Source organism: Elephas maximus, chromosome 2 (genome assembly GCF_024166365.1).
Source record: "Elephas maximus indicus isolate mEleMax1 chromosome 2, mEleMax1 primary haplotype, whole genome shotgun sequence".
NCBI lineage: Eukaryota > Metazoa > Chordata > Mammalia > Proboscidea > Elephantidae > Elephas > Elephas maximus.
Window position 1 is genome coordinate 112,966,693 of NC_064820.1, and position 72,089 is coordinate 113,038,781.

Here is a 72,089-nt window from a genome sequence, read left to right on the forward strand (position 1 = left end):
CTACCTTACTGAGCATGATGTACTTCTCCAGGGGCTGGTCCCTCCTCATAACATGTCCAAACTACGTGAGACAAAGTCTCTCTATTCCTGATTCTAAGGAGTTTTCTGGCTGTAGGTTTTCCAAGACAGATTTGTACATTCTTCTGGCAGACCATGATATATTCAGTATTCTTCGCCAACACCATAACTCAAAGGAGTCAATTCTTTTTTGGTTTTCCTTATTCATTGTCCAATTTTCACATGCATGTAAGGTGATTCCCTCAGGTGTCTATCAGTTTGTTATACTGTGGGGGCTTGTGTGTTGCTGTGATGCTGGAAGCTATGCCACTGGTATTCAAATATCAGCAGGGTCACCCATAGCAGATAGGCTTCAGCTGAGCTCCCAGACGAAGACAGGCTAGGAAGAAGGTTCCAGCAGTCTACTTCTGAAAAGAATTAGCCAGTGAAAACCTTATGAATAGCAGTCTGGTATCTTCTAGGAGAGATGAGACCCTCAGGTTGGAAGGCACTCAAAATACCACTGAGGAAGAGCTGCCTCCCCAAAATAGAGTCAAGCTTAATGACCTAGATGGAGTCAAGCTTTTGGGAACTTTATTTGCCGATGTGGCATAACTCAAAATGAGAAGAAACAGCTGCAAACATCCATTAATAATTGAAACCTGGAATGTATAAAGTATGAATCTAAGAAAATTGGAAATCATCAAAAATGAAATGGAACACATAAAGATCGATATCCTAGGCATTAGTAACTGAAATGGACTGGTATTGGTCATTTTGAATCGGACAATTATATGATCTACTATGCCAGGAATGACAACTTGAAGAGGAATGGTGTTGTATTCATTGTCAAAAAGAACATTTCAAGATCTATCCTGAAGTAGGATGCTGTCAGTGATACGATAATATTCATATGCCTATGACTATTATTCAAATTTATACACAAACCACTAAGGCCTAAGATGAAGAAATGGAAGATTTTTAGATTGAAGATTTTTATCAACTTCTGCAGCCTGAAATTGATTGAACATGCAATTAAGATGCACTATTAATTACTGTTTTTGAAATGTGAACATTGGAAACAAAGAAGAAGGATTGCTAGTTGGAAAATATGACCTTGGTGATAGAAACTATGCTGGAGATCACATGATAGAATTTTGGAAGACCAAAGACTTCTTCACTGCAAATACATTTTTTTCACCAACGTGTATTGTGACTATACACATGGACCTAGCCAGATGGAATACAAAGGAATCCAATCGACTACATCTGTGAAAGAGATGATGGAAAAGCTCAATATCATCAGTCAGAACAAGGCCAGGGCTGACTGCAGATTAGACCATTAATTACTCATATGCAAGTTCAAGTTGAAACTGAAGATAATTAGAACAAGTCCACGAGAGCCAAAGTATGACCTTGAGTATATCCCACCTGAATTTAGAGACCATCTCAAGAATAGATTTGATGCATTGAACACTAATGACCGAAGACCAGACGGGTTGTGGAATGACATCAAGGATGCCATGTGTGAAGAAAGCTAGAGGTCATCAAAAAGACAGGAGAGAAAGAAAAGACCAAAATGTATGTCAGAAGAGACTCTGAAACTTGCTCATGAAAGTCGAGTAGCTAAAGCAAAAGGAAAAAATGATGAAGTAAAAGAGCTGAATAGAAGATTTTAAAGGGTGGCTCAACAGGACAAAGTAAAGTATTATGATGACTTGTGCATAGAGCTGGAAATAGAAAGCCAAAATGGAAGAACACGCTCAGCATTTCTCAAGCTGAAAGAACTGAAGAAAAAAATTCAGCCTCAAGTTGCAATATTGACGGATTCTACAGGTAAAATATTAAATGACACAGGAAGCATCAGAAGCAGATGGAAGAAAAACAGAGAGTCACTACACCAAAAAGAATTGGTCAAGGTTCAAGCATTTCAGGAGGTAACATATGATCAGGAACGAATGGTACGGAAGGAGAAGTCCAAGCTGCACTGAGGCATTGGCAGAAACAAGGCTCCAGGAATGGACGGAATACCAACTGAGATGTTTCAACAAGTAGATGAAGCACTGGAAGTGCTAATTTGTCCCTGTCAAGAAATATGGAAGAGAGCTATCTGTCCAACTGACTGGAAGAGATCCATATTTACGCCCATCTCAAACAAATGTGATCCAACAGAATGTGGAAATTATCAAACAATATCATTATCACACACAAGTAAAATTTTGCGGAAGATTATTCAAAAGCAGTTGCAGCACTGCATTGACAGGGGACAGACAAAATTCAAGCTGGATTCAGATGAGGACATGGAACAAGGGATATCAATGCTTGTGTTAGATGGATCTTGGCTGAAAGAGAATACCAGAAAGATGTTTATTCTGTGTTTTATTGACTGTGTAAAGGCATTCAATTGTGTGGATCATAACAAATTATGGATAACATTGCAAAGAATGGGAATTCCAGGACATTTAATTGTGCTCTTGAGGTACCTGTACATAGATCAATAGGCAGTCATTCAAACAAAACAAGAGCACACTGTGGTTTAAAGTCAGGAAATGTGTGCTTCAGGATTGTGTTCTTTTACCATACTTATTCAATCTCTACAACGAGTAAATAATCTGAGAAGTGGGACCATATGAAGAAGAACAGACCATCAGAATTGAAGGAAGACACATTAACTGCTGCCAATATGCAGATGGACACAACTTTGAGTGATTAAAGTGAAGAGGATTTGAAGCACTTACTGATGAAGATCAAAGACTGCAGCCTTCAGTATGGATTGTACCTTAACAGAAAGAAAACAAAAATCCTCACAACTGGATCAATAAGCAATACCACTATAAATGGAGAAAATTTCATTTTACTTGGATCCACAGTCAATACCCATGGAAGAAGCAGGAAAGAAATCAGACAATACTGTAAGGGACCTCTTTAAAGTGTTAAAAAGCAAAGATGTCACTTTAAGGACTAAGGTGTGCCTGACCCAAACCATGTTTTTTCAATCACCTCATTTTTTGTTGTTTTTAGGTGCCATCTAGCAGGTTCTGACTCATGGTGACCCCATGTACAACACAGCCCCATCCTGCACCATCCTCATAATCATTGTTATGCTTAAGCCTTTTGTTGAAGCTGCTGTCAATCCATCTCATTGAGGGTCTACCTCTTTTTTGCTGACTCTTTCTTTTACCAAGCATGATGTCCTTCTCCAGGGACTGACGCTTCCTGACAACATGTCCAAAGTATGTGAGTTATAGCCTTGCCTTCCTTGCTTCTAAGGAGCATTGTGGTTATACTTCTTATAAGACAGATTTGTCCATTCTTTTGACAGTCCATGGTATATTCTATATTCTTCTCCAACACCACAATTCAAAGCCATTAATTCTGCTTTGGTCTTCTTTATTCATCAACCAACTTTCCCATGCATAGGGTCAGGTGTACCTTAGTCTTCAAGTAACGTCTTTGCTTTCCAACCCTTTAAATAGGTCTTTTCCAGCAGATCTGCCCAATGCAATGTGTCTTTTGATTTCTTGACTGCTGCTTCCATGGGCGTTGATTGTGGATCTAAGTAAAGTGAAATCCTTGACAACTTCAATCTTTTCTCCATTTATCATGATGTTGCTTATTGGTCCAGTTGTGAGGATTTTTATTTTCTTTATGTTAAGGTGCAATCCATACTGAAGGCTGTGGGCTTTTATCTTCATCAATAAGTGCTTCAAGTCCATGTCACTTTCAGCAAGCAAGAGTGTGTCATCTGCATAACATAGGTTCATAGAGTTAATGGGGGCAAATCATGGAGGGGTTTGCAGGTCACTGTAAGATGTGGATTTTTCTTTGAGTGATGTGTATAGCCATTTTGAGCTTTTGAACAAAGAAGTGGCAAAGAACAATGCAATAAAGACAAAGTGACAAAGAACACATTGCCTAATGTGTTGATAATAGACTAGAGGTGTATAGGAGGAGTGGATTGTAGGAGACCAGATGAGGGAGAAAAGAGAAAGATATGCTAGAAGAAAATTTATCAAGGAGAAGGAAATAATTAAATTTGGATAAGTGATGCTGTGAAATCATAAGATGGGGATTATAAATGTATACCACTGGTTTTAACAAACTGAAGGTCATTGGGGGACCTTGTCAATAGCAGTTTCCATGGAATGGTATGGAAGAAAGACTGATTGGAGTGGGTTTCAGAAAAAAGGGAGGGAGGAACTGGAAATTTTTGGTATAGAACACTCTTTTTAATAAGTTGTGCTGTAATGGAGAGCAAAGAAAGTAGTAGGTAGAATGGGGCCAAAAGAAGGCTTATTTATGACATGCAAAAGTAAGCAGTTAAAAAAGTTCATGGGGGGGCGGAGCCAAGATGGCGGACTAGGCAGACGCTACCTCGGATCCCTCTTACAACAAAGACACGGAAAAACAAGTGACTCAATCACATACATAACAATCTACGAACCCTGAACAACAAACACAGATTTAGAGATGGAGAACGAACTAATACGGGGAAGCAGCGATTGTTTCCAGAGCCTGGAGCCAGCATACCAGTCAGGTACGGCACAAGCACAGAGACCTGCTCCACCCCCCTGAACTAACCTCGGGAGGGGGACCAGCCGGTTCCACAGGCGGTGTGGGAAGCAGCCGGTAGGAGAAGTCCCTGGGAGGCAGTGACTGGTCTTGGAGCAGAAAAAGCAGCATCCGAGCCGGGGAACCGTCCTGCAGGGATTTGGACTGGATGCAGGTACGCCATAAACACGGAGAGTTTCTCCCCCCCCCCGAACTAACCCCGGGAAGGGGACCAGCCGGGTCGCGCGGGCGGCGTGGGACGCAGCCGGTAGGAGAAGTCCCCGGGAGGCAGCGACTGGTATTGGAGCAGGGAGAACAGCATCCGAGCCGGGACACTCGGTCATGGCACAAGCACGGGGACCTGCTCCACCCATCTGAACTAACCCCGGGAGGAGGCCCAACTGGTTCTCGGGGGCGACACGGCCACGCGGCTGGAGGGACGAGAAGTCCCCGGGAGGCAGCGACTGATTTTGGAGTCGAGAGTGCACCGTCCCAGTAGGGGAGCCTTGACGCTGGGCGTGGGGTTGGAAGCGGAGGATCTGACCGTGACTCCAGCGGGCCAGACCCCCCGGGGGCAATCTCCACACAGCCAGCACACATAGGCGACGCACCCGCGGGAATCTCAGATATAATAGTCATTCCAAGCAAGACAAGCAACTCTGGCTATATTCTGAGGTGCTACTCTCCTATCTCTCTGTTCCCTCTCCCACCCTCCCCAGGGGGCTTCATTAACATCTGGATAGCCTGAGCCAGAGGGAGAACTCTGATAGGGATCTGACTGCATTTTTTTTAGCGGATTTTCTGGAAAAACTAGTTTCCCAGTGATGGCTCGGAGACAACAATCCATATCAAACCACTTAAAGAAGCAAACCGTGACAGCTTCTCCAACCCCCCAAACAAAAGAATCAAAATCTTTCCCAAATGAAGATACAATCTTGGAATTATCAGATACAGAATATAAAAAACTAATTTACAGAATGCTTAATGATATCACAAATGAAATTAGGATAACTGCAGAAAAAGCCAAGGAACACACTGATAAAACTGTTGAAGAACTCAAAAAGATTATTCAAGAACATACTGGAAAAATTAATAAGTTGCAAGAATCCATAGAGAGACAACATGTAGAAATCCAAAAGATTAACAATAAAATAACAGAATTAGACAACGCACTAGGAAGTCAGAGGAGCAGACTCGAGCAATTAGAATGCAGACTGGGACATCTGGAGGACCAGGGAATCAACACCAACATAGCTGAAAAAAAATCAGATAAAAGAATTAAAAAAAATGAAGAAACCCTAAGAATTATGTGGGACTCTATCAAGAAGGATAACCTGCGGGTGATTGGAGTCCCAGAACAGGGAGGGGGGACAGAAAACACAGAGAAAATAGTTGAAGAACTCCTGACAGAAAACTTCCCTGACATCATGAAAGACGAAAGGATAGCTATCTAAGATGCTCATCGAACCCCATTTAAGATTGATCCAAAAAGAAAAACACCAAGACATATTATCATCAAACTCACCAAAACCAAAGATAAACAGAAAATTTTAAAAGCAGCCAGGGAGAAAAGAAAGGTTTCCTTCAAGGGAGAATCAATAAGAATATGTTCTGACTACTCAGCAGAAACCATGCAGGCAAGAAGGGAATGGGACGACACATACAGAACACTGAAGGAGAAAAACTGCCAGCCAAGGATCATATATCCAGCAAAACTCTCTCTGAAATATGAAGGCGAAATTAAGATATTTACAGATAAACACAAGTTTAGAGAATTTGCAAAAACCAAACCAAAGCTACAAGAAATACTAAAGGATATTGTTTGGTCAGAGAACCAATAATATCAGATATCAGCACAACACAAGGTCACAAAACAGATCGTCCTGATATCAACTCAAATAGGGAAATCACAAAAACAAACAAATTAAGATTAATTAAAAAAAAAAATACACATAACAGGGAATCATGGAAGTCAATAGGTAAAAGATCACAATAATCAAAAAGAGGGACTAAATACAGGAGGCATTGAACTGCCATATGGAGAGTGATACAAGGCGATATAGAACAATACAAGTTAGGTTTTTACTTAGAAAAATAGGGGTAAATAATAAGGTAACCACAAAAAGGTATAACAACTCTATAACTCAAGATAAAAACCAAGAAAAACGTAACGACTCAACTAACATAAAGTCAAGCACTATGAAAATGAGGATCTCATAATTTACTAAGAAAAACGCCTCAGCACAAAAAAGTATGTGGAAAAATGAAATTGTCAACAACACACATAAAAAGGCATCAAAATGACAGCACTAAAAACTTATTTATCTATAATTACCCTGAATGTAAATGGACTAAATGCACCAATAAAGAGACAGAGAGTCACAGACTGAATAAAGAAACACGATCCATCTATATGCTGCCTACAAGAGACACACCTTAGACTTAGAGACACAAACAAACTAAAACTCAAAGGATGGAAAAAAGTATATCAAGCAAACAATAAGCAAAAAAGAAGAGGAGTAGCAATATTAATTTCTGACAAAATAGACTTTAGACTTAAATCCACCACAAAGGATAAAGAAGGACACTATATAATGATAAAAGGGACAATTGATCATGAAGACATAACCATATTAAATATTTATGCACCCAATGACAGGGCTGCAAGATACATAAATCAAATTTTAACAGAATTGAAAAGCGAGATAGATACCTCCACAATTATAGTAGGAGACTTCAACACACCACTTTCGGAGAAGGACAGGACATCCAGTAAGAAGCTCAATAGAGACACGGAAGATCTAATTACAGCAATCAACCAACTTGACCTCATTGACTTATACAGAACTCTCCACCCAACTGCTGCAAAATATACTTTTTTTTTCTAGCGCACATGGAACATTCTCTAGAATAGACCACATATTAGGTCATAAAACAAACCTTTGCAGAGTCCAAAACATCGAAATATTACAAAGCATCTTCTCAGACCACAAGGCAATAAAAGTAGAGATCAATAACAGAAAAACGAGGGAAAAGAAATCAAATACTTGGAAAATGAACAATACCCTCCTGAAAAAATACTGGGTTATAGAAGACATCAAGGAGGGAATAAGGAAATTCATAGAAAGCAACGAGAATGAAAATACTTCCTATCAAAACCTCTGGGACACAGCAAAAGCAGTGCTCAGAGGCCAATTTATATCAATAAATGCACACATACAAAAAGAAGAAAGAGCCAAAATCAGAGAACTGTCTCGACAACTTGAACAAATAGAAACTGAGCAACAAAAGAACCCATCAGGCACCAGAAGAAAACAAATAATAAAAATTAGAGCTGAACTAAATGAATCAGAGAACAGAAAAACAATTAAAAGAATTAACAAAGCCAAAAGCTGGTTCTTTGAAAAAATTAACAAAATTGATAAACCATTGGCTAGACTGACTAAAGAAATACAGGAAAGGAAACAAATAACCCGAATAAGAAATGAGAAGGACTACATCACAACAAAACCAAATGAAATTAAAAGAATCATTTCAGATTATTATGAAAAATTGTACTCTAACAAATTTGAAAACCTAGAAGAAATGGATGAATTCCTGGAAAAACACTACCTACCTAAACTAACACATTCAGAAGTAGAACAACTAAATAGACCCATAACAAAAAAAGAGATTGAAACCCTAATCAAAAAACTCCCAACAAAAAAAAGCCCTGGCCCGGACGGCTTCACTGCAGAGTTCTACCAAACTTTCAGAGAAGAGTTAACACCACTACTACTAAAGGTATTCCAAAGCATGGAAAATGACGGAATACTACCCAACTCATTCTATGAAGCCACCATCTCCCTGATACCAATACCAGGTAAAGACATTACAAAAAAAGAAAATTATAGACCTATATCCCTCATGAACATTGATGCAAAAATCCTCAACAAAATTCTAGCCAATAGAATCCAACAACACATCAAAAAAATAATTCACCCTGATCAAGTGGGATTTATACCAGCTATGCAAGGCTGGTTTAATATCAGAAAAACCATTAATGTAATCCATCACATAAATAAAACAAAAGACAAAAACCACATGATCTTATCAATTGATGCAGAAAAGGCATTTGACAAAGTCCAACACCCATTCATGATAAAAACTCACACCAAAATAGGAATTGAAGCAAAATTCCTCAACATAATAAAGGGCATCTATGCAAAGCCAACAGCCAATATCACTCTAAATGGAGAGAACCTGAAAGCACTTCCCTTGAGAACGGGAACCAGACAAGGATGCCCTTTATCACCGCTCTTATTCAACATCGTGTTGGAAGTCTTAGCCAGGGCAATTAGGCTAGACAAAGAAATAAAAGGTATCCGGATTGGCAAGGAAGAAGTAAAGTTATCACTATTTGCAGATGACATGATTATATACACAGAAAACCCTAAGGAATCCTCCAGAAAACTACTGAAACTAATAGAAGAGTTTGGCAGAGTCTCAGGTTATAAAATAAACATACAAAAATCACTTGGATTCCTCTACATCAACAAAAAGAACACCGAAGAGGAAATAACCAAATCAATACCATTCACAGTAGCCCCCAAGAAGATAAGATACTTAGGAATAAATCTTACCAAGGATGTAAAAGACCTATACAAAGAAAACTACAAAGCTCTACTACAAGAAATTCAAAAGGACATACTTAAGTGGAAAAACATACCTTGTTCATGGATAGGAAGATTTAACATAGTCAAAATGTCTATTCTACCAAAAGCCATCTATACATTTAACGCACTTCCAATTCAAATTCCAATGTCATATTTTAAGGGGATAGAGAAACAAATCACCAATTTCATATGGAAGGGAAAGAAGCCCCGGATAAGCAAAGCACTACTGAAAAAGAAGAAGAAAGTGGGAGGCCTCACCTTACCTGACTTCAGAACCTATTATACAGCCACAGTAGTCAAAACAGCCTGGTATTGGTACAACAACAGACACATAGACCAATGGAACAGAATTGAGAACCCAGACATAGATCCATCCACGTATGAGCAGCTGATATTTGACAAAGGACCAGTGTCAATTAACTGGGGAAAAGATAGCCTTTTTAACAAATGGTGCTGGCATAACTGGATATCCATTTGCAAAAAAATGAAACAGGACCCATACCTCACACCATGCACAAAAACTAACTCCAAGTGGATCAAAGCTAAACATAAAGACTAAAACGATAAAGATCATGGAAGAAAAAATTGGGACAACCCTAGGAGCCCTAATACAAGGTATAAACAGAATACAAAACATTACCAAAAATGATGAAGAGAAACCCGATAACTGGGAGCTCCTAAAAATCAAACACCTATGCTCATCTAAAGACTTCACCAAAAGAGTAAAAAGACCGCCTACAGATTGGGAAAGAATTTTCCGCTATGACATCTCCGACCAGCGCCTGATCTCTAAAATCTACATGATTCTGTCAAAACTCAACCACAAAAAGACAAACAACCCAATCAAGAAGTGGGCGAAGGATATGAACACACATTTCACTAAAGAAGATATTCAGGCAGCCAACAGATACATGAGAAAATGCTCTCGATCATTAGCCATTAGAGAAATGCAAATTAAAACTACGATGAGATTCCATCTCACACCAGCAAGCCTGGCATTAATCCAAAAAACACAAAATAATAAATGTTGGAGAGGCTGCGGAGAGATTGGAACTCTCATACACTGCTGGTGGGAATGTAAAATGGTACAACCACTTTGGAAATCTATCTGGCGTTATCTTAAACAGTTAGAAATAGAACTACCATACAACCCAGAAATCCCACTCCTCGGAATATACAAGAGATACAAGAGGCTTCACACAAACAGATATATGCACACCCATGTTTATTGCAGCTCTGTTTACAATAGCAAAAAGTTGGAAGCAACCAAGGTGTCCATCAACGGATGAATGGTTAAATAAATTGTGGTATATTCACCCAATGGAATACTACGCATCGATAAAGAACAGTGACGAACCTCTGAAATGTTTCATAACATGGAGGAACCTGGAAGGCATTATGCTGAGCGAAATTAGTCAGAGGCAAAAGGACAAATATTGTATAAGACCACTATTATAAGATCTTGAGAAATAGTAAACCTGAGAAGAACACATACTTTTGTGGTTACGAGGGAGGGAGGGAGGGAGGGTGGGAGAGGGTTTTTTATTGATTAATCAGTAGATAAGAAATGCTTTAGGTGAAGGGAAAGACAACACTCAATACATGGAAGGTCAGCTCAATTGGACTGGACCAAAAGCAAAGAAGTTTCCGGGATAAAATGAATGCTTCAAAGGTCAGCGGAGCAAGCGCTGGGGTCTGGGGAACATGGTTTGCGGGGACTTCTAAGTCAATTGGCAAAATAATTCTATTATGAAATCATTCTGCATCCCACCATGAAATGTGGCGTCTGGGGTCTTAAATGCTAACAAGCAGCCATCTAAGGTGCAGCAATTGGTCTCAACCCACGTGGAGCAAAGGAAAATGAACAACATCAAGCCCACATGGCAACTAAGAGCCCAAGAGACAGAAAGGGCCACTTGAACCAGAGACCTACATCATCCTGAGACCAGAAGAACTAGTTGGTGCCCGGCCACAATCGATGACTGCCCTGACAGGGAGCACAGCAGAGGACCCCTGAGGCAGCAGGAGATCAGTGGGATACAGACCCCAAATTCTCATAAAAAGACCAAACTTAACGGTGTGACTGAGACTGGAGGAATCCCGGCGACCATTCTCCCCAGACCTTCTGTTGACACAGGACAGGAACCATCCCCGAAGACAACTCATCAGAAATGAAAGGGACTGGTCAGCGGGTGGGAGAGAGACGCTGATGAAGAGTGAGCTAATTACATCAGGTGGACACTTGAGATTGTGTTGGCAACTCTTGTCTGGAGGGGGGATGGGAGGATAGAGAGAGAGGGAAGCAGGCAAAATTGTCAAGAAAGGAGAGACTGAAAGGGCTGACTCAAGAGGGGGAGAGTAAGTGGGAGTAGGGAGTGAGATGTATGTAAACTTATATGTGACAGACTGATTGGATTTGTAAACGTTCACTTGAAGCTTAATAAAAGTTATTAAAAAAAAAAAAAGTTCATGGGTTAACACAATAATGGTATGAATGAGACCAAATGTTTGTTTTTAAATAAAAACACCCAAGATCCATTGTGGATATTTACTTTTATTTGTTCACTTTTTTTTCCCCCCAAGAATGTTCTTTCTCCCTTTTCTTGGTAAACTAAACTTTCATAGCTTTTTTTTGTTTTGTTTTTAAGCCTTTTCTGATTTCTTTTTTAATAATGCCACAATGCTGTCTTTTTTTCTTCCTAAATAGAAGCACTTTTTTTTTTCCCCCTTGAAGTATACTGTCTGGATTTTAATTTATAATAGTGTGTCCCTGCTGCAATTTAAATCAATTTTTTCAAACACATAAGAGGGAAGCCATCAATGTATTTCACAACTCTTGCAGACTCCGGACTGATACTGATTTCCTTATTGATTTCCTTAATATTTGCTGGGGAGTATTATTGTAGGGTTATGCATGCATACAAAGGTATTGGCATTTTGATACCCTCCTTTGAAGAAATATACATGCAAGTGTTTGTTAAAAAGAGATGCTAAATAATTGCACACAAACTTTAATATAAACAGGTAATTAGAAAGAGACTGCTTTTGTTTATTGCATCTGACATGTCTCTTGAGGCTTTGCTTCCCAATGTCACTTTGAAAAGGAAAGTATCTCTAGATTATTTATCTGTTTATAAGACTTTATGATGAGATCTAGGCACATGCCTCTTCTATTGAACCCTGATCATGATGTGCCAAAATGTCATCACATCATTTAATCATTCAACAGCATGATTGTTTTGTGCGTGTATGTGACAATTCTTTTTGGGTCACTAGCAAAATGTATAACTTTTCCATATTTTGAAAGAGTGTGCTAGTTAGACTAAGAACAGGTAAGCAGCAATGAGTCCTTCCCTTCATCCTTCTATTATTGTCCTCTCTTTTCTTGGGTGAAAAGAAAATTGGTAATAGCAAACGGAAGTAGAAAAATAGATTTCTAAGTTATATTTCTAAAAATCTTCCTAGCATTAACACATTTTCTGTGAACATGTGTGTGTGTGTCTGTGTATGTCCATCACGTGTTTCTGTCAGTTTATGCTGTGGTGACTTGCTATGATGCTAGAAACTATGCCACCAGTACTTCAAATACCAGCAGTGCTACCCATTTTGAAATTTCTAGACTAAGATAGACTAGGAAGAAAGTCTTGGTGATCTGATTTCAAAAAATTAGTCAATACAAGCCTTATGAATACAGCAGAATGCTGTACAACTCGCTTACTTTGAACACATCATTACTGTTGTTGTTAGTTGCCCTCGAGTCAGTTCCAACTCATGGTGAACCCATGTGTACAGAATAGAGGGGCCCCGTAGAATTTTCAAGTCTATAACCTTTCAGGAGCGGATCACCAGGCCTGTCTTCCATGGAGCCTCTGGGTGAGTTTGAATTGACAACCTGTTAGTTGTCAAGTGTTTAACCATTTGTACCACCTAGGGACTCCAAACATATCATTACCCCAAACTCATTGCTGTCCAGTGGATTCTGACTCATGGTGACCCAGAGTGAAACTGCCCCATAGGGTTTCTAAAGCTGTAATCTTTACAGAAGCAGACTGCCACATTTTTCTTCTGGTTAACAGTTGGTGGTTTATAGCCACCACCCTTTCAGCTGGCAGTGAACTGTTTAACCACTGCGCTAAAGAGATCCTTCAATGCATCATTAGGAGGGATGACTTGCTAGAGAAGGATATTATGCTTGCTGAAGTAGATGGTCCAGGAGGACATGAAGGCCCTCTGTGAAATGGATTGGCACGATGTTTGAAATGATGAATTCAAACGTTTCATTCTGTTGTACAAAAAGTCGTCATGAGTTGGAGTCAACTAACAATAACAAATACACATATATGATGTCGGTTGTTGTTAGGTGCCATCGAGTTGGTTCTGACTCATAGTGACCCTGCATACAATACAATGAAACACTGCCCAGTCCTGCACCATCCTCACAATCCTTGCTATGTTTGAGCCCATCGTTGAAACCAGTGTCAATAAGTCTCATTAAGGGTCTCTCTTTTTCACTGACCCTCCACTTTACCAAGCATGATGCTCTTCTCCAGGGACTGACAAATATGTATATGTGTGTATATACACATATACACACATATACATATATATGCACATATGTATCTTGTACATAATATTATATTAATGAAATGTGAAAATGGACTTTGTGAATATTAAAAAATTACAGACACTTTAAAAGATCAATGGATTGAATGTTTAAATCACATTATCATCATTTTTTAAGAAAAGTAAGAGCGAAGGTGAAATTTGAGAGCTCAAAAAGAAAAACGTGATTAGTAAAAAGTAACTGTTTCTCAAATACTGTAAGATTAGTTTTTATAAACTGTTATTTCATAAGAGTTAATGTATAAATGCTTATAAAAACAATATCTTATTTAACTGACTAGAAAATTATTCTGACAACTATTAGCTATTTATCTAAAATGAATGCTTGCCCATTTTAAAAATTACAACTTGCATGGAAATCATTTATTTGTATGTGTGTGTTATTAAATGTTGTTATGAAATATCTTCTTCATAGATACATTTCAAACTTCAACCAAGATAATGCTTACAGATGATGGAGGAGGTATATCTTAAGCAGTTTTAGCAATAATTCTTCATTAAGAAAACAATTTTAAAAAATGAGGTAAACATGCTATTTTCAAAGTAAGTAGAAATGTGTAATTTTCATTCATTCTTTAAAATATACAGGTACGCTATTATTCTAGACAAGACAGAAACTCTAGGAAGATAATCACCCTGGCTTCAGAGGTATCCTTCTTTATTGGATGTGAAGGTGAATATGACTTCATAGGAAAACAATAGAAGACATCTGAAGATCAAAACCAAAGGAAACAACAACAACCCTCTCTTATGGTCATTTCTACAAATGATCATTTCAAACCAGACTTTTTTTTGGTCTATTTTCATTAAATAACATACTGAAAATACACAGAAAACCCTAAGAAATCCTCAAGAAAACTACTGAAACTAATAGAAGAGTTCAGCTGAGTATCGGGATACAAGATAAACATACAAAAATCAGTTGGATTCCTCTACACCAATAAAAAGAACATTGAAGAGGAAACCACCAAATCAATAACATTTACAGTAGCCCTAAAGAAAAAAAAAAACTTAGGAATAAATCTTACCAGAGTTGTAAAAGACTTATACAAAGAAAGCTACAAAACACTTCTGCAAGAAACCGAAAGAGAACTATATAAGTGGAAAAACATGCCTTGCTCATGGATAGGAAGACTTAACATTATAAAAATGTCTATTCTACCAAAAGCGATCTATAGATTTAATGCAATTCCAATCCAAATTCCAATGGCATTTTTTAATGAGACACAGAAACAAATCACCAACTTCTTATAGAAGGGAAAGAGGCCCCAGATAAGTAAAGCATTACTGAAAAAGAAGAACAAAGTGGGAGGCATTACTCTGCCTGATTTTAGAACCTATTATACCACTGCAGTAGTCAACAGATACATGGCCCAATGGAACAGAACTGAGAATCCAGACATAAATCCATCCACATATGAGCAGATGATATTTGCCAAAGGCCCCAAAGCAGTTAAATGGGGAAAAGACAGTCTTTTTAACAAATGGTGCTGGCATAACTGGATACCCATCTGCAAAAAAATGAAACAAGACCCATACCTCACACCATGCATAAAAACAAGCACAAAATGGATCAAAGATCTAAATATAAAATCTGAAACAATGAAGATCATGGAAGACAAAATAGGGACAATGATAGGAGGCCTAACAAATGGCATAAACAGTATACAAAACATAACTAACAATGTAGAAGAAAAACTAGACAACCGGGCACTCCTAAAAATCAAAACACCTATGCTCATCCAAATACTTCGACAAAAGAGTAAAAAGATTACCTACAGACTGGGAAAAAGATTTTAGCTATGACATATCCGATCAGTGCCTGATCTCTAAAATCTACATGATACTGCAAAAGCTCAACAACAAAAAGATAAATAACCCAATTATAAAACGGGCAAAAGATATGAACAGGCGCTTTACTAAAGAAGACATTCAGCTAGCTAACAGGTACATGAGGAAATGCTCACGATCATTAGCCATTAGAGAAATGCAAATCGAAAGTACGATGAGATTCCATCTCAGTCCAACAAGGCTGACTTTAATCCAAAAAACACAAAATTATAAATGTTGGGAAGTTGTAGAGAGACTGGAACATTTATACACAGCTGGTGGGAATGTAATGTGGTACAACCACTTTGGAAATCGATTTGGTGCTTCCTTAAAAAGCTAGAAATAGAACTACCGTACGATCCAGCAATCCCACTCCTTGGAATATATCCTAGAGAAATAAGAGCCTTTACTTGAACAGATATATGCACACCCATGTTCATTGCAGCACTGTTTACAATAGCAAAAAGATGGAAGCGGCCAAGACACCCATCAATGAATGAATGGATAAATTGTGGTATATTCACACAGCGGAGTGCTACGCATCGATAAAGAACAGTGATAAATATGTGAAACATTTCATAAGATGGAGGAATCTGGAAGGCATTATGCTGAGTGAAATTAGTCAGCTGCAAAAGGACAAATATTGTATAAGGCCACTATTATAAGAACTCAAGAAATAGGTTAAACAGAGAAGAAAATATTCTTTGACGGTTATGAGAGCGAGGAGGATGGGAGGGTGGGAGGGTAGGAGAGGGGTATTCACTAATTAGATAGTAGATAAGAACTACTTTAGGTGGCAGGAAAGGCAACACAAAATACAGGGGAGGTCAGCACGACTGGACTAAACCAAAAGCAAAGAAGTTTCCTGAATAAACTGAATGCTTCGAAGGCCAGTGTAGCAGGGGTAGGGGTTTGGAGACCATGGTTTCAGGGGACATCTAAGTTAATTGGCATAATAAAATCTATTAAGAAAACATTCTGCATCCCACTTTGGAAAGTGGCGTCTGGGGTCTTAAATGCTAGCAAGCAGCCATCTAAGATGCATCAATTGGTCTCAACCCACCTGGACCAAAGGCGAATGAAGAACACCGAGGACACATGGTAATTACAAGCCCAAGAGACAGAAAGGGCCACATAAAACAGAGACTACATCAGCCTGAGACCAGAAGAACTAGATGGTGTTACAACCGATGACTGCCCTGACAGGGAACACAACAGAGAACCCCTGAGGGAGCAGGAGAGCAGTGAGATGCAGGCCCCAAATTCTCATAAAAAGACCAGACTTAATGGTCTGATTCAGACTAGGAGGACCCCGGTGGTCATAGCCCCCAGACCTTCTGTTGGCCCAGGACGGTAACCATTCCCATAGCCAACTCTTAAGACAAGGATTGGACTGGACAATGGGATGGAGAGGGTTGCTGGTGAGGAGTGAGACTGTGTTGGCATGTCCTCCCTGAAGGGTAGATGAGAGGGTAGAGGGGGTTAGAAGCTGGCAAAATGGACAGGAAAAGAGAGTGGGAGGAGGGAGTGTCCTGTCTCGCTGGGGGAGAGCATTTGGGAGTATGTAGTAAGGCGTATATAGGTTTTTGTGTGAGAGACTGACTTGATTTATAAACTTTCACTTAAGTACAATAAAAATTGAAAAAAAAACTTGCAAGTAGCTGTCTAAGACACAACTTTGGTCTCTACTCATCAGGAGCAAGAGAGTAATAAGGTAATGATAATCTCAGAGAAGAAACAAATATATAGGACCAATAGCCTACTCAAGCCATGGCCTCGTCTACCCAGAGACAATAAGAACTAGATGGTGCCAAGCTACTACCGCTAACCATTCTGAGTGGAGTCACAATAGATGTTCCCAGATAGAATGGGAAAAAATGTAGAACAAAATTCAAAGTCTTAAAAAATGCCAGACTAATTGGACCAGTCGAGACTAGAGGATTCCCTGAGACTATCGCTCTGAGAGTCTTTATACTTGAAAAAAAATAAAAACCATCCCTTGAGATCGCCTTTTAGCAAAATAGCAGAGTGGCACACAAAATAAAAGATATTACCTGTAAGAACAGCCCTCAACTAAAAAACCATCTGTATGAGATCAAAAGGTCAACATTTACTCTAAAGCAAAGATGAAACTATAAGGGGCCAGGGAAACTAGAGTACTGCAAATGAAACAACCAGAACACAATTAAAGAGAATGTTGACACATTGTGAGAAAGATAACTAATGTCACTGAGCAAGCTGTGTGGAAATTGTCAAATGGGAACCTAATTTGCTGTGTAAACTTTCACCAAAAACAGTAAAATATTTTTGAAAAAAAAATAACACACTAAAACAATGATAGAATTTCACTGAAGAAGACATGCCATAATTGCTTTGTTTCATTTTTTTTAAATAATTTTTACTGTGCTTTAAGTGAAAGTTTACAAATCAAGTCAGTCTCTCACGTATAAACTTATATACACCTTATTACATACTCCCATTTACTCTCCCCCTAATGAGTTAGCCCATTCCCTCCTTTTGGTCTCTTTTCGTGATCTTTTGGCCAGTTTCTAACCTCCTCTACCCTCCCATCTACCCTCTAAACAGGAGATGCCAACACAGTCTCAAGTGTCCACCTGATACAAGTAGCTCACTCCTCATCAGCATCTCTCTCCAGCCCATTTTCCAGTCCAATCCATGTCTGATGAGTTGTTTTCTGGAATGGTTCCTGTCCTGGGCCAACAGAAGGTTTTGGGACCATGATGGCCGGGATTCTTCTAGTCTCAGTCAGACCATTAAGTCTGGTCTTTTTATGAGAATTTGGGGTCTGCATCCCACTGTTCTCCTGCTCCCTCAGGGGTTCTCTGTTGTGTTCCCTGTCAGGGCAGTCATCGGTTGTAACACCATCTAGTTCTTCTGGTCTCAGGCTGATGTAAGTCTCTAGTTCATGTGGCCCTTTCTGTCTCTTGGGCTTATAATTACCTTGTGACCTTGGTGTTCTTCATTCTCCTTTGATCCAGGCGGGTTGAGACAAATCGATCCATCTTAGATGGCCACTTGTTAGCATTTAAGACCGCAGATTCCACAGTTCAAACTGGGATGCAGAATGTTTTCTTAATAGAATTTATTTTAGCAATTGACTTAGATGTCCCCTGAAGCCATAGTCCCCAAACCCCCAGTCTTGCTCCGCTGACCTTCGAAGCATTCAGTTTATTCAGAAAACTTCTTTGCTTTGGTCCAGTCCAGTTGAGCTGACCTTCCCTGTATTGAGTGTTGTCTTTCCCTTCACCTAAAGTAGTTCTTATGTACTATCTAATCAGTAAATAACCCTCTCCCACCCTACTTTCCTCCCCCATCTCGTAACCAGAAAAGAATGTGTTCTTCTCAGTTTATGCTATTTCTCAAGATCTTATAATAGTGGTCTTATACAATATTTGCCCTTTTGCCTCTGACTAATTTCACTCAGCATAATGCCTTCCAGGTTCGTCCATGTTATGAAATGTTTCACAGATTCCTCACTGTTCTTTATTGATGCGTAGTATTCCATTGTGTGAATACACCACAATTTATTTAACCATTCATCCGTTAATGGACACCTTGGTTGCTTCCAGCTTTTTGCTATTGTAAACAGTGCTGCAATAAACATGGGTGTGCATATATCTGATCATGTAAAGGCTCTTATTTCTCTAGGATATATTCCGAGGAGTGGGATTTCTGGGTCATATGGTAGTTCTATTTCTAACTTTTTAAGGAAACACCAGATAGATTTCCAAAGTGGTTGTACCATTTTACACTCCCATCAGCAGTGTATAAGAGATCCAGATCTCTCCACAGCCTCTCCAACATTTATTATTTTGTGTTTTTTGGATTAATACCGGCCTTGTTGGAGTGAGATGGAATCTCATTGTAGTTTTAATTTGAATTTCTCTAATGGCTAATGATCGAGAGCATTTTCTCATGTATCTGTCAGCTGCCTGAATATCTTCTTTAGTGAAGTGTGTGTTCATATCCTTTGCCCACTTCTTGATTGGGTTGTTTGTCTTTTTGTGGTTGAGTTTTAACAGAATCATATAGATTTTAGAGATCAGGCTCTGGTCAGAGATCTCATTGCTGAAAATTTTTTCCCAGTCTGTAGGTGGTCTTTTTACTCTTTTGGTGAAGTCTTTAGATGAGCATAGGTGTTTGATTTTTAGGAGCTCCCAGTTATCTGGTTTCTCCTCAGCATTTTTAGTAATGTTTCGTATTCTGATTATGCCTTGTATTAGGGCTCCTAACGTTGTCCCTATTTTTTCTTCCATGATTTTTATCGTTTCAGCCTTTATGTTTAGGTCTTTGATCCACTTGGAGTCAGTTTTTGTGCATGATGTGAGGTATGGGTCCTGTTTCATTTTTTTGCAAATGGATATCCAATTATGCCAGCACCATTTGTTAAAAAGACTATCTTTTCCCCAATTAACTGACACTGGGCCTTTGTCAAATATCAGCTGCTCATATGTAGATAGATTTATATCTGAGTTCTCAATTCTGTTCCATTTGTGTATGTGCTTGTTGTTGTACCAGTACCAGGCTGTTTTGACTACTGTGGCTGTATAATAGGTTCTAAAATCAGGTAGAGTGAGACCTCCTACATTCTTCTTCTTTTTCAGCAATGCTTTACTTATCCGGGACTTCTTTCCCTCCCATATGAAGTTCGTGATTTGCTTCTCCATCACATTAAAAATTGTCATTGGAATTTGGATAGGAAGTACATTGTATATACAGATGGCTTTTGGTAGAATAGATATTTTTACGGTATTAAGTCTTCCTATCAATGAGCAAGGTATGTTTTTCCACTTATGTAGGTCCCTTTTAGTTTCTTGCACTAGTACTTTGTAGTTTTCTTTGTATAGGTCCTTTACATCTTTGGTAAGATTTATTCCTAAGTATTTTATCTTCTTGGGGGTTACTGTGAATGGTATTGATTTGGTGATTTCCTCTTCGATGTTCTTTTTGTTGTTGTAGAGGAATCCAAGGGATTTTTGTATGTTTATCTTGTAACCTGAGACTCTGCCAAACTCTTCTATTAGTTTCAGTAGTTTTCTGGAGGATTCCTTAGGGTTTTCTGTGTATACGATCATGTCATCTGCAAATAGAGACAATTTTACTTCCTCCTTGCCAATTCCGGTGCCCTTTATTTCTTTGTTTAGCCTAATTGCTCTGGCTAGGACCTCTAGCACAATGTTGAATAAGATTGGTGATAAAGGGCATCCTTGTCTGGTTCCTGTTCTCAGGGGAAATGCTTTCAGGCTCTCTCCATTTAGAATGATGTTGGCTGTTGGCTTTGTATAGATGCCCTTTATTATGTTGAGGAATTTTCCTTCAATTCCTATTTTGCTGAGAGTTTTTATCATGAATGGGCGTTGGACTTTGTTAAATGCCTTTTCTGCATCAATTGATAAGATCATGTCATTTTTGTCTTTTGTTTTGTTTATATGGTGGATTACATTAATGGTTTTTCTAATATTAAACCAACCTTGCATACCTGGTATAAATCCCACTTGGTCATGGTGGATTATTTTTTTGATATGTTGTTGAATTCTATTGGCTAGAATTTTGTTGAGGATTTTTGCATCTACGTTCATGAGGGATATAGGTCTGTAACTTTCTTTTTTTGTGGCGTCTTTACCTGGTTTTGATATCAGGGATATGGTGGCTTCATAGAATGAGTTAGGTAGTATTCCATCATTTTCTATGCTTTGAAATACCTTTAGTAGTAGTGGTGTTAACTGTTCTCTGAAAGTTTAGTAGAACTCGGCAGTGAAGCCATCTGAGCCAGGGCTTTTTTTTTTTGTTGGGAGTTTTTTGATTACCTTTTCAATCTCTTTTTTTGTTATAGGCCTATTTAGTTGTTCTACTTCTGATTGTGTTAGTTTAGGCAGGTAGTGTTTTTTTAGGAATTCATCCATTTCTTCTAGGTTTGCAAAGTTGTTAGAGCACATTTTTTTGTAATAATCTGATATGATTCTTTTAATTTCAGTTGGGTGTGTTGTGATATGGCCCATCTCATTTCTTATTTGGGTTATTTGTTTCCTTTCCTGTATTTCCTTAGTCAGTCTGGCCAATGGTTTATCAATTTTGTTAATTTTTTCAAAGAACCTGCTTTTGGCTTTGTTAATTCTTTCAATTGTTTTTCTGTTCTCTAATTCATTTAGTTCAGCTCTAATTTTTATTATTTGTTTTCTTCTGGTGCCTGATGGATTCTTTTGTTGCTCACTTTCTATTTGTTCAAGTTGTAGGGACAGTTCTCTGATTTTGGCTCTTTCTTCTTTTTGTATGTGTGCATTTATCGATATAAATTGACTTCTAAGCACTGCTTTTACTGTGTCCCAGAGGTTTTGATAGGAAGTGTTTTCATTCTCGTTGCATTCTATGAATTTCTTTATTCCCTCCTTAATGTCTTCTATAACCCAGTCTTTTTTCAGGAGGGTATTGTTCAGTTTCCAAGTATTTGATTTCTTTTCGATGATTTTTTTCTTATTGATTTCTACTTTTACGGTCTTGTGGTCTGAGAAGATGCTTTGTAATATTTCGATGTTTTGGATTCTGCAAAGGTTTGTTTTATGACCTAATACGTGATCTATTCTAGAGAATGTTCCATGTGCACTAGAAAAAAAAGTATACTTTGCAGCTGTTGTGTGGAGTGTGCTGTATAGGTCTATGTGGTCAAGTTGGTTGATTGTAGCAGTTAGGTCTTCCGTGTCTCTATTGAGCTTCTTACTGGAAGTCCTATCCTGCTCCGAAAGGGGTGTGTTGAAGGCTCCTACTATAATTGTGGAGATGTCTATCTAGCTTTTCAATTCTGTTAAAATTTGTTTTATGTATCTTGCAGCCCTTTCACTGGGTGCATAAATATTTAATATGGTTATGTCTTCCTGATCAATTTTCCCTTTAATCATTATATGGTGTTCTTATTTATCCTTTGTGGTGGATTTAACTTTGAAGTCTATTTTTTCAGAAATTAATATTGGTACTCCTGCTCTTTTTTGATTGTTGTTTACTTGATATATTTTTTCCATCCTTTGAGTTTTAGTTTGTTTGTGTCTCTAAGTCTAAGGTGTGTCTCTTGTAGGCAGCATATAAGTGGATCGTGTTTCTGTATCCAGTCTGAGACTCTGTCTATTTATTGGTGCATTTAGTCCATTTACATTCAGTGTAATTATAGATAAGTATGTGTTTAGTGCTGTCATTCTGATGCCTTTTTGTGTGTGTTGTTGACAATTTCATTTTTCCACTTACTTTTTCGTGCTGAGACTTTTTCTTTGTAAATCATGTGTTGCTCTTTTTCATACTAGTCGGATTTATGTTTGCTGAGTCCTTATGTTTTTCTTGGTTTTTATTTTGAGTTATGGAATTGTTAGACCTCTTTGTGGTTACCTTAATATTTACCCCTATTTTTCTAAGTAAGAACCTAACTTGTATCGTCCTATATTGCCTTGTTTTCCTCTCCATGTGGCAGTTCTATGCCCCCTGTATCTAGTCCCTCTTTTTGATTATTGTGATGTTTTATATAATGACTTCAATTATTCCCTGTTTTGAGCATTTTTTTCTTTTTAAAATTAATCTTAATTTGTTTTTGTGATTTCCTTATTTGAGTTGATATCACGTTGTTCTGTTCTGTGACCTTGTGTTGTGTTGTTATCTGATGTTATTGATTTTCTGACCAATTTCCTTTAGTATTTCTTGTAGCTTTGGTTTGGTTTTTGCAAATTCTCTAAGCTTCTGTTTATCTGTAAATGTTTTAATTTTGCCTTCATATTTGAGAGAGAGTTTTGCTGGATATATGATCCTTGGCTGGCAGTTTTTCTCCTTCAGTGCTCTATATATGTCATCCCACTGCCGTCTTGCCAGCATGGTTTCTGCTGAGTAGTCTGAACTTATTCTTTTTGATTCTTCTTTGTAGGAGACCTTTCTTTTACCCCTGGCTGCTTTTAAAATTTTCTCTTTATCTTTGGTTTTGGCAAGTTTGATGATAATATGTCTTGGTGATTTTCTTTTTGAATCAGTCTTATATGGGGTTCAATGACTGTCTTGGATAGATACCCTATCATCTTTCATGATGTCAGGGAAGTTTTCTGCCAACAGATCTTCAACTATTCTCTCTGTATTTTCTGTTATCCCTCCCTGTTCTGGAACTCCAATCACACGCAAGTTATTCTTGATAGAGTCTCACATGATTCTTAGGGTTTCTTCATTTTTTTTAAATTATTTTATCTGATTTTTCTTCAACTATATTGGTGTCAATTACCTTATCCTCCAACTCCCCCACTCTGCATTCCAATTGCTCGATTCTGCTCCTCTGACTTCCTATTGTCTAATTCTGTAATTCTACTGTTAATCTTTTGGATTTCTGAATGCTGTCTCTCTATGGATTCTTGCAGCTTATTAATTTTTCCACTATGTTCTTGAATAATCTTTTTGAGTTCTTCAACTGCTTTATCAGTGTATTCCTTGGCTTTTTCTGTAGATTACCTTATTTCATTTCTGAGGTCATCCCTGATGACTTGAAGCATTATGTATATTAGTTTATTTTATATTCTGCATCTGGCAATTCCAGGATTATATCTTCGTTTGGGAAAGATTTTGATTCTTTAATTTGGGGAGTTGTAGAAGCTATCATGTTCTGCTTCTTTATGTGGTTTGATATCAACTGCTGTCTCCGAACCATCTATAAGATATTGTAATGATATATTTTATGTTTGCTCACTGAGTCTTATCATGTTTTGTTTTGTTTCAGTATACCCAGATGGGCTACTAGATTGAGCTGTCTTGATTATTGTAGCCTTTGAATCACTTATGTCCTATTACCAGCTGGTTTGGTCTGTTACCAGATATATAAGCCTAAGAGTCCATTCACTATTCTTGAGTAGAGTCAGCTTTGGTGTTCTGATTTTGGGTCACCATGTGTGGTGTAGACTGTCATCTATTAACTTAGAGGAGTAGTGGTGATAGTTGTGTGCACCAGATTCTAGTAGTGGCAGGGGGTCACACTCCAAGGGGGGCAGGATGCTGACAACCTTCCCCCAAGTGTCTGTGAGGTAGGTGTGTCTCTATTCCTAAAGCACTTTGGTGGGTGGGCTCTGCAGCTGCACCTTAGGCACCCAGTGCTTGTAACTCTAAAGATTGGTAGGTGTCAGTATCTTCAGACCCCTTTGGCAGGTAGCTAGTTGGTTTGAGTGTAGCTTCAGCCCTCAGTTCCCCGTTGTGGATCAGTGAGGGCACTGTTTAATAGGTAGAGATATCAGACCTGGAAAACTTTTCTTTCCAGTGATTCCCTAAAACAATTACAGTCAGATATCTATCAGAATTGCCTTTGCATTATAATAGCCTCCTTGTTCCCTGTAGGGATGAAAGCCAAAGACTGTGGACGTCATATGCTTGGCTGGAGCTGGTTCTGTATTTTCATTCCAGTTTAGGGAAGTTAGGAAAGAATTTTTCATCCCTGGGTTTTTAGTAGCTGCTTCTCTCATGCCAGGAGAATGGGTTAGGAAAAAAAAAAAAAAAAAACCCTCAGAGCTCTTCACTCCTTGGCCCAGGAAATTCCAATGTTAATGAAGCCGCCTAGGCCAGGAAGGGGAGGGATCAGATAGATAGGAGAGAGTAACCAAAGCAAAACCAAACCCAGTGCCATTGAGTTGATTCTGACTCATAGAGACCCTACAGGACAGAGTAGAACTGCCCCATAGAGTTTCCATGGAGTGCCTGACGGATTCGAATTGCCAGCCCTTTGGTTAGCAGCCATAGCACTTAACCACTATGCCACCAGGGTTTCCAGGGGAGAGTAGCACCCAGCAATATAGACAAAGTTACTTATCTTGCTTGGTGATGACTGTTTTATCTGAGATTCCCGAGGGGCATGTAGCCTGTGTTCTGGCTGGGATGAGATTGCCCCCAAGTGTCAGGCCTGTGTCCTGTGCTTGTGTGCTTATGCCCTCTCAGAAGCCGTGGTCAGCTCCTCTGCTCCTAGTCCAAAGCCCAGCGCCAGGGTTTCATGGCTGGGACGCTGCACTCCAGGCTCCAAAAGCAGTCGCTGCTTCCCAGTGATCTCTCCTCCTGTCAGCCACATCATTGTGCTGCCTGCATGTGCTGGCTGGGTTTCCCCTGAGGCTACTTCAGAGGGCTAGGGCTGCATCCCATGCTTGTGCCTTCTCAAGAAGCCATGCTTAGCTCCTCTGTGCTTAGTTCAAAGCCTGGTGCCAAAGCTTTCTGACTGGGATGCTGGCTCCAGGCTCCGAAACCATCGCTGCTTCCCCGTGGTTGCTCCTTCTCTCATTAGCCGTGTCAGTGTGCAGCTTGCTTGCGCTGGCTGAGTCTCTACTGAGGTTATCCAAGGTGGTTAGGGGTTAGGGTTGTGTCCCGTGCTTGCTCTGTCTCATTAAGCTGCAATCAGCTCTGCCACTTGGCACGAGGGCTCAAGGCTATGGAGAAGGATGCTGGTTCCAGAAGTGGTCGCTGCTTCAGGGTGCAGATTTTCACTCCCCTGTCCCTCAGGTCAACTCTTTAGATCTGTGTTTGATGGTCGGTTCGTAGACAGTCATGTATGTGATCACTTCACTTGTTTTTCGTAGTCTTTGTTGCAAGAGGGATCCGTGGTAGCTTCTACCTAGTCAGCCATCTTGGTCGCACCTCTGCTTTGTTTCATTCTTAACTTTCCAAAATGAAAATCTGTTTGTAAATTGTAAAGAAAAGTAAACTATATTTCTGGATTTTTGTCTTTTTATTCCTAATCTGTTCACATAAAGTAAATATGATGTACTTATTGAATATTCAAATGATGAAAAATATGAGTTTGGAAAAGTAGAGGTTTTATGATATAGAAATACAGTGCGTATATTTCCAACTCCTATAAATTCTCAATCAGTACTCAAATTTCTAATCTGTTTATTCCTAACATTTGGCAATATACATATATATTTATGTATCTTTATATTTAAAATTAAGATTATTCACTCTATTAAAAATTAATATTCATGAAATTACTATATAATAAAGTTATGGTTCGATATGACAGTATGAAAATGACTAGTGAATTAAAAGGGTACTCAAGGAGTATATGAGAAGAGAACCACTTGAATATTACATTAGACCTGTAGAGGAAAGAGATGACAGAATAGTACTTCAACTTGCATCAGGAAATATGTATACAGTTACCATGATATATTCTGTTGATTTGATTTTCAACATTCAGAATCAGCTAATTACAAAGCACAGAACAGGCAATTATGATTAGAGACAAAATGTAACAAGGTATAAATAAAAAAGATCCTTTGAAATACTTGAAAGGTGGAAGGAGGTGAATGGAATGGAAAATGGAGTAATATCTTTATCTTAATTTGGAAGTAAATATCAAACTTGATCAATCATGACAGAGTTGGATAGACATAGTATTTAGGTTCATGGAGGTCTAAAAAAAAAATTTGTAAAGGATGCTGCCTCTGGGGGTTGAGGGAAGGTTCAGAAAAGATAGGACCTTAATTTTAAGCTTTTGGGTATTATTTTAGCTATACAGAAGAGTGATTCTGTTAAATTATAAACCATTTGAAGGTAGGAATTTTTGCTTGTTTTATGCACTGGTATCTCTGTGACCAGATTGTTCTTGGAATAAGTGGGTCCTCAATATTTAATGGGTTGAGCAAATAATTTTGGAAAAGTTCCATTACTTACTAATAGCTTTGGGTTCGAAACCTGCTGCAGTCACTCAGTGTTGTAAAGTCTTGGTCATGTTCTGGGATTCTCTGGGTCTCAATTTCATCATCTTAGTTTGTTTTACAGGTTTGTTATTTAAATTATAGACAATCTCTACCTGTAAGTACGTCATCACCTCCTTCCACATCCCCATTTCCATCCGCATCTCCATTTGCACATCCATTCATAACCCAATTCTTATCTCCGTCACCATCTCCATTGCTGTCTATAAAGCACATATTTATCAATAACAGAAATCATTTTATTATTATTACCATCTGTTGGAAAAAATAGTAATTCATAAAACTTTTTTTGTCTTTTTTCTTGTTACCAAGACAAAAACAGCCTTCAATTAATAAAAATATTAAACACCCAGAAATTTACTAGCAGTGCATTTGTGAAAGCAAATTTTCCTAAAGGGCATATTTGTTGTTGTTAGGGGCTGTTGAGTAGATTTCAGCTCATAGCAACCCCATGTGACAGAATAAAACCGCCCCATAAGGTTTTCTAGACTGTAGTTTTTACAGGAACACACCATCAGGTCTGTCTCCTGTGGAGCCACCAGGGGGGTTTGAACTGCCAACTTTTCAGTAAGCGGCTAAGCACTTAACTATTGCGCTACCAAAGCTCCTCAGTACCATGCAAGTATTTTACCATTACCTATTATTTAAATTAAATATAAGAAATTTAAATTTATAGAGTTGTCTAATTTGTATAAACATATGTAATATAATCTCTGTTTATTCGGTTTACATATTTACTTATGTAAAGAATGACAGGCTATTCTCTAGTCTGAAATACATGAAATATTTAGAAAAATTTACATTTCTTGTAATCAACATATTTATAAACTACTGTTTGGTGTTGTTCGATAATTGTCTTGCTAAAATTAGAAAACTTCCTCTTAGCTATATATGGTTCTCAAATCCAGGTACAAGTCATCTTCCAAGAAGATTTTGTTTTCTGTCTTATAATTGCCTAATAATAAATTATATATATATATATGTTGTTGTTCCCACTTATAGTGACCTTATGTACAACAGAACAAAACACTGGCTGTTTCTGCTCATCTTCACAATCCTTGTCATGCTTGAGCCCATTGTTACAGCCACTGTATCAATATATCTTGTTGAGGGTCTTCCTCTTTGTTGATGACTCTCTATTATACCCTCTAAGACAGAGGTTGACACAGTGGCTGCAACAGTGTGCTCAAGCATTACAATGATTGTGAAAATGGCACAGGATTGGCCAGTGCTTCCTTTTGTTGTACACAGGGTTACTATGAGTGGGAACAACAACATATATATGCTAGTTATTATTAGGCAATTATATGACAGAAAACAAAATCGTCTTGGAAGATGACTTGTACCTGGATTTGAGAACCATAGATAGCTAGATGGAAGTTTTCTAATTTTAGCAAGAGAATTATCAAACAGCATCAAATGACTGTTCATAAATATGTTGATTATGTACAACAGTGTTTCCTTCCGTTGCGCATTGGGTCGCTATGAGTAGGAACTGACTCAACAGCACCTAACAACACAAGAACTACTTTACCCAGTATGATGTCCTTCTCCAGGGACTGGTTCCTCCTGATAACATGTTCAGGGTATGTGAGGTGAAGTCTTGCCATCCATGCTTCTAATGAGCATCCTGGCTATGCTTCTTCTAAGACACATTTGTTCAATCTTCTGATAGTCCGTGGTATATTCAATATACTTCACCAACATCATAATACAAAGGCTTCAATCCTTTTTCGGTCTTCCTTTTTCGTTGTCAAGCTTTCATACTCATATGAGGCAATCGGAAACACCATGGCTTGGGTCAGGCGCACCTCGGTCCTTAAAGTAATACCTTTACGAATACATTCTACATTCTACTTTGGTGAGTAGAATCTGGGGTCTTAAAAGCTTGAGTGGCCATCTAGGATACTCCACTGGTCCCACCCCTTCAGGAGCAAGAAAGAATGAAGAAAACTAAAGATACAAGGGAAAGATTAATCTAAAAGACTAATGGCCCACATCTACCACGGCCCCCACCAGACTGAGTCCAGTACAACCTGATGGTGCCTGGCAACCACCACTGACTGCTCTGACAGGGATCACAATAGAGGGTCCTGGACAGAGCTGGAGAAAAATGTAGAACAAAATTCTAACTCAAAAAGTAAGACCAGACTTGCTGGCCTGACAGAGACTGGAGAAACCCTGAGAGTATGGCCCCCATACACCCTTTCCGCTCAGTAATGAGACCACTCTTGAGGTTCACCCCTCAGTCAAAGATTGAACAGGCCCGTGGAACAAAACAAGACTAAAGGGGAGCACCAGCCCTGGGGCAGGGACTGGAAGGCAGGAGGGAGCAAGAAAGCTGGTATTAGGGAACCCAGAGTTGAGAAGGGAGAGTGGTGACATGTCATGGGGTTATTAACAAACGTCATAGAACAATGTGTGTACTGTTTGACAAGGAACTACTTTGTTCTGTAAACCTTTATCCTAAGTAAAAAAAAATAAAATAAAACAAACCAAAAATAAATAAATAAATAAAGTGATATCTTTATTTTTTAACACTTTAAAGAGGTCTTTTGTAGCAGATTTGTCCAGTGCGAAGCATCCTTTGATTTCTTGACTGCTGCTTCCCTTGGCCCTGAGTAAGATGAAATCCTTTACAGCTTTAATATTTTTTCTATTTGTCATCAGTAAGTGCTTCAAGTCCTCTTCACTTTCAACAAGGAAGTTTGTGTCATCTGCATGTCATAGGTTGTTAATGTGTCTTCCTCCAATTCTGATGCCTTGTTCTTCTTCATATAGTCTGGCTTGGCCTTCTGGCATTTCCTTGTCATTGTACTGCTACAACCACTTTTGAATGATCTTCAGCAAAATTTTACTTGTGTGTGATTTAATGATATTTTTTAATAATTGCTGCATTCTGTATTTTTTGGAAAGGGTGCACATATCTCTTCCAGTTGGTTGGTCAGATAACTGTCTTCCAAATTTCACATGCCGTTTCCTGAAATGGTTGAACATGGACCAATTCTTTCTGGTACAGTGACTCTGCATTCCTTGCATTTTCTTTTGATGTTTCCTGAGTCGTCTAATTATTTCCCTGTAGTATCCTTCAATACCGTAACACCAGGCTTCAATTTTTTCTTCAATTCTTTCAGCTTGAGAAATGCTGAGCATGTTTTTCCATTTTGGTTTTCTACCTCCAGGCCTTTGCGCAGTCATTATTATATGTTACTTTGACTTCTTGAGCCACCTTTTTAAATCTTCTGTTTGGCTCTTTTAGTTCATCATTTCTTCCTTTCATTTTAGCTACTCTATGTTCAAGAGCAACTTCCAGAGCCTCTTCTGATATCAATTTCAGTCTCTTCTTTTTTCGTGCCTTTTTAATAACCTCTTGCCTTCTTCACGTATGATGTCCTTGATGTCATTCTACAACTCATTAGGTCTTCAGTCATTAATGTTCATTGTGTCAAATCTATTCTTGAGATTGTCTTTAAATTCAGGGGGGTATACTCAAGGTCATACTTTGGCTGTCATGAACTTGTTCTAATTTTCTTCAAGTTCAACTTTCATATGAGCAACTGATGATCTGTTCCACAGTTGGCCTCTGACGTTCCGACTGATGATATTGAGCTTTTCCATCATCTTTTTACACAGATGCAGGCTTTGATTCCTGTGAATTACATCTGGCAAGGTCCACATGTATATTTATGTTGTTGAAAAAAAGTATTTGCAATGAAGATGTCGTCAATCTTGCAAAATTCTATAATGGAATCTCTGGCGTCATTTCTATCACTTTCTATTTACTGATCCTCCTTCCTTATTTCCAGCTTTGCATTCCAATTGCCAGTGACCATCAATGTATCTTGATTGCATATTTGACCAATTTCAGATTGCAGAAGTTCATAAAAATCTTCGATTTCTTCATCTTTGGCCTTTGTGGTTGGTGTGTAAATTTGAATATTAGTTATATTAACTGGTATTCTTTGTAGTCATATGAATATTTTCCTATCACTGATGACAGCATTGTACTTCAGGATAGATCTTGAAATGTTCTTTTTGACTATGAATTTTAGCCATTACTCTTCAACTATTCCTGGCTTAGTAGACCATATGATTGTCTGATTCAAAATGGCTAATACAAGTTCATTTCAGCTCACTAACCCCCAGGATATTGATGTTTACATGTTCCATTTCATTTTTGACAATTTCTAATTTTTCTAAGTTCATACTTTGTTCATTCCATATTCCTATCATTAATGGATGTTTGTGGATGTTTCTTCTCATTTTGAGTCATGTCACATCCACAGATGAAGGTCCTGAAAGCTTGACTCCATTCAAGTCATTAAGGTCAACTCTAATTTGAGGAGTGGTAGAATATATGTATACATATATATAACTTCCCATATAGTAAATAGCACTAAGCACTTTATACTTTTTAATTTATATAATACTCATAGGAATCTACTATTCTTATCCTCATATTACAGATGAGGTCACAGATTTGATTTACCAGAGACCTGAATCTAGGTAGTCTGTCTGGAGAGGTGATCTCATCTTGCTACGTTGCCTCTTAAAATTGTTGTTATTGTTGTTAGGTGCTGTTAAGTCTATTCCAAATCATAGCCACACAATGTGTCGGAATCAAACTTCCCCGTAGGGTTTTCTATGCTGTAATCTTTATGGGAACAGATCGTCAGGTCTTTCTACTGCAGAGCCGCTGGGTGAGATAGAATCGCCAGCTCTTAGTTAGTAGCCGAACGCTGAACTATTGCGCCACCAGAGCTGTCTTAAGATTTTTATGTCTTATCATTCGACATCCTTTCCTTTGCTCCACACAGAGTAGCGCATTTCCAATAAATAAATGATAAATTGCATTGAATTCCTGATCAGGAATAGCTGTAGATTGAATAATCTTATGAAATTTTCTATATCACAAGGATTTTTTTTTCTTCAAGTGTTTAAAAAGTAAGGGAAAGGTCTCACAAGTTGTAGTGCTAACAGCATGAGGACCTAAACAAAATCCAGGTGACCCAAAATGTTATCATCTGTGTTGTACTAGGATTAAAGGATTAATTCATTGACAGACATTAATATCTGACAGCTCTATTTATTTATATCCTACTTTGCTTACCAATGAATGATTAAAAAGGATGTACCCTGGAGATCAAGAAGCCCTTGTAGCACAGTGATTAAAAGAGCTTTGCTGTCAAATCTGACCAGATTTCAGTATTTGTAAGTAAATTTATTTTGGTGTGCAGCATTCACTATTGTCCATTGAAATTGCCCATTCACTTAGGTATTCTCTACAGCTGATTTGTACTAGAACAGCAAAGATGAGTACTTGTGACAGAGACAAACTGGCTTAGGAACCCTGAGTTATTTATTTTCTAATCCTATACAGAAAAAGTTTGGTGACCCTTTACCTAGAGCAAGGTAAAAAATGAGATGAGATTTCACAGCTCTCCAGGCACATGAGAGCAGTCACTGTCGACCCTTGACCCGTTGTTCTAATTCAGAAGGTTGAAGGTTCTAACTCACTAGCTGCTCCTTGGAAAAAGGGATGGAAGTCAACTTCTGTGAAGATTCACAGTCTTGGAAACCTTATGGGGCAGTTCCATTGTGTCATATAGGGTCACTGTGAGTTGGAATTGACTAGGTGGCAATGGTTTGTTTTTTTTTTTTTTTTTTTTTGGTTTATTCTCTCCCAAAAGAGCCCTGGTGGCGCAGTTGTTAAATGTTCAGCTGCTACCTAACAAATTGGTGGTTCTAACCCACCCAGTGGCTCTGTGGAATAAAAGACCTGGTGATCTGATTCTATAAAGATTACAGCCTAGAAACCCTATGAGGTAGTTTCATTCCATCACATTGGGTTGTTATGAATTGGAATCGACTTGATGGCACAAACAACACTAACAGTCTCTCCCACACCTGGATCAGGCCTCAGGGTGGACTATAGGATCCCAGGTTACATGATATACATAATTATCACACTCATATCCCTCTTTAGCTAGAGAAAATTTCAAGTTATATGGAAATGTGACTGCATTACCAATGAAACCAAAAAGAGTGGAGACAACCCTACTTAACCAACCTGTAACTCACAGATACCTCAAATTTAAAGAGACATAGAAAAGAGTTTGAGAGCATTCCTCTGGCTCAGCCTAATCGAAGACGTTAACAATCATCTGTGTTTAGAATCTGGGATGCTTGGAGCTGCCATATGGAGGGTGAAGGTGGTCATTAACAGAGACTTGAGATTGTGTGGCGTATGGAAACAGCCTCCTCATTTTGGAGAAGTAAAATAAAGGCAGTTAAATGTTGAGGAAAATTAATAGAAAAGGAATTTTAAATTTTTAAATGGTAAGCTAATCCAAAAACTGAGAGACTAAAAATATAAAATGTTCTTTATAGGCACATACCCAAAGCATTTGGAAAAAATTGGTATAAATTAAATGTACATGAGGATATGCAGATTTTCTATAGCTGAGAAGTAGGTATAGTGACCACATAAATGCTCTACCTTCACCGGGAGTTGATTATGCAGACCTATTTTTAATCAGTCCAGAAAAATCATAAAACCTTTATCTCGGACAAATGAGAAAAGTAGTATATTTATCATACAATGGTGTTCAGAGAAAAAATCGAGGAATTTCACATTTTGAAGATATTAGAATATTAAAGATGTCATCCAACAAAATAGCTTATGTCATACTAGCTTGTTGATTCTTGGAAGATGAATAAGATGAAATATTTAAGAGCTTCTAAAAGGCATCAAAGCCTTTGGGGAATGATTCAATAAAGAATGACTTTTCAATATTTTTATGTTCTAAAAATCAACCTGTAAAACTTATTCAAAGAATAGAGGGTTTTATAAAGTGATCGTGGCCCTTACTACTTCTCTGGTTTTAGCATCCCTCAGTCACTTTCTTCTCCTCTCTTTACTCCAGCCTAAGTCACTTATGTTTCAACCATATCCTGTACCATTCTGTACATCCTTCTGTCATTGCACATAATGAGCTGAGCTAAAATTGTTAATTTGCTTCTCTCCTTCTCTTCTGTAATAACAAAGTAGATGCTCGATACATTCAATTGCCAGGGACTCGATTCCAACTCATGGTGACCTCACGTGTGTCAGGGTAGAACTGTGCTCCACACATTTTTCAGTGACTTTTTTTTCTTTTTTTTGGAAGTAGTTGTTGGTTAAATATAAAAATGAATTAAATAACTCACCACAACAATAACAACAAAACTCACCTCCAAATCATCCCTTTATGTATTTGTACATTACATATTTTATAATTTATCTGTGCTTTTAGTCAATCTGAAACTACAGAAGGAAGGGAGGCAAATGAAATCTTACCTCTCTTTTGTATGAAATTTGATAATATCAAAAGTGCTTGAACACACATATCATATTTGATCCTTACTCTACCCATAGTAGAACCATGGTGACAAAGTGGGTAAGAGCTCAGGCTGCTAATGAAAAGGTCAGCATTTGAATTCACCAGTCAATTCTTGGAAACCCTATGGGGCAGTTCTACTCCGTTCTACAGGGTCATTATGAATCGGAATCCACTTGATGACGATGAGTTTGTTTTTGTTTTTTTCTAGCCGTAGCGGGAATTATGGTTTCCTATTTTAAAGATGGACATCTCTGGGAGGTACAAATTGTTAATGTGCTCAGCTGCTAACTGGAAAGTTGAAGGTTCAAGTACACTGAGGGTTGCCTCAGAAGAAAAACCTGGTAGTCTACTTATTAAAACTCAGCCTTTGAAAATCCTGCGGAACGAAGTCTACTCTGTCTCACATAGGATCTCCAAGTGTTGGAATCAAGTCTACAGTGACTAGTTAATTTTAAAGATGTTGAAATTGAAAACCAGTGAAGCCAAATGACTGGCCCAAGGTCACAGAACTAGAAAGCACTAGCACTGGGACTTAAGCCAAGGTGTTTTGATTTTCTTCCAACACTCTTTCCATTATGTATGGAAATGTGCCAACCTGAACTGAGTACTGTGAGAAAGAATGCTTGTAGCTGGATAATTTGTATTTGTAATTTGAGATTCTCTTGTAGTTTAATAACATTGCATGATTGGTGGAGAGAAAGAATGTGGTGAAATAGGTAGGTCCTACAGGAGAAGGGCAGATGTAATAACTGTGATTCCAGGGGGCACAGTTCTTGTGCCAAAACTCTCACTTCCTGGGATGATGATATTAGAAGTTTATTCAGCTGAGTAAGTGATGGCCTTGGGAAACTTCTCTAATGGGATAAAGTGACTTTTATTTGCTTCATCACATAATTAACACTCTATTTGGAAATTTTGTATGAAGTTTCAGAAATAAGTTTAAAGTTACTAAATTTTGAAAAGCAGTTTGATTAGGGTTCATTCTGTTTCTGTTAGGTGCATTTCCTGTTTTTGCAATTCCCAGGACAATTTTCTCTGAGAAAAGAAGATGTTGACAGTAAATCTTATTTAAAAAAAGTCACAGATGTAGCTATGTGCAAGTGAAATATGTATCACACTATCATCGTTTGTCAGCAGGAAGATATAGGCCGTTGTTGGGGAGAAAAAAATTTAAAAAAAGGTAGGCAGATAAGAAACAGGCAAACAGGACCTGGAATTGATCAACATAAAATTGTGTGAACATTCTGAGTAGATTTTAAAACAGTGATAAAACAATGTGACATAGTGGAACTCAACTGGGCTGAGACTAAGGATATCTACATTCTTTTTCCAAAACTGATTTTACTCACTCTGTGACTCTAAGTACTTTGTCTTCATTATCTGTGTTACAACATTGTTCACCAAACGTGAGATCGACTGGGCGTGTATGCACAAAAGTATCTAAACTAAACATGCAATTGGGTCAGAGTAGGAAAATTTGTGAAATGAATCTATTGCTCTGGAATTATACAATGGAAACGTTTCTTGCAAGACCTGGTCAACCCTTAAAGCTCATCTACTTTGCTTTTCAGACTCCTGGAGTCATTCCACTTCTAATTAGATCTAAGAAGACATAGAAGACTAGCCTATCAGCTTGTCATTCATGGAGAGAGACCAGTGATCCTCCATAAAGAAGCACACTCTACTAGCAAAAGCCCAGGCTCTTGGGACAAACAAAATGAGCTTTAATTCCAACTCACTTACTTTTTCTGTTTTTCTTTTGGTTTATTGACTAACTCTCTTGCAGCATTATTTTCTCCACTTATTCATATAACAATATTAACAATAATAACATTAGTGACAGTGGTAACATTTAACACATTTTGGGCTTTTATTATGCGCCAGGAATTGTTGTACTTGCTTGATGTCGTCCAAGTTAATTCTAACAATTCTGTGAGGCAAGTGTCTGTATCATCATATTGTACAGGTGGGGAAACTGATTCCGAGTTAGAGTAAATAAATAATCTGAGTCACATTGTTAGGAAGTGGTGGAGACAGAATTTTTACCCATGTGGACACCCTCAAGAGACTATGTGCTTACTTACCATACTATACTGCCTCTTGTTTCTTTTAAATAGGTATAATACAATCTCTACCTGTTATGAAGATTAAATAACTATAAAATATCTAGAACAATACCTGGCACGTAGTAAGACCTTAAAAATGTTTGTTCAATGAAATAAACTCACCTAAATACAAAAATGGTCATTAATGGAGCAGGAATTATCACTCATTTAGTGAAAATCTAGAACCTTCACTCTTCACCATTACAACAGTGTGCTTCCTGACATTGCCTGTAATTAAAGCTACCTTGGGGTTCTTTTCTGCACAAATATATGAGATTATAAAAGAATATTTGTAAATTTCATAGTGCATAGAAAGTGGTTGATAAATAATAAGCATTTATTACTGATTATCACAGCATGCCATATATGACTTGGGAGAGGCAATATTTTGGTTACTTACAATAATATTTATTGATCTCTTATACTGAAGAGTCTTCTCAGACTCATTATATGTATTAACACATTTAATCCTCACCAATTTCACTAAGAAGCTACTGATTATTGTAATAAACTAAGACAGGTACACAGAGTTTAAGAAACTTGTCCACGGTTCTAAAGCTGGTGAGTAGTAGAGCAAGGATACAAATCCAGGCTCTATGGCTGCAAATTCTGCCCTATAACACTGTATCACTCTTGTGAAATATATCCAGACAATATGACTTGGTAAAATAAACTCTAGACCATGAACTTTAGACTTGGTTCTGCCATCAAATTACCCTGTGACTCTAAACATGTGACTTAGCTTTTTTTTTAATCACCGTTATGGATTGTATTACATCCCCCCAAAATGTGTGTCAATTTTTCTAGGCCATGACTCCCAGTATGGTATGATTGTTCACCATTTTATCATCTGATGTGATTCTCCTATGTGCGTAAATTCTACCCTTATGATGTTAATGAGGCAGGATTACAGGCAGTTATGTTAATGAGGCAAGGCCTAATCTAAGAGATTAAGTTTTTCCTTGAGTCAATCTCCTTTGAGATATAAAAGAGAAAAACAAGCAGAGAGACAAGGGGACCTTGTACCACCAAGAAAATAGTGCCAGGAGCAGAGTATGTCCTTTGAGCCGGGGGTCCTTGCTCTGAGAAGATCCTAGACAAGGGGAAGATTGATGACAATGACATTTTGACAGAGCGAAAGAGTCATCCCCTGGAGCTGGCTCCCTGAATTTGGGCTTCTAGCCTCCTAGACTGTGACAGAATAAAATTGTTTGTTAAAGCCATCTACTTGTAGTATTTCTGTTATAGCAGCACTAGATAGCAGACAATCAGTTATTCTCATCTGTAAGATAAAATAATTGAACTAGATCACGAAGTTACCATTAGCACATTTATTTTTCATTTATTCAATCAATAAATACTTACTGAATGTCTGCTATGTGCCAGTCATACTTTCATTTCCCTGTAGTTGCAGTTGAGATCCTTTGGACTGATATAAAATCATAGCTCTGTTGGGTTATGGGGTTACATCATCACTGTTCATCATATATTAAAACTAACATCCTCTAGGATGTACATCTTCCTGCCTATTGTCAGTAGTAAATTTACTCATTTGCTGTTGTTCTTTACTGGTGACCGGAAAGATCTAAGTCTGCTTCTGTCTGCTATTTCTGAGCCCCTTTCTGTACGTCTCTGTGGCTATGAAAAGCTTGATAGGGTTGTCTGTAAAATAATACGCCATTTTTGTCCTAGTCCAGAAATAGTAAAGACATTCTATTTTTCAAGACATTCCACTTTTCTCAGCACTATGTCCGAGTGAGCAGAAACTCTGCTAACTGGGGCTCACAGGCCATTCTACATTGTACTAAGGAGGGTCTATGGGAGCAAGTCATTTTCCAGGCATTGTGTGGAAAGTGGGGCACAATTTCTCTATTTTGGGATCCCTAAATCTATCTGGGGTTTCTGTTGTACCTCTCCTAAAATATCTACATAATTCTACCTTTCTTTTTATAGTTTTTTTTTTTTTTTTCCTGGTGTGAGTTTCAAAATTCAGTGGCCAAATATTGATTTTTTCCTCTCTGCCTTTCTGCTATCGTATCTCAATAAAGCAATAGATTTCCCCAGTTTTATATGGTCAGGTAATGAATAGGAAACACTGAAATATCACATTTCTACACTGGCTCTTTAATGAAGACAAAGAGGCCATTAAATTATAGCAGGGGTTTTGTAGGCTCTTCTTATGCCTGCGCAAATAAGATTCTCCTTCATGGATTCCTTTGGAAGTCTACTGTTCATCAGCAGAACAAGGCCTAAAGTAATTGGATATCCAACCTTAGGACTGATTCACTTCCAAAATAACTTCAGTACGTGTAAATGAAAGAGACCAAACAAGCTTCAAATGTCAGTACAGTTTGTGTTAGATGAGGCATCAGACTTCCAGTTTTACCCTTTCACCTCTACTTTGTTTACCCTTACCTTTAGATCAGTAAACGCTTTTGTGGCAACTATTATGGCATCTATAACAAGGAAAAGGTAACAGAGCTTACTTCAAATGTGGATACTCCAGAGAAAAATGAGACAACTCTAGAGTATATAAAAAAAAATCTCTGTGAATACATTTTCTACTTTCAGGAAAAAAATTAAAAAAAACACTCCTACGGGTTCACATAATCACTTGTGTCAATACAAACCTCCTTAAAAAGATAATCCAGAGAAAAACTGTCAGTGCTTCTTCACATGATACACAGAAATGAAAGAAAAAAAAATTGTCTTCCAACAAGCAGGTCGAACTCCTAGAATAGAAGCAAGTAAAGAAAAGTCACTTTATTGTAAAGAATGGCATTTATCGATTTTTATACAAAGCCTATCAACCATTTTACTATTCTCTCTATATACTGGTATATAAAACTATTGATCTATCACAAAAAAATTAGCTAATCTCATGGAAAGTTTAATCTTCTGAATAAAGCCCCCGCGTTAGGAAAATTGATCACTTCTAGTTTGGGAAGCTGTACTTAATTTAGAACTAAGAATTAATTATTTTGATAATGCACAGGAAGTTGTTTCATCCCTCTCTCCCCAAGTAGAATTCTACCCACTGTTTGAGAAATCATTTATTCCAAGGTATTATAGGTCTCTGTTGGCATTACGGACATTTTAGAAAATTTAAAATGCAAAGAGTATTTAGAAATTCTCTTCTATGTTTTCATTTTATAAATCAGGAAACTACATCTCAAAGCAATGACTCATTCAAGAGAATTTATTTAAACATTCCCTCATTCAAAGCATATGTATTAAGTACTCGTGATAAGCCAGATACTGTGCCCGACCTCACAACAGACCCCCAGGTCTTCCCGCAGCTCAGTTGTGTGGAAAGGAGTTTACAGGAAGAATCCAATTGTCCTCACTTTATTCAGTGGGCATTTCACAAAGAGGACTGCATTTTTAAAATGCACAGATCAAATGAAGAGCAATGCAAATATTTAGACTTGAGTCTTTATTAAATAAGACAATCTTTCTTGAAGAAAACTCTTGAGGGAGTGGCAGGGACAGGCTCAGGAAAAACTTCCTTTAAGTGACATAGGCAAGAGCACTTGAAAATGTTCAGTGTGGTCCATTGTTCAAGTGGGGGAAAGATAAGGGACTACATGTTTTCCTTTCTGTTTGCTTTGTTCTACTCCAAAGTATCAGGCTATGTTTTGCAGCTGTCTGAAATATTAGATGCTGATTTGAAGCCTCATTTTAAAATCCCTTATGTAGCTGCATAAACTCTATTTTTTTTAATACTACTTTAAGAGTCTTTACTTCACTTGTACTGACTTAGTGAGTGATGTTGCATAGAAATATTTTCCACACAGGACGTAGAAAAGAAACTTTCAAAATAATGACCTCATTATATTTGTTTTAATTCCATTTGTCTTCTTCAAAAACAGCATAAAGTGAAAAGTAGAGTATTTTTAAAGTTAGGAAAAAGAAAATAAGAAAAGAGAATAAAATTGCTCGTAATTCTGCCATCAAGAGATAAACCACATTAACATTATGTTCTATAATATACATTGTTAATATTTTTCTACACACATAGTCCTTTTAAAATCACTGAGATTATACTATCAAAATTGTTTAGTAATATTTTTTCATATTATTTTCTACCATCAACATCTTTCATGTCATTAAGTAATTTTCCACAACATGATTTTAATGTCTGAATAATATTCCATTATACTCATCTGCCAAGTTTTATTTAATCTATTCCCTGTAGGTACATTTTCAGGTTATATTAAATGTTTCTATTTTACATGGTTTTAGGGACAAAATTATTGACATAGTTTTAAAAGCACAGGAGGATAAATTTACTTAGTTTTATGGCAAGGCATTTTCCATTTTGCTTTTCTCTATTCCCTGATATTATCTCCGCTATCAATTTACACAATACCAGTTATTAATTAAAATGAATCCTGAGGGCATGTCCTTCCCTTTTAAGTTATCAGCAACTCACAAGGAAATTCTTGTGAAGGAAATTCATTTTTTTCCCTCTTATCAGGACAGAAATGTAATCTGCTTGTTAGTCTTTTCTTCTAACTAGTAACTATCAAGACTTACCTCAAGCGTTTGCACTTTGTAGGAACAGTTTGGTAAACTTACCCTACGGTAGATATGTGGAAATTCCCGGTACCCCTTTCTGTTTTGTGTTGTTGAGATACTTGTGTTTAGCTTCAACCAAAATATATTAACTTTAGCAATGTATTCGCTTGCACTGAAAATGCTTACATTTTTATGTGGAAAGGGACAACGACTGTGCCAAAAATGAATTCCAATTCAATCACCTGACAAAAAAACAACACCTGCCCAGCCAAGCAAAGAGTTCATTTTACAAACGAGAGTGGGAAACACATCAATCATTACATGTCAGGAAGAGCAGAAGGAGAAACAAAGGGGAAAAGAAAGAAACTGGGAGACCTCTAGAGTCAGCTCTGTATCGTTTTACCCATGTTCTTCACGTGAGAACATACAAGTCATGATGCAGACATACCCGCAGAGTAAGTTTAGAGGATGGACTTGTCCTGTATTTCAAATTAGACTAATGGATGCTCTGAGTTATGTTTTAAACTGCAGAACTAATTTTAAAAAGTGGAAGAATACTGAATATTAGCCTGGATAGTCACAAGATGGATTTTCTTAAGCTTATTGAATTAAATACAATAATAATATAGGGAAATTATTTTATTTTTGAACCTAGAAGTATATATTGCTTAAATATTTATATATAATTATCTAAGTTATTTATGACCATTAGAGGACTTTTTGATGTATTATCAAGAAATAAGATGAGGACATAATTAGTTCTAGAAATTTAGATGTAGGAAAAAAATAATTATAAATGCTTTTGGTAAGCAGGAAGTTAAACCAGCTTTATATAATTTCCTGACAAATTTACTTATTGAGAATTAAATTGGAGGATTAACAAATATGAAATAGATTACTTAAAGCAAAGAAGTTCGATATTTGATCCTGTAAATGTATTTCTGTTCATGGAAATGTTTTCTAGTTCATAGGTCTTTTGGTCTATTTTATCTCATTCTTTTCATCTTACATTTGGCCTTTAGTTTTGTGTAGAAGGACAAATCACTGTCATCTTTACAACCAATACCGGTGCCTTTCAGACAAAAATGTCATTTGAGCGTCTTGTTTAAACTACTGAGTATTTAACATTTTTCTAATTAGGGCATTAGAGAAAATCAGAATTGCTACCAATCTTCAGTTGGTTACCACACCAAGCAAATGCAATGTTCTATCTACAACTTTAAGTCAGTTTGCTCTTCAGAAATATGGCTTGCAAATGCATCAAGATAATCTATTTTTCAGCTTTACGAAAAGCAATAGAAAGCTGTAATACTTTCAGTTATATGTGTTTGAAATTTTAATATATCAATAATCATTCCAATTTGCACCTATGACAGCACTGGAGGTATAAGAACTATAAAGCACTCAAACTGTAAAGTATGGTCAGCGATAAAAATCTTAATCATCTATACACGAAAGGAATCATGTTTATTAAGTACACTGTGCATAGATTGCATTGTGTAAGATTAAGTTTGTGTGAATGTGATTCTGTAAAACCTGTGTGTTTGCTTCTCCCCCCCAAGATAAAATCAGCTTCTAAAAGGAGTACGGATGATAATGTTGTTCTTAGCGCAGCAAGCACCCTTTCACTCTGCACAGCTGTCTATGAGCCTGCAGTGCACCTTTAGCTGGGGTGAAGAATGCCTGATGAAGGAAGTTACGCAGAAAACGCGATGTTAGATACAATAAAAAAAAAAAGGCCTCCAAGAGATGCAGCCACCTGGCTGACACTTTGTTGAGGGGGAAGGGGATTTTAGTTACAGTAATTGAAAACTTCATGCAGAAAGAGAGATACTTGAGTTTAGGAAGTGGAACTTTCCAAACCGCAAAAGCAAAAGGAAAAGCAGCTCTCAGATGAGATGTACTGTTATTGTCAAACTATAGATATTGACTAAAAGCACGATGGGAATCAGTGCTAAAAAGGGGTGCTAAATAATATACTTAAGAGTATTTTTATAATGTGAGATGTCTTCCAAAAAAAAGTGGTTCCAGACTTATCCTCAAGCTGAGCATAGTGGCACATAGAACTCACCTTCCACTCCAGTGCTTATGTTTCTGTATTAATAGCACTGGGTCGTATTTTCCATTATTATACACACATGCAGTTCGTCATTAGGCTTTAGGTATGAATGAATGGGAAAAAAAATGTAAAATTTAATTTTCCTCTTGCTAATAATTTATTAAAGACAGGAACCCAAAATTCACTTTTGTTTTTGTGCTAAAAACACTTAATTTCAGAAATACTGTAAATATGTAGATTTTTGATTTATGATCATTCTATTTGGATTTTTTTTAACTAGTGGAAGCTTAAATTGTGAAAAATCAAATTGCATTTTAGAATTCCAGTTCTACTGTTCTGGTTATATATCAGTAAAATTAAGGCGCACAATGAATTGAAATATCCATGTTGCTTCTCCACTATTTATAATTTCACCTTGTTGCATCTCCATCTGAGTGTACGTTTTATTTTTTTAAGTGTGGATGCTCTGAGATACTCTACATAAGATAAATACTGAATAACTTGACTAGTTCTCTATTCACACTGAAATACTCCCTGGAAAACTGTGTGCAAGAAAGGGAAAATGAGGTTTTTGAAGTAAAATAGTCAAAGTAATCTTGTTTTTAGGAACACTTAACTGATTTACATACCACCAGGGCTCCCTACATAAATGCTATCTTAAAATGTTATCTTATTTTGTCTGGATCAGAGCCCTTAACCTATTAAAGTAAAAAATCTTGGACACTTTCTTTTGACTTACAGATATGATTAAACCATTCAAATTTGTTTCTCTCATGATATTTATTTACATCATTTCTAATGTATGATATGCAATTCATTTTTTTTTAAACAGATTTTTAAGGCAATATTTTATCAGTTGTTAAAATGTTTCCATCACTGGCAAACCAAGTGTCAAAAATATGACTAGTAATTATTCACAGGGAGTCAAATGATCCACTCGATTTCATCTTATTTTATTTGTTGGTGTATGAATAATCAAACAATGAATAGGAGGTATTCCTTTCATGACTGAGCATTTATTGTCTCTGGTATTATTTTGAGCTTTGTTTTTTTTTTTTACATAAAAGTATGTCCTGGAAATAATTTTGTCATCATCTAGTAGAAAACATCTTCATTCTTTTGTATAACTGCACAGTGCTTCATTGTGTGGCTATAACATAGCTTATTCAACACTATTCAATTTGTGGACCACTGGTGGTGCAGTGGTTAAGAGCTCAGCTGCTAAGCAATAGACTGGCAGTTTAAACCTACCAGCTGCTCCTTGGAAACCCCATGGGGCAGTTCTACTGTGTCCTGAAGGGTTACTACGAATCAGAAGCAACTCCATGGCAAAGGGTTTTTTTAGGCTTTGGTCAAGGTGTTGGCACTTAGATTGACTACAGTATTTTACAATTACAAACGATGCTGTATTGAATAACCTTATGATATGTATTTCCAAAAAAATTGGAAGCGTGTCTTCAGGGTAGTCTTCTACCTCTAATTATGTAAGTAGTTTGATTAGTTTTTGTCAAAAAACTTCCCAGAATTTTTGTGCAAATTTGCATTCCCAACAGATGACTAAAAAAATTTTTGAAATATATGAAAGTATTTATTAAAAAAATTTATAAATACGTATGAGTTTTGCTAGTTTGAAAAGTAAAAAATGTTATCTGAGTGTCATTTTAATTACAGACCTTTGATTATGAGAGCATGTAATCATATAGATGAAGATTATTTTTATATCTTTTATTTTTGAATTGTTTATGTGTTTTTTTCCATTTTTCTCTCAGGTTTTTGTCTTTTGCCTCTCAATTTTTAATCAGGATTATTTTTATGAATATTATTTATTTATCTGCCTTATATGTTGTATTTTCTCCTGTTCTCTCAGTTTTTTACTTTGTTTATGGTAGATTTTGCTGTGCTTTTTTTTTTTTTTTAAATAATCAAATTTAACAGTATTTTCTTTTATTGCTTCTGGATTTAGAAAACCTTTCCCTACTTCAAGGTTAAAGAAGAATTCACCACCAGTCATTTTTCCCAAGTGTTTCCAGTCACCATTTACTAGCTTCCCCGAAGCCTGATGTGGGCAGAATTCCTTAACTTAAAAGATATTTAAAAAAGAAAAAAAAAACTCTTGTTATTTTCTATTGATCTCTTATTTTGCATTTTCAGATTTATGATCGATTTAATTTTTCTTGAGTTTTCCCCAACCATCCATCAGGTCCCTTCGCTGGCACCCTTCTCTGTCTTCCCTGTATTTCTTGCTTGGTCTATTTCTATTCACCATAGAACATTGTTGTGTAGTAGTGATGGTGTGGTGGAGCTTGTGCAGATCCAGAACTGGGATTTGTTTTTTCTATCTCTAGTCACAGTTTTTTTTTTTTTTTCCAGCTTTAACATTTTCTATCTCAAGTAAGACTAAGGATATTGTTCTGCATAGAATTATCATGGTTGATTACTATATAGACCTGCCATTTTCTTCCTTCACTATATTCTTAAGTTCAAAATTTTATCATGTGGTTACATACTAAAATTTCATAGGTAATTTGGATCCTTCCCTTCCTCCTTCTCTTGACTCTATTTAAAATTTAAATATCAGTGAACTGCAACAACCTATCAACACATTTTATTACTATTTTTGACACTTGCTATAGCTTGAAAGTAATTATTTTGGCTTTAAATAGATAAATTAATGATTGTGATCCATCATCCCACACTTCAATAATTGTTGAATCTGCATAGAAGATTATATCATATGCATAATAATTATCTCTAAATACAAGGAATTTATACTTCAATAAGTAGAAATATTCCAAGTTATTAACAATAGATTCTTGTGCATTCCGTACTTCAAATGAAACAAATTTGAATGATGAATTACTGAGATTTTTCCTTATGCAACTTTCAAATTATTCCTAGGATAATTGCTTAATAGAGCAAAAGTACAATCCATTATTCTTATTTTGTAGTTCTTCTCTCCACAAACTTTCTTAAATGGCATGAATGACAATCACATTTCTACTTACTTTGAACTTTAACTCAATATAATTACCAGCAGTCTTGATCTTTTAAATTATTTTCTTTCTATAAAGTTCTCACTGATATCAGCAACTATGGCAGAGGCTATGAATATTAACCAACACCCAACATGTTCTAATTTTTGTGAGCCCTTCCAGGCTTTATTTTATTGCTGTCCAGTATGGATCTGAGTTATGGTCAATGAAGTGGGAGCAAAATGATTACGGCCACTTCTAGACCTGGTCTTTAGAAATATCCCACTTGCTATCCCTTCACTTTCCCTAGCTATTGGCTTAATGCAATGGACTCAAACAATACGGAGGACTAAAAATGAATTTCTGAAGGGCTTCATGAAGCACAGAATCCTCTCTCATCCTAATATTTATAAGAGACAAATTTTTATGGGTAAAGCTTCTATAATTTTGGCCCTGGTGGCACAGTGGTTAAGTGCTTGGCTACTAACTGAAAGGTCTGTGGTTTGAACCCACCAGTTGCTCTGTAGGATTAAAATACGATAGTCTGCTTCCATAAAGATTATGAGCTTGGAAACTCTACAGGGACAGGTCTACTCTGTCTTATAGGGTCACTATGAGTTGGAATTCACGCAATGGTGATGGGAATAACAATTAGCTTACTCTAGCTAATTCAGGAGCAATTATCATCTGGAATTGAGACTACGTTTTTACAACCACTTCCATCACCAATATCACCTCTAACATAGTTGTAAACATGAGTAAGTTCTCATTGAATGGATAAGTAGTGTTCAGCCAATAGACTTACTACTGTTAATAGTCTGTTTCTATCGAAATTGGGGTCCAGTTGTGGCTAGAAACACTTCAGTCTACCTTAGATATTCTGACCTTGGAGCTATTACAATTAATTGTAGGTCCGAAAGTTAATTTGTACATTGTTTCAGTTTCCTTCTTCATGAAACTTGGAAAAATACCCTCCCCTGAGTCAGACAGCATATCAATGTAACATCAATCTTTGGTATACTCCAAATCATTCCTCTCTGATGTCGTAGACACAGGCATGCTACTCATTTCTCTGTTTAAAGAAGGATTTATTTCCGTCTGTGGGAATACAGTTACTAGAAAGCCTCCAGGTATCAGCTCCTTTAGGCGTTACCTTGCCTAAGGTTATGGTCTTCCTAGAGAAGGCTGCATCTAGTTGATGAGTAAGGCAAGGTATAAAGGCCAGTCCATTTTAACCTGACCCATAACACTCTGTAGGGGAATATTCCTTTCAAAGTGCTCTGTTGTTTTGACTGAGACTATGTTGGACCTGTATCATAACTGAGTGATTTGGCCTAGTTCTGCTTCCTCTCCCCCCACTTTTTTTCAGGTGTTGATCATTTCAGTGAATGTGTCCAGAGATCCTAGCTTACCACACCTGACTTTGTATTATTTTTCCTTCAAAACAAAGCAGGTTTAAAAACTCTCTCCCACATTCTAATGAGATACTTAACTTTCCTACATAATCGTTGGACAGTTGGGGAGTTTGTGTCTTCCATCTCGTTACTCAAGGTTTCTCCTCGTGGAATTTGATGATCAGTCCAAAATTCCCTTTTGTAATTGCTTTTAAGAAATACAGAAGCTTTTATATGTAGATGTCTGCTCTGTTATTGAGAATTGTCTGGGGAAAGAAGGCTTAGCAGGTTCCAAATGTAATATCTGTTATGATTTAATTGGCAAGACAACACAACCTCAATTAATTTGAAAACTGAACAAAGGAAACTAACCAAACAAGAAATAATAATAACAACAAAATATAGTAGCCAGACTGGTAAAGGAAAGCTAAAGAAAAAAAAAAGAAGAAAGAAGAGGCAAAAAAAATCAGAGGGAATAGGCAGCATTGGCATAAGCAAGTGTATGATAGTTGTATTTCAATGCTGTCTCAAAAATAAGACAATATTGTGTTCTCTTTGAAAAAATTACAAAATATTCATATGCATTTGTGTGTGCACCTGCAGTCCCCCAGGGCTACTTGTTTTTGTTTTAAACATTTTACTAACAGTGAAACCTGCTTCCCCCATTCCAGTTACCCCCAAACAAATTAAAACAAAAAAGTCAATAAAATCAAACAAATGAGTAAAAGAAAAATGAATACATAAATTTAAAACAAATCAACCAATGAGCAAATAAGCCCACTCATGTTTTTTGTTGTCATAACAATTATACAATGTCCCCAGAGTCTCCACCAATATGGAGATTGAACATTCCTGGCAGCAAGTGCATTTGTACCTACTATTCCTGTTCTGCTGTAGTCCTTGAAGGATCATTTGTTGTGGGCACCAGGAATAATAACCAGAGTGCAACAACAATATTAAGGCAATATATCCTGTAGTCTCAGTGGTTTAATTGATAATAATTGGTTAAGTAAAACAAATACTAGATCAAAAAGGAAGGAAACAAGCTAAAACTGACACGTGAAACAGGGTGTGTTGAAAGAGCAAAGTGCAAACCTGAATGTTGGTTTATGGTTGCATTTTACGAAATAGGGAGTATTTACTGCTATTTTTAAAACACTCATACTGCTATGAAAATAATCTAAAGAGATGGGTTCGAAAGAAGTGTTTTGGGTATGTTAAAGTGATAAAGCATTTACGTAGGATTTTGATTATTGACCCAAAATATAACATTTAAATAATCAGCCTGAAAGATTGATATTACACATTCCACTAAGTTTCTGTGTAAAAACTATCTCATTATGTACACAAATTTCAAAGTATCTGCAGACTATAAAGTAGATATACTTTAAGACACAAAATTACAGTTCCAAAAGAAAGCTTTATCGATAGAGTAAATAAACATTAGAAGTGCTTGAGAAAGCAGAAATGGCTGTTCTGTGAACAATTGAAACATCATAGCCAAACTGTTGATATTTCTCTTTAAAATAGTATTGGTTGTTAAGTTTTTAAAAAATCACGTAATTGAAGGATAGAACAGTCAAACGATATCCACCAGATCCAGCTGAGGAAAATGGTGCTCAAAGTTTTCACATGTTTTCTCGGTGAGAATTGGCAGAGTTAGCACAATGACAGAGGTTGTCTGGCTTTCAAGTCCAGCTATCTCCCTTCCAATTCTTTATGGATATGAATTCCACTTAAGAAATAAATAATGTGTTTCTCAGAAAGGGGAAATATTAGCAAATCTCTGTCAAAGTAGCAGCACTTTATGTTAGGGGCTAAATTAGGGAGTTTCCTATCGCAGAAATGAAGAAGACCCATCTATCCTCCTGTTGGGTGCTACAAGTAAGAAAGAGTATAAAATAGAAATTATCAATGGAAACCCCGGTGGAGTAGTGGTTAAATTCTACGGCTGCTAAATAAAAGGTTGACAGTTCGAATCCACCAGTTGCTCCTTGGAAACTCTATAAGGCAGTTCTACTCTGTCCTATAAGGTCGCTATGAGTTGGAATTGACTCAATGGCAATGAGATTTTTTTTTTTTTAATACCTTTCATGAAATGCACTCATTGTCCAGAATTGGCCACATACTCGTACGCCCAACCACTGAGCGACAAACTATGCTGTAATGCTTTCATGGGAAAGATACTTTAGTCTTTCTCTCAAGCCTGAACATTCTTTTGATCTTATTATTAAGCTTCAGATATTTACTACACATTATAAGGCTCAATTACTCAGCCACAAAATGTTATAACATCAGAGACTTTAGCATATTCTGATACTTATTTAGTTTTAAGCAGATATTAACATATCTTTTAAGTTAAATTCAGTTAAATTAAGAAATTATATGTATTGTATATTTTATACATTATATTATGTAATCTGTAATACATGTAAAATATAGACTATATTCAGTTATGAGAACAAATTGGATTTAAAGTACTTTTAAGATAATCCACAAATTTATCATTTTAACAAAAATAGATACAAAGCTAGTCAGCGATGCACTTTGAAATTCACCAGTTTAACATTTAATCACATGATACATTTTTGTAAAATTGGATGACTTAAAGTCAGTCTTGTTTTTGTTTTCTTAAAAAAAGCATGCCACACTTAAGCCTTTGTTTTACATGTATTTTGTTACTTTTGTACCTGCTTTAGCAAAAATGTTTATATGTGTGAGGTACTGTTCATACAGCTCCCCGAAATTTGGTCTTCTGCAAAACTATTTTATCTTGCTCTAACTTTATGATCAAATGATCATATAAGAACTGCCAATTTTTCGTAGGTCCCACTTGTCTTCAACTACTGATTGGCTCAAAGATGGCAGTTGACTCAAGGTGGATGAATGATACCATCCCACTCCTCATTTGCCCAGGTGATTCGTTTAGGTACATGTATCTTCACCAAAGATGAATTTGTCAGAGCTCTTGCCGTAGAATTGTTATTGTATGCCATCAAGTTGACTGATAGCAACATATGTAACAAAGTAATACTGCCACATAAGGTTTCCTAGGCTGCAATCTTTATGGGAGTAGATTTCCGGTTATTTTCTCCCATGGAGCCACTGGGTGGGTTTGAACCACCAACGTTTCAGCTAGCAGTCAAGCACTTAGCCATTGTACCACTAGTACTTCTTTTGCCATAGAACATAGGTCTAGGAATAGTGACCTCAATCCATCTCAGAGGTCCAACATGAAAAACAATAGTCTGCAAGTTTTCAGCTGCCATATTTTCAGATGTGTGCATAAAAATATTCTGAGACAAAAAAAAAAAATTATTGGTCTCAAGGAAGTGAAGATGAGCAACTAGAGGAATTCATTCTTCTAATTATTCATGAAACCCAAATGTTTCACATTTCCTCCAAGGTCTGATTAAATGAGCAAATAAATTTGTTTTTGTTACAACTGGTTTAATTTGGGATTCTTCACCTAGGTGGTAGTAGAGGTAAGAGTAATTGGCTGAAAGGCAGAATAAATAAATAAAGGCAAAGACATTGAAGTGTAGTATGTGCTTCTAGGAAAATGAGAAAAAAAACTAAACCACTACTACAGTTCCAATTTTCTCTCTCTCCTGTCATTGGAAGTATACATCTAGTTTTTTAGTTGTATACATCAGCTTTCTTTACTATTTACACATCCATTCTTTGTTTTTAGCTGGCCAATTTTGAAAATGAGGGTTATGGATGATGGTTTCCTGAGTGGGGCAGCAAGTAAATGGTCTGGAAGTTGTTCTCTTTTTACTGGTCTTTAATTCTTAGAGAAATATAGACTTGGAGTGGCAACATCAAAAAATTGTGGTTTTCCTTCCTATTTCACCCTAACTTTAATGTCCTTTTGATCATTTATCAGGTTCCCACTGTCCACACCAATGGGAATCCACCATGGTTAAACTTCTGTAATAGCCGTCCCTTACTTGAACTCTCAGAATTCCTATATCCTGAAACTGATCAGTAAAACTGTACTAATAAGGAAAAGATTCTAATAGTTGAATTCAGTTTTTCTCAAAGTTTCTTTTAAAATGGAGCCCATTTTAAAAAAAAAGTCTCAATACTAGCCAGCACTGTAATTTTAGTAAAATGCTAACTCTTGGTTTACAAATATAAATCTAGCTATGCTTATGCTTTTAGCTGCCATACAACTGTAACAATAAGTACAGGGAGCTCACGACTTACAACGATGTTCCATTCTGATAACTATTCCATTGTAAGTCATTTCCGACATGTTGAATATCTCATTTTTTTTTTTTTTTTTTTTTAGTTTTCATTATTATTGCCTTTTGTTATCAGTATCTTTATAGACCCAACCATTATTTGTTCTTAGGGGTTGGAAACATTACATCAAACCATGACACTTTTTTTTTTTCATTCACTCCTGTCCATATTATGGTTGTGTCTCTTAGTATGATTTGACACTTAGACACTGAAATTGTCAAGTAGCCAAACAGTTTTAAAGTCATTATCCACATTCTTAAGCTATGCTTAAGGAAGATGATAAAAAAAAAAATTTTTAACTTAAAATTATTGTAGAAATATATACATAAACTCTAGTTTGAGGAAGAGTGGTTTAATGTGTGTAGCAGATGCTTTGCGGCCCCACCCACATCTTTGCACTCACAGTTCTGACAGCTTCTTACTGCACACATGTGTGACTCTTTGTCTGAGGCGTTTTTCAGCTACAAGAATATGCTGTTTCTGAGCAAGGGTCAGGGTAGAAATGCAAAGAAGTTTAATGCCCCTTGGGCACTACTGAACCATGATGAATGGAGTTGACAACTGGAAATCTCACTTTGGGTGAAATAACTTAGAAGCATGTCCCTATGGGACTGAGCCTTAGTAATTCACAGTGGTAACCTGCTCACGGATGCACCTGTATTGGTTTCTTGGGTGGTAACACAGTCTGCTGCTAACCATGAAAGGTTAGAAATTCCAGTCCATCTAGGGGTATCTTGGAAGAAAGGCCTGGCAACCTACTTCCAGAAAATTTGCCTTTGAAAATCCTGTGGAGCACAGTTCTACTCTGAAACATACAGTGTTACTATGAGTCAGAGACAAGTTGATGGCAACTATTTTTTGCATTTTTGTTTTTATTTCCTTATCTTCTTAGTCTCACTCTTCTGCTGTCCTACTAGTGCCTCTTGAAGTAGGTGATCAAATAAACAGCTTGTACCTATATCCCTATTTCAGAATCTGCTCCTGTGGGAAGTCAGGATAAAATAATGTGTTATCTATAGCTAGAAACATAAATTTGGTTAAACACAGTCTTGGCCATCTAAGCTAAAGGGATGATTTTGCTTTGGAGCACTGGTGGCACAGTGGTTAAAAGCATAGCAGCTAACAAAAAGATTGGCAGTTTGAATCTACCAGCAGCTCCTTGGAAACCTTATGGGGCAGTTCTAATCTGTCCTATAGGGCCACAATGAGTTAAAATCAACTCGATAGCAGTGGAATTTGGTTTTGGGTAGGGTAACTATACCTTATCAGTAAAAATTAAGTGAATTCCAGTTCTAAAATAGCTCTCAAATCCAATCTGTCTTCTAGTCTCATGTCCCTATTTTTAGGATCTCAGCTTCTTTCACATACATTATTTTCACAGCCTCAAGAAATATCATCCTGGCTCTACTTTCTCCCCTTTTCATACATACTCAAAAATGGCATCCAATTAGCTCCATTCAAATTTGCTGCAAAGGACCTCTTTACAGTTTTAAAAAGCAAAGACGTCAATTTGAAGACTAAGATGCACCTGACCCAAGCCTTGGTGTTGTCTCATATGCATGCCTCATATGTATGTGAAAGGTGAACAATGAATAAGGAAGACAGAAGAAGAATTGATGCCTTTGAATTGTTGTGTTAGTGAGGAATATTGAATATACCATGGACTGCCAAAAGCATGAACAGATCTGTCTTGGAAGAAACACAACCATAATGCTCCTTAGAAATGAGGATGGCAGGACTTCATCTCCAGTACTTTGGGCATATAATCAGGAGGAACCAGTCCCTGGAGAAGGATGACATGCTTGGTAAAGTAGAGGGTTAGCAAAAGAGATGAAGACCCTCAGTGAGATGGAATGACACCATGGCCACAACATTGGGCTCAAGTATAGCAAGGATTTTGAGGATGGCACTGGACTGCACAGTGTTTAATTCTGTTGCACATAGGGTCGCTATGAGCCAGACCAACTTAACAGCACCTAGAAACAACAATATTACTATTTTATTTCTCCTAAGGTAAATAATACTGCCAAAAACATATTTATGTAGATAGATTTTCTAATATTTTTTGATAGTTTTCTTTGGAGAGAGATAAATATTTGTGTGTTGTATACAGTTAATGGTCCATAACTGAGTCTCAATAAACATTTTCAAATAAATGTATTATGAATTTAGTGTCCAAAATGTAAGATTTGATTTTCCTCAAATGCCCCAAATAGATCTTAGCTGAGATATTGAACTATTCATCACATCTTAAGAAATAGATACTGAAAATTTTTTTTAATAATTTTTATTGTACTTTAAGTGAAAGTTCACAAATAAGTCAGTCTCTCACACAAAAATCCATATACACCTTGCTACACACTCCCAATTACTCTCCCCCTCATGAGACAGCCCACTCTCTCCCTCCACTCTCTCTTTTCGTGTCCATTTTTCCAGCTTCTAACCCCCTCCACCCTCTCATCTCCCCTCCAGGCAGGAGATGCCAACATAGTCTCAAGTATCCACCTGATCCAAGAAGCTCACTCCTCACCAGCATCCCTCTCCAACCCATTGTCCAGTCCAATCCATATCTGAAGAGTTGGCTTCAGGAATGTTTCCTGTCCTGGGCCAACTGAAGGTCTGGGGGCTATGACCACTGGGGTCCTTCTAGTCTCAGTAAGACCCTTACGTCTGGTCTTATGAGAATTTGGGGTCTGAATCCCACTGCTCTCCTGCTCCCTCGAGGGTTCACTGTTGTGTTCCCTATCAGGGCAGTCATCGGTTGTAGCCAGGCACCATCTAGTTCTTATGGTCTCAGGATGATGTCGTCTCTGGTTCATGTGGCCCTTTCTGTCTCTTGGGCTTGTAATTGCTTTGTGTCCTTGGTGTTCTCCATTCTTCTTTGATCCAGGCGGGTTGAGACCAATTGATGCATCTTAGATGGCTGCTTGCTAGCATTTAAGACCCCAGATGCCACTCTTCAAAGTGGGATCCAGAATGTTTTTTTAATAGATTTAATTATGCCAATTGACTTAGATGTCCCCTGAAACCATGGTCCCCAGACCCCTGCCCCTGCTATGCTGGCCTTCCAAGCATTCAGTTTATTCAGGAAACTTCTTTCCTTTGGTTTAGTCCAGTTACGCTGACCTCCCCTGTATTGTGTGCTGTCTTTCCCTTCACCTAAAGTAGTTCTTATCTACTATCTAATTAGCGAATACCTATCTACCACCCTCCCTCCCTTCCCCCTCTTGTAACCACAAAAGAATGTTTTCTTCTCAGTTTAAACTATTTCTCAAGATCTTATAATAGTGGTTTTATATACTATTTGTCCTTTTGCAACTGATAAATTTCTCTCAGCATAATGCCTTCCAGGTTCCTCCATGTTATGAAATGTTTCACAGATTCATCACTGTTTTTTTTCGATGCGTAGCATTCTATTGTGTGAATATACCATAAGTTATTTATCCATTGATAGGCACCTTGGTTGCTTCCATCTTTTTGCTATTGTAAACAGTGCTGCAATAAACATGGGTGTGCATATATTTGTTCATGTAAAGGCTCTTATTTCTCTAGGATGTATTCCAAGGAGTGAGATTGCTGGATCGTATGGTAGTTCTATTTCTAGCTTTTAAAGGAAGCACCAAATCGATTTCCAAAGTGCTTGTACCATTTTACATTCCCACCAGCAGTGTATATGTGTTCCAATCTCTCCACAGCCTCTCCAACATTTATTTTGTGTTTTTTGGATTAATGCCAGCCTTGTTGGAGTGAGATGAAATCTCATTGTAGTTTTGATCTGCATTTCTCTAATGGCTAATGATCATGAACATTTCCTCATGTATCTGTTAGCTACCTGAATGTCTTCTTTAGTGAAGTGTCTATTCATATCTTTTGCTCATTTTTTAATTGGGTTAATTGTCTTTTTTGCAGTTGAGTTTTTGCAGTATCATGTAGATTTTAGAAATCAGGTGAGATACTGAAAATTTGGGGTTTTTTTAGAATATTTAGAAGATTTTAAATCATGCTATATGAATTCAATTTCAAAATTGTAGAAAGAGACATTGAAATCTATTTTGAAACACTTAAAGACTAGTACTAACAATGATGCATTCTGAGTGTTTTGAGGGCTTTTATTCATCATGATGTTGTTTCTTATTGATTTCACCTTCAATTAAAAACCCTAACATGTATTTTTATTGTGCCCCATCTCCCTCATGCTGTTACATTTGTTAAAAAAAAAAAAAAAAAAATTAAGACCAAGATAAGACCTTTCTGGTTAACATATTAAAATATCATCATGTTATTTGTTACTTGTCATTTTTTATGCCATTTTTTTCTGTCTCTGATAAATAAAATACTGATTAGCTCCCATAATTTGTTTGTCATCTTTGCATTTGATGAGGAAACCCTCAATGTTCTCATTGGAAGGTTAATCACAGATCCCTGCTTCCATGTCACTTTACCACCCACAGCCTTTATAGGTCATCTGAAATTCATGAAATTTCAGCCTTTGTAAGGAAATTTCTTCAATTAGCTACAAATTCACTGAATTTTACCATCAGCCATGTCAGAGTTTTCTTCATTATCCATAAGGGTTTATTCAGGAAAGACAACCGACAAAAGCTCCAATTTTATTCCACCTGTAGGGTCACTATGAGTTGGACTCGACTCAATGGCAGTGGGTTTGGTTTTTTGGTTTGGATTATACATCATAACATATGAAAAACCAAACACATGATTTTGAAATGAATCTTGCTTTCATCAGAATCACTGCTATTAATCATTCAGTTAATAATAATGAATGTAAGAAAATAACAACAATAATAACAATAAAACAGAGCCACGCAGTTAACTTTGTCCACCGTCCTAGTACTTCAAAGTATAGTCTGACTCCAATAATGAGCTAAATCTTACAATACCTCAGTGTTTCATCATGTTTTAATTTGAGTCTTAAGTATTGGAATGAAGGAAGAGTGAGATAGGAAGTTAAGGATATTTACTGTCCGCTTCAGTTCTTTTGGGAAGGATGTAGATAAGGTTTCCTGGGCATTGCACTGTCCTCATAGCATATGCACTATTCTATCATATTGGCACACAGAAACATGTTCCTATAACATTAACTAAAGTATTGCATGATATTAAAGGATCAAAAGCACCATGGGTGCTCACAAAGATCACCTGAATATTATGTAGTTTCTTTTACAGTCTTACCAACTTTCATGTTATTGGTTATACCTGGATAATCGAAGCCATATTCAGATTACAGTTCATAATTCGCCTCTTTTAAAAATTGAGAACACCACCTGTTTTCATTCTGCTAAAAAAAAAAAAAAAAGATTTGATAGGATTAGGAAACACATCCATTCTTTGTTTTTAGCTGGCCCATTTTGAAAATTGGGGTCATGGATGATGGTTTCCTGAGTGGGGCAGCAAAAGCAACAGTAATGGAAAAACATTAAAAAGATTCAGATGTGTGGTTCTAAGAGGCATTTGCAGATGTGTGAGTGCATCGACATGCTTGATTATGCAAAAGCTGAGCTGTGCAAATCATAATAATAAGCTTTCTCATTAGATTTTCTACATTTTCTGCTTCTTGATCAGCCAGAAATCGGGGCAAATGTCCCTTTCTTTTGAAATTTCACATTTACACCTGTTTCAACTAATCAGAGAAAACTAGGAAAAATAAAGCATTTAAATGAGATTTTAATTAAAGAGGAGAAAGTGCAAAAATGTTCAAATTTCATAAATCTCAAAAGATGTGTGCATTTGGTTATAGTCAGCTTGAAAACAAAATTTGGCTTGGCATCCATTGAAGATGAATTAAGTCCAACTCTTTTAAAAGTAAATCTAAAAAGATGATTTAAAAAAGACTAATAGAATCTTTTATTTCAGAGAATCAGTGCCATCCAGAGTAAAAGATAGTAACGACGATAACACTAACAATAATAAAAAATGAGCTGCGTTGGAAAGCAATGCCAAGACAAAAAACATTTTGCAAGTTTCAAAGATGTGTCCAGATACACAAAACCCCTCTACTTATTTAAAATGTTTGATTTTCATTTTTGACCTGAAATATAGTTGCGTACAGAAAAAACTATAAATAAAACTAGGAACTCATGCAGCATGACCAGTGCAGTCTTTACATATGCGATATATGTAGGATGTGTTTGCTAAGCATTCACTCTGAAATTCCCACAAGGACCCAGTGATGTTTAACTCAACTGAATCAAATGATTAAAGTTACATGATTAAGATGTTAAGAGTTTGGACCTCAGCACTTTTGGATACCTCACTAAATTAATAACCCAAATTATGATTTCTTCAGCAGTAGGAGGCAAGGGGAAATTAGCTTATTATTTCAATAGCTAAAAGTAATATGTAATTTGTATCTTTATATCTAGAATTTTGTAGAACGAAACATCTAGAGATGAATATTTATGTCATAGGTACACAGGGACATTTCTAAGTGAAACAGAAAATCAGGAATAGTTTAATTATGGTAGGAGTTATCTACTCCTGACCATTCCTGATCCTGTGCCTAGCTTCTGTTCCTGGAAGGTCAGTGTCCTGATCATGTTCCTTGTCCATCCATATGACCAGACACACCCACCACCGCATTTCCTAGCAATATTCTCAATTATTTTTGCCATATAATAAGCCTTACTAAGATCCTGATGACTAGCTATAGTGTTATTTGTTCATTTATTTTACTAGGACATTCTACATTTTTTTTTTTTCTACATACACAATCTCTTAAACCAAAGTAGCAGCTTAACAAGAAGTGCCTTACCCAACATTATAAGCCTCAGAAATCAAATGTTATTATTTTTTGTTTCCCTCACTATTTTCTACCCTAGCTTGAGTTCATTGTTTGGAAGCAGATCACAGTCAGACCTGGCTACCAACATGCCTCTGGGTAAGTTCGAACCCCAACTTTTCAAGCACTTAACTGTTTGTGCCACCCAGGAACTCCTATGTTGAATACAGAGCCTGGTATATAGAAGGCAGTCAGTATTTGTAGAACAAATTAGCAAATTAATGAGTGATTATTAGTGACTTGAATCCCATTATGGGGATAACTTTCTACGCACAAAGACAGCATTATCTCATGAATATATTTTATATGAATTGATAAAGCTAAGTACTAAGATACCCAAGGCCGCTCATATTTATTTAAAAATCAAGCAAAAACAAAAATCTCATTTCCCTTTGATTATAAAAAAAAGGCAAGGTTTTATAATTATTAATTTTATAAAGTATCAGTCAGTTATTAAACATTTGTAAGAACTTTCTGAAGCATCTCCTGTAGCTCTGCTTGGTCTTCTCTTAGCATTAGCATGCTTACTTTTAACAGTTACTCAAGCAACACAATTTTTACTCAGTTCCAAATAATTCTTTGGTGGAGAAAAAATTTTTCCTTTGTTAAATTGTAGGAAATCATTTCCATGTGGTACCTCTTACTAAAAAAGCTTTGGCCAAAAAGGGTGTTACTGAACATCACTCAGACCTTTGGCTCCTCCAAAAGATGCATCAGAAATATTCATAAATCTTGGAGATAAATACTCACAAGCACACTCTGTATCGAATCTTAAAACTGATGTTAGTCACTCCCAATTATACGTCTTGGAGGTCTCATGAATGCAAGTTTAAATTCTAATTCTCATTTGTTTCTTACTCTCAAAATATTTTAAATTCTTGATATACTATTAAAACCAGAAGAGTGTCCAGGAGTAGCATCTGGGACTACTTTAACTAATTTAATATTCTTAGGTTATTTTACTAATATTCAGTCAGTTAAAAGTGGTGGTACTCTTTTTGCTGCAATTCAGTATGATCATTTTTTTATGCTGCTTTGTTTTGCTGATTTAATTTTTTTTTAAAGAGAGACCAACAATCCAATTAATATTAACACTACAAACAATTTTACATTAAGAGTAAGTGGCTTCCATTGATCACAAATTCTAGTTACTGCTGGAATTCAATGCTAATTTGGATAAGGACAGGAAGCATAGATTTATGAAGAAGGTCAGAATATAAATTTGAGTTATACTTTAAAGAAAATTCTTTGCATTTGTGATGAATTTTGATTAAGTTTCACAGTGAGCAATGATAAAATGTCTTTATAAACAGTTGGATGCTAATAGTAGCCTGTGCAATCGTTTACATTGAAGAGTAAGTGATAAAAGATACCCTGAATTACACAAGAAACATCATACTTATGAAGAAAAGGTAACTGCTATTTATCGTTGAGATATAATTCTTGGAAATTATAAAATTTTGAGGTAATCCTATGAGGTAAATAGTATACATTTACTTTTACCTGTAAAATCCTTTTTTAACAATGACTGTACTTATAAAATAGCAATAATTCAATTTAAAATCACTAGTATGATGATAATCTATAAAACTGTTTAAGTTCGTTACGTTAGTTCACTGGGAAATGTTTCCTCTAAGAGGCAAGCAGTCAAAAGGAGCACGACAAAGACCTTTAAATTGTATACAGGTTAGTGAATAATATGTAGAAATAGAAGCTGAAGAATTAAGAATTCATCCTGCACATGCTTTCAAATAACCTCATAATTTTCTTGTGGTGCAGTACAGGGAAATTAAGATAAATATTTTGTGTTAATTCAGTATTTCTATCATCTGGGTGACACTGACAAAATGTTTAAATATGTAATTGGAAAAGACTAAAGGTTCACTGGGAGAAATACGGAAGGCAAATTTATGATTACCATTTTGGTTCCCAATATCTGGAAAGTATAATTTGGTGTATCTTAACATTTTTCTTGAGAATTTCTTTTAAAAAATAACTATTAATTTTGGGAAAATGTAACAGAAATTTCTGTTTTTTTTCTGCTAGTTCCATTAACTTTATGTTAGTCCAAATTAAGATACAGTGCAAAATCCAGGTGAGGGAGATAAGGTCTGCAATATTAAAATGGATTACTGCTAAGTTCTATTAAAAATGAGAACTACTAAAAACAAGGAATTCAAAAATTAGCCTCACTTAGAAATAAGGCTTAGAATATTCATTATACAAGCAATTGAAATGAAATACAAACTACTACTGTGCAGATAAAAAAGCAATGAAGGTCAATTTAATTCTGAAAACGCATTCTGTGGAGGCAGGGAGAAGCTGTGACCTTGCACTGTTTTGATTTTTATGTTGGGAGGCTGGGGCTAGTTCAAGTGAACTTGGAAGCAAAAGTCTCTTCTTTTGCATTTGTTGTTGTTGTAGTTGGGTACCCTGGAGTCAATCCCTACGTATAGAGACCCCGGGTGAAAGACTAGAAGAGCCCCAAAGGGTTTCTTGGTTGTAACCTTATGGAAGCAGCTCACCAGGTCTTTCTTCCCCAGAGCTGGTGGGTGGGTTCAAACCACCAACCTTTTGGTTAACAAGTGAACACTTAAAGCTCTTAAATCCCTTATCAGGCTGTAATTATAAAATACTCTTCTTTTTTTATAGAAATTTTATTTTGTAGTATTCTATAATTCTTTTTGCTTCCCAGTTGACAAGTACTTTCTCTCCCTTCTCCAGAACATTTTGGAGAGTTCCTAAAGTGAAGCGTTCACTGGTTGTCTGCCTCTTCTTCTGTCCCTAAAACTGTTCTCACACTGGTCCTAGCCTAATGCCTGGGAAACAACTTTAAGAAGGGCAATTTCTGCCATTGTCCACTCCAAGAAAACTATTTCTACCTGCCTTGTAATTTTCCACAGCCGTGTTGGCTTTCATGCAGAAGTAGGGTGAAAGGCTTTCATCCCCACTAAGTGCCACATTTTGTTGCTTGAACTCTAAAGTAATTTTATTAATGCTCAGAATTTCTCAGACTCCCTTGGACAACTAAGGTGAGCTTATGGCTCTGTAAAGGCCCATGTGTAGTGCAAATGGTTTTTGTTTAACTACTAACCTAAAGGTTGGCAGTTCAAACCTACATAGGAGCACCCTAGAAGAAAGGCCTGGAGATCTGCTCCTGTAAAGATTACAGCCACGAAAACCCTATGGGGCAGTTTTCCTCTGTAACACATGGCATCACCATGAGTTGGAATAGCCTCAAAGGCGATATTATTTATTTATTTATTTATTTTTATATTTATAGCCGTGTAATCTAACTAACCCATTGGGCCTTATTAAGAAAGCATAACAAATAACCCCCTTCATTTTATTCATTATTCCTCATTTCCTACTCCTACACCAAAACACCCATCTCTGAAATACCAAAATGTCCTCTTATTTTGAGGTGTATGTTTGTGAATGTGCATACGCATGTATTTTTGTGAGGGGACCAGGAAAAAGGGATGAGGCTGTTGTCTCCAAAATGGAGGCCAGTCAAAACCTTTACGTTAAGTTATTGCAACACTATGGAGAAGCTTTAATAATGTTCATAATATTTCATTGCCCTTTGCCATTGGGAAAGGTCTGGCCCTACTGGTAAGACTGTAACATAAAAGAATACTATTATAGAAATAAATGAGCAATGTATTTTCTAACTTGAAAAAATTATTGTATGTATGGAATGCCAAGTTAAGGTCAATGTGAAGTCAAAATCGATGTAAAGGCTTTATCTCATTAGTCTTTTAATGTACTTCTAGCTTGCTCCAAAACTTTCTTGCTAAGCCAGTTCTGCAAAGAAAGAAGTCATCAAGCAAAGCTGTGCCAAGCTACTGGGCATGTCTTATAATTCAAATATCATATACTTACATTGAACCCTCTCTATAATTAATAACCCCTCTGGATGAATGTTATTGCAGGTTCAAAATTCATCTGGGACATGTTTCACCCCAATTCTTACCTTCCTTTCCAGTACCATATGATTATCCATGAGTCACAATGAGCTACAGGAGGAAATTCAGTCCTTTATCAATGAGTTAGAGAAATTGTGAAATCCTTGAAGCTTGAATTTGTGAGGGGCCTGAATGCCTACATATTGCACACTTATATTTTGGTATACATTTTACGTATACAGAACCTGCAATATGGATTGTGAACAAATAAATTCAATTTGTTACTTTTTTAATTTTAGGCAGGATCCACCTAATGCCTGATAAGCATAGGAACTGAGTTAAGGAGATTTGTAATTTGTTTAAAAAGAAGCCAATGCTGAATACGCATAAGGGTGAAAATTAATAAAAGCAGTGGTTAATTCAGTCCTCATTTTTCAGTCAAATTAAGTTTTTCTATGGTTGAGTATTTAATGTATTTTATAGAGACATTATTATTATTTTATTTGGGAACGGCCAAAACATTACAGATAAATTGGACAATATAAATAACTTTTTATTCTAATCCAATTGTCAGCGTGGTGCCCTATCATTTTACTTTGTACTTCCTACAAACAAGGAATCTGCCATACAGTCACAATACCAGTTACCATGGAGTCAATTCTGAGTCATGGCAACCCCACGTGTTTCAGGGTACAACTGTGCTCCATAGGATTTTCAATGACTGACTTTTTTTCAGAAATAGATTGCCAGCCCTTTCTTTTAAGGTGCGTCTGGTTGGACTTAAACCTCCAACGTTTTGGTTAACAACTGAGCGCATTAACTGTTTGCACCACCCAGGGACTCCAAAGGAACTATGAAGTGTTGATTATTTTTAGAACTCCCAATAAACTACCAAGGTTGTGTAAAGGTGATTGTGGAGCAGGGCAACACCAAATAACTGGAGCCACCAAGTCCCTACAGGAGAATTTACGTGGTTGTCTTCAGAGGAGATCAGGGTAGGAGTTCCCAGGAGGATGCCAATCTTTCAAGGTCTGCCCGGAAGGAGCTGTAGCAGGAGCTATACCAAAGATGGAGGGAGGCCATGCAAAGGCAGTTCAGGACACAGTGGAACTCCTAATTTATGAAGGGAGTTAGGAAATTGTTTTTGCCATGGGGCTTGGCCAGTAATTGGAGCCTAGTGGCACAATGGTTAAGAGCTTAGCTGCTAACCAAAAGGATGACAGTTCGAATCCACCAGCATCTCCTTGGAAATTCTATGGGGCAGTTCTACTCTGTCCTGTAGGGTCGCTATGAGTAGGAATCGATTCAAGGGCAATGGGTTTGGCAAATATTTAAATCATCATGGACTCCAAGTTTTCTCAATGGGAAATAAAATAGTCTCCGGGGGTCACCAGGAGGAGAAATTATACACCAAAGTCTATCCTCTGTGGAACTCCTCCTCTTCCGTTGTGTGTCCCACATGTCCTGCCTGTCCTAGGCTGATGAACCAAGAATTGACGGTCTAAATTGGGATCACCTGGGTGGTAGCCAACCTGATTGATACCATCCAGGGTGCCCTGCACTGTGTGGGCTCCCCTGAAAATAGAAAGTAGAGTCTCCCTGTAACTGGGGAGGTGGTGCTCCCTGGAGGAAAAGCTCTTAAGAGCCTGAACCTAAGGATTAGTAATTAATTTGGAGTAGTAATTAAATTGAGGTCCCTGGAATTAGGGTATTTGGCTGGAAGATGTAATGGCCAGGAATCAAACCTGCGCCTCCTGCACAGAAGTCAAGAATTCTACCACTGAACCACCAATGTCCCAAAGCTGCTAATAAAACAAGTTGCCATGGCAACCTTGGTGTGTCAGAGTAGAACTGTACTCCACAGGGATTTCAATGGGTGTGATCTTTTGAAAATTGATCACCAAACCTGTCTTCCAAAGCATCTCTTGGTGGGTTTGAACCACAAACCTTTCTTTTAATAGTCTACCACTTAGCCGTTTATGCCACCAAGGAACTCTGGGTGTGTGTGTATTTATACCTATACCTGTACCTGTACCTATAGCTATACATACATATGTGTGTGTGTATATATATATATATATATGAATGAACTAATGGTGTATCGCGCTATGCTCACAGGGTCACTGATTTTTGGGCCTGTAATAGCCCTCAATTGGACTCTGTTGTGTCCTCAATACTAAGGAACAACAGCTCTATCATTATATTTGCTCCAATTATCCTCCACCAGTGAAGTCTCTTCTTCAAAGATATCTTCCATCATTATAACACCACAAAACTCCTTTGTCATTACTACCCAGTCCCAATCCGCTAGCAATACTAATTATTACAAGGTCAGTTGTGTTAGCCATATTTTCTATCTCTCATAATATGATGTTTTAATATCCACACCAAGTGACACTTCACCGATGCCTGCTATGTGTAGTTAAGAAGCTTGCTCAGTTTTTCCTTTGGTAAATGTTCGAAGCCCCAAGAAGTGAGTTTCAGTATATCCCCAAGTGCTCTGACTTCTCCCTGTCACATTCCCCATGAAAACCATAATAAAGGTGCTTGCTCACAATCATGCTCATCTCTGCCTTGTGACAGCCCTCTGCATTTTCTTGTTTTCCCTTGCGGCCCTGTTGGACATGCTGTGAACACCAGCGACTATGAGTTTAGCAAATCTTTAAATGTTTCCAGCCTAACCCTCTTGATTTGTACTAAATCTTACCATAACTTAAACATTCATGGTATACCAAGTCAAAACAATTAGCCTAGGTAGTTTATCGATCTTTTAATTTCACTAATTTCTCCTCTAATATTTATTATTCTTTTTACTCTGCTTCTTTCTTTACTTTCTGAAAGTTATTGCTTTTAGTTTATTTCTAATATTTGCATTTCATGCTATACTTTTACCTTCCATTGGATCAAAAATACTTGATTATTTTTACTTTTATTTTTATGTAGTTCAAAATATATATTAATTTCTCTAGATTTCTTCTTTGACTCAATAATTATTTAGAAGTGTATAGTTCGATTTCCAAATATTTGGGGACTTTTCTGCTACCTTTCTGTTATTTATTTTTAGTTTCACATTGTTATGCTCTGAGAAAAAAATCTGTATGAGTCGTGTACTTGAAACATTTTGTGAACATGTGTTTTATGGCCGAGAATCTTGTTGGTCAATCTTATTGAATCTTCCTTGGGAACTTGAGATAAATCTGTATACTGCTTTTGTTGGGTAGGTTTTTCTATAAACGTCAATTAGATCAAGTTGATTGATAGTGTGGTACCATTCAACTATATCATTATTCATTTTCTGTCTGCTTGAGCTATCAATTATTACCAAGTGGAGCTGAAGCAGCCAAATGTAATAGTACATTTACCTATTTCTCCTCTCATTTCTATCAGTGTCTGCCTCATGTCTGTCAATGCTCTGTTGTTAGCTGCACATTTAGGATTATTTTATTTCTTTGAGGAATTAACCCCTTTATCATTATGTAATGCACCTTTTTATTTCCCTGTAAACAGCGTATAGCTGGATCTAGCATTTTTTGTTTGTTTTTTAATTCACTCAGAATATCTCTGTCTTTTCATTGGTATAAATAAGACCATTCAAGTTAAAAGTTATTATCAATATTGTTGGATTATTAACTACTATGTTTGTTGTTTAATATCTGTTGCATTTGTTCTTTGCTCCTCCCCCCTTCTGCCTTCTGTTTTTTGTTGAGCATTTCATATAATTCCATTTTATTTCTTAGCGTATCAATTATATTTCTTTTTAAAAGTATTCTGTAGCTATTTAAGTCTTTAATGTATACATATTCAACTAATCTAAGTCTACCTTCACATAAGATTATATTGTTTCAGTATAATGCAGGAAACTTTTACTATAGTGTTCTCATTTCCCCCTTCAGTACCTAGGGATAACCACTGTCACTCACTGCACTTGGTGTATGCTATAATTGCCCAGTACGTTGTTCATATTATTGCTTTTAAAAAGTTATCTTTTAAATTAAGAATAAGAGTAATGAAATATTTCAATTTATCTTCATTTATTCCCTTCTTCAATATTATTCCTTTCAATATTTTGACCTATATCATTTTTCTTTTGCCTGAAATATTTCTTTTAACCTTTCTTGCAGAGCATATCTGCTGGCAATGAATCCACATTGTCTTTATTTGTCACAGAAAGTCTTTCTCCTTTACTGTTGGAGGATAGCTTTGCTAGATATATAATTCTAGGTTGGTGTTTTTTTTCTTCAAACTCCACTTCAAATATTTCCCTCCTCTCTCTTTTTGATTTTATGGTTTCGAATGAGAAGTCGGCTGTAATACTTATTTTTGTTCCTCTACCGGTAATGTGTTATATCATTCCACTTCCCCTGGCTTCTTTTGAGATTTTCTCTTTGTCTTTGATTACCTGCAGTTTGAATGTGATTTGCCAAAGTGTAGTTTTTCTCAGATTTATCCTACTTGGTATTCTCTGAACATCCTGGGTCTGTGCTTTGTCGTCCATCCTTAATTTTGGAATTTTCTTGGTCATTATTGTTTGAAATATTTCTTCTGTTCACTTCTCTCTTCTTCTGGTTTCTGATATGAGTAGTTTATACTTTGTCAAATTTTCTCACCAGTCTTGGATATTCTGTTCTGACTTTTGTTATTATTGTTTTGTTTTTGTGTTTCAGTTTAGGAAGTTTCTATTGATATATCTTTCTCTGATTCTTTCCTCAGCTGTATTCAGTCTACTGATAAGGGTGTCAAAATTCTTCTTCACTTCTGTCACATTTATTTTGAATTCTAGCATTTCATTTTGATTCTTTCTTTGCATTTCCATCCTTCTGCTTACATTACCTATCAGTTCTTGCATGTTGTCTACTCATTTTATTAGCATCCTAGACATATTAATCATGATACGATAATTTTAACACTTGTGACATAGTGAGTGTAATTCTGATGACTGCTTTGTCTTTTCAGAATGTTTTTTTCCTTTTTTCCCTCCTTTCTGTTTGTCTTATATTTTTTTTTTGTTGAAAACTAGACATATATTAGGTAATAGAAACTGCAGTAGATAGGCTTTTAGTCTGAATATATTAATCTGTCAATAAGTAGGGCTTTGTTCAATGTTTGCTGTAGATATAAGTTCAAGAGGCTTCAAATTCCTCTACTATCCTTGTTTTTCCATTCTTATTGACTTGAGGGTTCTCACAGTATTCCTCCTCAGAGGGAGATTGTGTCTTGTACATATTTCAGCTGTAATCCACTGTTATTAAATGAATTGCATCCCACCAAAGGATTTATTGCAGTCTTAAACCCTATACTGGTGAACACAACTTTTTTTGAAAACAGAGTTTTTCTTCTGTTATCAATTAAATTAAAGAAGGTCATACTGGAGTAGGGTGGATCCTAATCTTAATCTTTTCTTAGTGGTGTCTAAGAAAAGGAGAGAAAAGACATAGAAACAAAGTCACACAAAGATGAAGATAGATCGTGAGAATCCACTTACAAGACAGAAACTGAAAGAGATAAAGAAGGATCTTCCGTTAGAGCTGACAGAGAGAAGGCTGATACCCTGATTTCAGAATTTTAGCTTCCAGAACTACAAGAAAATAAATCCCTGTCCTTTAAAGCTACCTCCTTTGTGATATTTTGTTATGGCAGTCCTAGGAAATAAAGACAGTGTCCTATTAGAATGATGATAAAGTATGATTGGGAGGGCTATATTTTATAATCTTCCCATTAAATCTGTCTTTTAATGGGCCTGTGTCTTGGGTCTATGTCTTTCACAGATGCTTATCCAGTGGTATAGTTTTGTTTTCTCCCTGTTTCCTGTCCTCCCTTCTCTGGCTTCAATGTTCTGAATAAATTTCCTTAAAGTTTTGACCTCTGTTTATTATGTTTTTTCCCCACCTTATATGAGTTTTTTTTTTTTTTTTTATGAGTTAGTGGTGGCTGGCATAAGAGGGAAGCCCTTCCCTTAGCTGGGATAAGGCTTTATCAAAACATTTTCCCTGAAGAGCAATTCTTTGTTATGGAGAAAGTATTAGTGCATTTCAAAAGCATTACTCTTCCCCTCCCCCTGCCTTAGTCAGTAAGGGTTCTTTCTCAACATATCCTCACCATTCTGGTATTCATCAAGGTAATGTGGGACCCTCCTAAGACTGGTGCCCAGGATTTTCTCATTCTCAAACTCTTCTCATTTGACTTCTAGCAATTTGTCGATATTACCATTTAAGCATTTCTACCAATTTGTGACTTCTCCCACTTCTGCTCTAGGTAAGCAGATCTCAGATCTTTTTCTCCAGTTATGTCTGCTTCTTCATATTTCGTGGGTATCCTCTTATCGATCAAAGAAACACCACTGATTTTGTTTCTTCAGCTTTCTCTTGTATTAACAAGAGTGATGACTTTCAAGAGCTTTACATGTGGGAGATGAAACCAGAAGCAAGCATTCTCCTTTTTAACCAATATTAATGCACTCTGTTAAACATTCACTGACATAACATCATCTCTATCATTAAAATCTTTATAGACACAGGGGCTCAGAAAAACATAAATGAAAACAGAGTGTAATATCTGCTCCAGTTAGACAGAAAGATGATCAGAGAAGTCATAGCTATGCTGACTGTGATAGATAAAATTCTTCTGGTTGGAATTAAAACATAGAGATAATGCAAAGTGTATACTCAAGGAATCTTGAGTAAAGACAGTTGACTAACTAATAATTGTGCATAATAATATCCAAGCAATTGAATTAAATTGAAAACAGATTTTTGAGCACCTCCTTTTGTGAGGCACAGAGCTAGGTGCTGAGGAGTAAGGGCAAAAAGTACAGTTCACTGTCTAAGCACAATTACACTCTATAAAAAACTCTGTCTGAAGACAGACGTGCACATGCTTACCTACAACACCACTCAATAATTCCTCTAATGAAACTATTTTCGAAGTTCCATGTGAGCACAGTTGAAAGAAATCCTCAGTCTTTCTGTGATTCACTTGATAGGATTCACATGTGAGGGTTCAATATTTTCCCAGAAGTTTGTAAGATTAGTAGAAATTTGCTGTTGGAGGAGAAAAGAAGAGAGCAGATTGATAGCAGAATTGATAGCAGATACAAAGACACAAGGTGAGAGAGAGTAAATTTTGAATGCTGTGAATGATACTAAATGAAGATGAAAAGAAAATCACAGGCCAGATTATGAAGGGCAGGTGTATCATGGAAAGAAACCAATTTTTTTTCCCCTTTACAGTAATGAGGAACCACTGCAGAACATCAAAAGGAAGAGTGAAATTATGTATGTAAAAAACATAGAACAATGTCTGGCATAGGGTAAACACTAAGTATTATTAGTATTTGCTATTATTAGAAAGGCCAATTTGACAGTGGGGTTTAAGAAAGCATATCATTGCAATTGTATAGGAAAGAGACCATATTAAGTACCTTTATCGCTTAATGCAGATTAAATTCATTTAGGCAACAGTGTATTTCAGCTCACATTCTTATCATTAGAAAAATACATTGAAAGGCCATCTGAGGTCAAGCCAAATATGTGATAAAGCTAGGAGACAAATGAATGACTTATTTCCCTTTCAATGTGCAAATCACACAACTCTTATTTTCAGTAGCATATCACGGAATCAGGAAATGAAGCGTTGATGAGTGTTTGCCTAGTTATTTTTGTTTTTTCCCAAGTTTATTCTTGTTTAATATAAGAAGAAAGAATAAGCACTGAGTGTCTAATGTGTAATGGAAATTATTCTGGTAGCTGAGAATGCAAAAACTCTGCAATCTTCTCATCATTGAGGTGATCATCATCATTTGTTTGGGGATGTAAACATCAACTATGTGGGTTATGAATGTACTCAGAAGTCCTCTATATATATTTATATTTATATTTGGTTGATAAGAAACTATGATTCAGAGAGCCAGAAAAAAATCACACAATGCCATACAGCCTGGTAGTGAACCTGGGTCAAATTAGGTGCTTCTGGTTCCCAGTTCTTTATTTCTTCTACTATAGCTCATTTATTCTCCAGAAGATTACTATATGCATACTAATTCTTTAGTTTTTAAAACAAATCTATGCTATATGTTGCTGAAGGGAGTAATTACTCATATTTCTATGAAGATGGATTTTTTTTCCATAAATATTATAGCCTTATTTCTTACTCTTCCTCATGAAATTAGAATTATCTGATGGTTAAACACAAAAGAGAAGTAGGATACATGTAGCCTAGAATTTTTTTCTCTTTTCTCAAGATACGAATGTCCACAGGAAGTACACACTCTATGGACACTGTTCCTTGGTGTAGAGGTATCTCCCTCAGAGAAGTCAGGGGGTCGTGATTACTAGGGTTATTGATAACTGCTGAATTAATTCATTTCAAAGGAGTTGTAGAGTTTCATGCATTTGGTCACAAAAAATCTGTAACATTTGGGGAGCAAATAGACTTAATCATTAAATCAATGAGATAGATTAGAAAGCAGGAGTATGTTAACGTTCTAACATATCCTCATGCTTCTTAGTAGAAATTTTCCTAACGCTCCTAATCATCTGACAATCCCAATGGAGAGGGATTGAGTTATCCGGTGGTCAATAGTTTTGGGTATACATTTCATGACTGGGACCTAAGTATGGGAGATTCCAACTATGAAGTAGCGACCCGAGTAAATTAAAATTTTTCTCCAGTGCGTTGTTCCAAGTTCTAGTCTGGAATAAGAGAAACTCACATTAAGACATGCCCTCCAAGTTAACATTTATTTATCAGTAATAAAGGTGATATTTTGATTTCCTTTCAGCCTTTTTCTCTAAGACTGGGAAGTATATGCTGTTTACTGGGCACCTTTAAACATCTAAAATCTATATTATGGATACATGGAGAAATGTGTATGTGATATCATTTACCTCTCCCCTGATTATTCAGTATAGAACATAACAGAGTATAAAAATAGAAATGAAAAAATAAATAATTGCCTTTAATGCCATTACTTAGTCCTTTAAATGCATGACTGCATAAAACAGGGCGTAAAATTGAATATAAAATGTATTCCTATTCTTTTTCAAAATAATCACTTTAAAGATCTACTCAATTTCTAATATGGATGCATCAAAATACATAGATGGTACTTAGGTTTTTTAAACAAATTTTTAATATTAGAATTACACTGTGGACAACATACAAATGCCTAAATCTTTGTCAGATATTGCTGACAATTTTTGTAGCATAGGCATTTGAAAGTTAAATATATTTTTGAAAAATTGCGGTTTTGTTTTTTCATAAATGCAGCATTTTTTTTCTTTTACCAGCAAATAATAAGAATATTTTTTAACATAATTTAACCTTT